The following is a 72089-nucleotide window of genomic DNA, read 5'->3' as shown; positions in this document are numbered from 1 at the left end:
CCTTTTCAAGTTATAGTATATATGTATCTATTTACATATAATTATTCGCGAATCGTCTAAAACAACCGAAAGGTATTTAAATATATAAAAGTAGTTCAAAAATTTTGAGATTCAGTTTTACAGACTTTGCTTATCGTGTCGAAAATGTTAATCATACAAAGATTAAGTTTAAATTTGGTCAGAAATTTCCGGGTCATCACACCTAATCATCTCTCTTTCAATTCATTTAGGATGTCTCGCAATAGCCCGATCATCATCTCCGACAATGAGTCCGATGGATCCTACTCCGAAAGATCTGTCCACACACCGACTTATGGACCCGTTTCCCCGCCATTTTCACCAACTCACCCAAACTATGTCCCTGCTAGTCCACCACACTACCCTCATTTGGAAGAATCCCACACTAATGATAACTATGATGGGGATGACGAGGAAGAAAAGTTTGTGGAGGAGAGAATTGAAGAAGAAGAAGAAGTTGAGGAAGAATCCAAGTGCGAGTCCTATGTTCAAGGCAATGGCAATAAAGGCGTACCACGAAACCTTTCGAATATTCGTTCTCATCAAAGTTTTATAAGCTACCCGCCCCCTACATATAAGAGTACTGAAAGAACTGGGCTCAGTAATATAGAAATGGTGAATGCTGATCTCATGAGCTACACCAACCGATTTCAAGAGTTTCCTCTCATGGCTACTCCCGAGTATCTAGGGATCCAATGCTACATCAATGGATTGCCTAGTGAAGTCCGAAGAGATGTTATTTTGGAGAACCCGGGGACCATACAAGAAGCTGCTTGCATGGCAAGCTATTTCATCGACAAACATAAGGAGAAAGAAGATGCAAAAAGGAAAAGAGAAGGAATGGGGCAAGAAAATTTTAAAAGCAAATTCAACAAGTTGTATAAAGGAAAACGTCCTTATTGCAAGAGATGTGAGAAACATCATGAGGGATGGTGTAAGGCCAAGTGCACCAAGTGTGAGAAGGTGGGTCACGTAGCCAAGAAGTGTAGAGTTGTTATCCCATCAATCAAAACTCCAGCAAATGTAACCGTTCCTACTTGCTATAACTGCGGAGGAGTAGGGCATTTCAAAAATCAATGTTCGAATAAGAAGAAGAATGAAGAGGCACAATGAAGAGTTTTTGGAAACCCTAGACATTTAAAATTTTCATTTTCATAGTGTTCTTTATGTTACCATTTAGTACTTTTATATTTTGGATGATTTCATTAAGTTCCTGTAATACTCTGGTTATTTTCTTTTACTGGTTATTTTTCTTTTAAATGAATGAATGATGTTATTTTCTTTTCTTTCATTCCATTGAATCGTTTACCTCGAAGAAGATGAATATTGACTAGATGACATAGTAGTAACTTTATGGAGTGATAAAAGTATGATTTAGAATAATATAACGACACTTGATCAACGTAGTTATATTATGATAAGTCATACAGAAATCCTAATGGATCATGATGGGAATAAGTTTGATCAACCTTGGGACCATTGTGTACCATTACATACTCCCTATCACTATATTGTCAAACTAAAAATATTAACCCTAGATATCATAATATCCTTCACTTGTCAATTATCCACGCCCGGTGCTGTACCTATTGCATAGGTACCATACCTCTTAGCTGCACCTGAAATGAAGGAATCATCCAGACAACTCCAAGAGCTTTTGGAGAAAGGTTTCATTCGTCTTAGCTTGCCTCCGTAAGGAGCACCCGTTCTATTTGTTAAAAAGAAAGATGGCACGTTGAGGATGTGTATTGATTACCAAGAACTCAACAAGCTAACCATCAAAAATCGTTATCCATTCCCGCTTATTGATGACCTGTTTGACCAACTGCAAGGATCAAGTATCTATTTGAAGATTGATCTTAGGTCGGGTCATCATCAATTGAGAGTCAAGGAAACCGATGTTTCTAAGACTCCCTTCCTAACTCGTTATAGACATTATGAGTTTTTTGCCATGCCTTTTGGTTTAACCAATGCTCCTGCTGTATTCATGGATCTTATGAACCATACATGCAAACCCTATCTTGATAAATTCGTAATAGTCTTCATTGATGACATCTTAATCTACTCCAAGAACGAGAAAGAACATGAGCAACATTTGCGATTGATTCTAGAGCTCTTAAAGAAGGAACAACTGTATGTCAAGTTTTTCCGAGTGTGAACTTTGGCTACAAATCGTACAATTCCTTAGACATGTAGTTAATAGTGAAGGAATACATGTCGATCCTATAAAAATCACCGCTATTCAGAAATTTTTCGAGAACTAGTCATGGATGAAGTCCATAGGACTAGATATTTTAATCACCTAGGCTCTTTTAGCCAAAATTTCATGCAACATCAGCTCTCACTCAAATAGATCCCCGCTGTAATTAAGTGTAGACTTTGCTCTAACAAAATGATGACCGAATAATAATTCTTAGTCAACACTTCCTGTTAAATAAAGTTCATACATTTCACATCTCGAATCTTAAAAAGTGTCTTGCTGACGACATACTCGTTATTCCCTTGAATGATCTTCGCATTAATTTCACTTCATCGAAAAACCTATAGAAGTTGTGGATCGTGAGGTTAAACGTTTGAAACAAAGCTCTATTCTGGTTGTTAAGATCCGTTGGAATTCACGTAGAGGCCCCGAGTATACCTGGGAACGTGAATACCGGATGAAGCGGAAATATTCCCATCTATTCTCAAACGTTAATACATCCGAGAAGTCTTACTGAAACTTCGGGACGAAGTTTAAATTAACGGGGAGGTACTATAACAACCCTCATTTTTCCATCATGAAATTTCCAAAATACCCTTAGGGTTTTTCATTTGTTCCTCCGTGTAATCGATTTAGGGTTGTTATCCATGTCGACAAACGAACATTTATACTTTCATTAAATGATCGTAATTAATATTAACCCTAAACCAAACCATACCTATTAATTACAAAACCCTAATACCATTTAATATTAAATAATAAACCCTAACCCTAGTACTTAAAAAAATAATAATAATATAAACTATATACTAATACTTAAAAGTGACATGAAATAAACTATACAAATTAATATGTAAACTAATTGGAACAAATAAAATTTATAAAAGATTAGGGGCTAATAAATGAATAAGATGTATTTAAATAAATGTAACCCTAATATTTACAATATTAATAATTAATAATAATAATAATAAAAGAAAATATATATAATACCTAAATAAATAAGTAAAATGCCGTATAAAAAAAAGAAATAAATGGTATGTATTACAAATCAATCGGATGTATATATTTTTTAGGAAATACTAGCTTAATCCCTAAGTTAATTACTCCTAGTTAGACTCTAAATCCAACTCTTGATCACCAAGCAAAACAAGTTTAGTTAGGAAACCTACAAAGTCTATAAAAGCATTGTGATTTTCCTAGAGTCCTCACCACAATATCCTGCAAATCTGCCGACTGATCACCTGCATTCTCTCCTGTTTTCTGTCGACAATAACCTCCACCAAAAACCCTACTTGTAGTCGTGAAACATCACCACCACCACAGGCCTTTTAATCGCCTACTTGCTGCTGCAGTCCTTTCTGTCCTTCTGTCAATCAAACAGCCCCAAGAAACCCTTTAGTTTGATCGATTTGTTGTTGCATTTTCTGCTGCAGTTCGTCTGCTGTTCCTGTGCAACGAAAACAACCTAAAACAATCCATATTTACTGCTAAACCTGCTGCTACCTGCTGCTGTGTGTTCTCATTTTTTCTGTCGGGTTTAATCTGACCCAAAAGACCCCAATTGGGTCGTGAGTTCTTGCTGTTAGGCTTTCTGTTTCTGTTCGTGACAAGGAGGACCCAAGAAGACCTGTATTGGGTCGGTTATTGCTGCCACTTGTTTCTGTTTTCTGCACATTCACATCATCATCAAACCTTGTATCCAATCTTGCTTAAGGTAGCCTTTTAACCCTAGTCATTATGTGTTTAAATCAATTACTTATAAGTATATTAATAAGTATTGTGTATTGTATAATGATTAATGGTAAAGAATTTGATCAAGTAATATAATTAGTTGTTAATAGGAAGTTATGATTTTATGTTAAAGATGTATGATAATAAACTAGTTGTAAAATTTAAAAGATGATAACAAGTATGAATTATAATTATGGAGTAATAAGATTGTTAAACCTAAAAGTGTTATGAATTAGTTATGATTGATAAAAGATAAACTAGTTAATGAATCATGTAGGAATAAAAGTTATGATTTTATGTAAAAAGTTATTAACTAGTTAGTAAGGATATGTTAAAATTATGATTTTATGTTAAAGATGTTATGAATAATGAAATAGGGTTATGTTAATAATATGGTTAATCCAAATATGAGGTTTATGATTTCATGTAATAGGGTTAAAAGATAAAAGATGTATGATCATGATTATAGATTAATAAGACACTAGGTTAATTAATGTTAGTGATATACGATTATAAGTATTGTGCATGAAAGAATAATGTAAGTGATTAATAAACTAGTCATGAATGTGATTAATAAGATTAAAGATTGTAAAACTTAAGAGATTATGAACAAGTTAGATGATTAATGAAAAAGGTTAAAAGTGTCATAAAAGATTTTGATGATGATTAATAAGATTGTTAGATTAATAGTATTATAACTAGGTATGATGTTAAAAGGTTATAAATGAGGTTAAAAGTTATTAGGATATAATTTAGTTAGTATGTTTATGTAAATTAATATGAACTTGTAGATATAAAATTTAAATGGATAGTAATTGTGGTTAGTAAAGATTAGTGTTAATAATGGTAACCTAGTTAGTAAGTTAAAGATTGAACATAGGTACTTATTATGTGTTAATGATTAATGAGATAATAATGATTATGATATAGATTATGAAAAGGAATTGTTTATGTAATAAAGATTAGGGTTATAAGTTTAAATAATACATATGGATAATAAGGATTAGAGTTAATGAAGGTGATTAGGTTAGGTTTATGATAAAAGGTAATGATTACGGATTAGTAAAGTATTTATGATCATGGTGTACGTGCATGCATGCATGCATACGTACGTATGTACATGTATATATTGTACGTGTATATGTATGTGTATATATGCAAGTATATACATACGTGTATATGTATGTGTATATATGTATGTATATGTACGTGTGTATGTATGTATGAATGTGTACTATGTAAGTATTAGTATAAGTTAGTAAACCCAATAATAAGAAAAGTAATAAGTATATGTGTATGTACCATCTTACACTATTATATATGTAACACATACACCTACTATATATATATATATATATATATATATATATATATATATATATATATATATCATATAGTTATGAACACATGCATGTATGATAATAATAAAGCATATATATGTATGTATCACATAGGAGTTAGGGATGGCAATGGATACCCGATTCAGTGGATATCCATCCGATCCACCCGATTATTCGTGGATATGGACGATCTAAATGGATATGGATATGGTTATGGATGAAAAAATTTTATCCATGGATGAACCCACTTCCACCCGAAATAACTAAATATATAGATTTATCTCTCAAATTATATCATTTATGTAGTGATATTTCATTAATTATATTCATATTCATCTTTCGTTATATTTTTTCTAAAAATATAACTTTATTTTTATATTTTTTTTTTGTTTAATTTAAATGTATTTATCGTACTTTGGTGGTTTAAATGTGATTCCATGTAACTAAAAGTAAGCAACTTACATGTCGATATCTTTACACATTTAATAGGCTATTTATTGAATATTTGTTATATAGATTAGTAAAAATGTGACTTTAGATCGCATAAACTATTAAAAAAAAATTACTTTTGATCGTATATAATGAACCACCGCTTATAATTGTTAAAAATAAGATAAATTTAAACGGATATGGATAATTATCCATTAACCCGTTTCACCCGACGGATATGGATATGGATGGATGAAAACTAAAAAAAATAAATGGATATGGATATGGATACGGCCTCACCCGATCCATATCCGATCCATTGCCATCCCTAATAGGAGTATATTTATATATGTAACATATAAAGATAAGTATATACAATAGTTGATTAATTAAATAATAATACTATAATTAGTATAACCTATACACTTATCTATATAGTAACACTTAAGTACACTAAGTATAATATCACTTATATAAATATAACTTTTCTTGAAAAATAGTCACTGTTAATATAGTTTACTATATTAATAAACAAACTTATGTCTATTAGACATTAACTAATCGAACATTATATCTCTAGGTTGAGATCTTCGATTTCATACTCCGTTCTTATTACTTGCATGGAATATCTACCTGCTATTAAGGTGAACTTCATAGCCCCTCTTTTTACTATTTCTTAACTGTTTTATAACTTTGGGGTGAGACACATGCTTTTTTTTTTTAAACTGTTTTACGCTTAGACACAAGTACTCGCAAACTGTTTAACTGTGCTGACATGCTTTGATTCATGCTAAATCCCTACCATGATATCGTTAATTGCTACGTATAAAGGCAAGATTAGTTATTGTGAATAGCGCTATTGAGAGTGACGTCTCTAACCATTTGACCGTTGGTCTTTGGTTACATAATAATGATTAAACGACACTGACAGTTCAAGGTGTCCTGGGGTAACTTAGTTTACGTCTCGATATCATAACTTCAGCTTTTACTTTTGATAACTAAATCTTGTGGTCTAAAATTATATATATTAAACCTATGTTGTTCACTCAACCATTTTAGTTGACACTTTAAGCATGTTTTGTCTCAGGTGAAGATTGCTAAAGATTAATTGCTATTTCGACTTTGCTGCTTTTGGAGTCCGCATATATACATTCATATTATTGCATTAGAACATTAAAGTATACAATTGTAATGACTTAGTGCTTTCCGCTGTTTTAATACATTGGTTTATATTAAAAACGTCTCATATAGAGTCGTTCTCGTTTATACATACTTGTGTTGTGATATTGTGAAGTCATATTACCCCGGCCCTATTTGGGGGTATGACAAGTATCCTTATCAAGCACTGAAGCAGAATATCGATCGGCAGAATCAGCAACACAAGAAATTATTTGGTTGAAGCAACTAATGGATGATCTTCATCAATCAACAGACTATCAAGTAGAGCTTTTCTGCGATAACCTATCAGCTATACGTCTAGCAGAGAATCCAGTCTTTCACGCAAGAACAAAACATATAGAAGTACACTATCACTATGTTCGCGAGAAGGTCCTTGAAGGGGAGATCAAGTTGGTGCCAACAAAGACAGATGAACAAGTTGCAGATATATTCACCAAGAGCCTAAGTAAACCAAAGTTTACAAAAATCAGAGAAGCACTTGGAATGGTCTGCAAGACATCGTTGGAAGAAAATTTGCATTGAGGGGGAATGTTAAAATACAATGCAAATTTGGTATTAGTAGATGTATATATGTAAAATATCTAGATATTAATATGTATAAGAAAATATCTAGAATTTAGAATATGATAGGAAAAATCTAGAAATTTGTATTTGATAGGAAAAATCTAGATATTTGTATGTGTAGAAAATGTAGTGACCCGGGAATTTTCGACCAAATTTACCTTTTAATCTTTATATATTTCGACACGATAAGCAAAGTCTGTAATGTTGAAGTCTTAAAAACTTTGAACTGTGTTCATATATATACATTTGACCTTCGACTATTCCCGACGATTCACGAACAACGTTGTATAAATAAAAATGTATATATATATATATATATATATATATAAAAATATAAATGTAAATATAAATAATTATATATGTAAATAATTATATTAAATATATTAATGAACTATTATGTGATTTAGTTATTTTAAAAATAACTGAAACTTCTTATTTTAAATATATAGGATATATTTGATATAAAGGATTTCAAACACAATTGATTAACGTTAACAAGACAATAAATGAATAATGTTATATTTGGAGTTTAATTGTTTCAATTATTCAACTAATAAAATTTATTATTTAAAACATAATTATATATAATAGTTGAATATATATATATATATATATATATATATATATATATATACAAGTTCTATACATAATTATTATTATATGTATATTGTTAAAAAGTACGAATGTTAAAATATATATAATATATATAAACATTTAGTATTAGATAACTAATAATATATAGTATTAGTATATGTAATTTAGAAGTTAAAATATAATCATTATTGTTACTTTTATTTTTTTATTTTTTGTTATTAATCTGAATATTGATATTGATATTAATATCAGTATTATCAATATTAGTATACATATTATATAAATGTAAAATTTTGATACATGTAACATGTTATATCCGGATTATTACTAGTATTATTTTGATCAATTATATTAATATTATTATTATTATTATTATTAATTCTATTATTATTATTAGTATCGTTATTAAAATTAACAATAATAATGGATTTTAAATTTATATTAGTAATGTATGTTATAGAATTTAATATAAAATTTCTATAAATACAGAAATACCCCGTATATATAAATAAATACAGATGTACACTGTATATATATATGTAAACACTAATATTCTCAATATACTAATACAGATATTTAGGTATTCTGTTTCAAGTCCCAAACATGCTTTTAAATTATATAATCAAGTGGAATATCAGTAGACCCCAATCACATACAGCTTCCAAAATCTGTTAGCCATCAGAGTCTGAGTTCTATTATTATTTTTTTTTCCAAATTCGTCTGTTCTTGGCTCCATTATCTGTCAACCACTTCTTTATATTAAACAACGAATTATTCAGTGTAAAGGACTAACTCATTCAGTTCTTCCATTTTCTTCTTCAATTAAAACAATTATGTTTGTTGACAGCTCAATTTTATCAAAGAAAAATATGGGAAAACAGTCGGGTACTCTGTCAACCTCATTTTTGCTCATAATTCGCATTCTAAAGAAATTACAAAATCCTTTAATGCCAATCTGCTGTAAACCTTTCATGTAAGCTATCTTCAAAGTTTTAATGATTAATTTACAAAAACAAAGACGAATTTTGAAGTCAAAGCTTTTGGTTTTTAAAAGTCAAATTTTGTTCTTCAATCAAATTTGTGTTATACGTTTCGATTCAAGTTGAATTGGTGATTTCTTTAGTTTCTATAAACAATTTACAAACTGTTTTGTGTTATACATATTCGCTATAATGCACTAAAATTCGAAATTTAATTTTTTTTTTCAGCGACGAACTGCAGCTGTTTTTTTTTTGTTTTTTTTATTTTTTTTCTTTCTTTTCTTTCAATTAATCTCAAATAACTGTTTAAGTGTCGGATATTAAATCGTGAAATCATGTTGTAACTTCTATTAAGAATAAAAGGGATTGGGAATGGATTTGGAGTTGTGAAGAAGATGAACAAGAACAACAGATTTTCGGGTAATAAATATTTAGGGGGAAATAAATTCAGTAAAAACAAATTGGAAGAATGGTTAGAGGGTGTCATGGGTTTACGAGGGGTCTCGGGTTCAATCCCCGTCTCTGCCATTTTCTTTGGAAAAACTATATAAGGTAGTTTTTTTTTACTATCATCATTACCATTATTATTATTATTATTATTATTATTATTATTATTATTATTATTATTATTATTATTATTATTATTATTATCACTTACTAGTATGATTGTGCTATAAAATTACTATCATTAATATAGTTATATTATAATGATTATTAGTATTAACATTAGTATTATTATGATTGTATCATTACTATTGTTATTATTGATTATGATGACTACGAACACATTAAAAACAACTAGAAAGTTAGTAATAAAAGTTGTTATGGTAAAATTCGGAAACTGGCTATAAATTAAATGAACACCTGTACAAATATTTATATGATTGTGAAATTTAGTTATAAAAACTGTAGTTATAAGTTTAGAAAATTAACACTATTATTATTAGTATTATCAATATTAATAAAGCTATTACTATTGTTATTATTTGTAAACCATTTTTATCAAAACTATTTTTTTGGATAATTATTATGTACACAAAGTATACAGATAACATATACTAAAAATTATATTAACATTTCATTTAACTATATATCAAACCTATTATTTATATAAGAAATTGCATATAACAAGCTATTGATTTTAAATATAGCACTAAACAATTATATATATAAATATGGATATATTAATATAACTAAATAAATATTAATCATTTTGAATATATACGCAAATTAAATAATTATAATATGTAATTTAAGATACAAATTAAGAATAAATTTGTTCGAATACGATTATGAATATTAATAAATATACAAATGTTTTAGGTTCGTGAATCCGAGGCCAACCTTGCATTGTTCAGTTGTTTAATGTCGTTATATGTATTTTTACTACAAAATACATTAGGTGAGTTTCATTAATCCCTGTTTAAATGCTTTTGCAATATATATTTTTGGGACTGAGAATACATGCGCTGTTTTTATAACTGTTTTACGAAATAGACACAAGTAATCAAAACTACATTATATGGTTGAATGATCGAAATCGAATATGCCCCTTTTTATTAAGTCTGGTAATCTAAGAATTAGGGAACAGACACCCTAATTGACGCGAACTCTAAAGATAGATCTATCAGGCCCAACAAGCCCCATCCAAAGTACCGGATGCTTTAGTACTTCGAAATTTATATCATGTCCGAAGGAGGATCCCGGAATGATGGAGATATTCTTATATGTATATTGTGAATGTCGGTTACCAGGTGTTCAATCCATATGAATGATATTTTTTTGTCTCTATGCATGAGACGTATATTTATGAGAAATGAAAATCTTGTGGTCTATTAAAATGATGGAAATGATTATTTATGTTAAACTAATGAACTCACCAACCTTTTGATTGACACTTGAAAGCATGTTTATTCTCAGGTACGAAAGAAATCTTCCGCTGTGCATTTGCTCATGTTATAGATATTACTTGGAGTCATTCATGGCATATTTCAAAAGACGTTGCATTCGAGTCGTCGAGTTCATCAAGATTATTATTAAGTTAATTATAGCTGGTTATATTATGAAATGGTATGCATGCCTGTCAACTTTCGATGTAATGAAAGATTGTCTTTTCAAAAACGAATGCAATGTTTGTAAAATGTATCATATAGAGGTCAAGTACCTCGCGATGTAATCAATTGTTGTGAATCGTTTAAAATCGATATGGACTTCGTCCAGATGGATTAGGACGGGTCATCACAGAAAATATCTAGATATTTATCCATGAAAATATCTAGTTTCTAGAATGTTCCATGGGGTAGTATAAATATGGGTGATGAGTAGCTCATTTGTAATTAAGATGTGAAAGTTGTGAAAAGAGTGAGTTGAGAAGTAGAGAAGAAGTAAGAAGTGAGAAGAGTGTGAGTAGAGAAGAAAAGCTTGTAAGTAAGTAATATTGTAATTGTATTTTGTATTAATAAAAGTGTTCTTTGTTAAGTTTCCCGGTTAAGCCTTAGTTTGTGTTTAAGTTCTTAGTGCATTTGTATTGTTCTTATTATATGGTCGGCTCTGCCGCCTAAGTGATACATGGTCGGTTATACCACCTAAATGATATATGGTCGACACTGTCGCCTAAGTACTATTGTGCACTAAGAATTCATAAAATTAAAGGCTAATCAACGTCAAAGTGTTGGTGTAGTGAGTCTAGTATAGTCTAGATCCTCTATAGTGGGTGTGTTGGCAGAATCAAAACAAACACAATCCAAAAAATTAAATATAAATGATAATAAATCTAATAAGTTTGTGTTCGATCCATTGGTTAGGGAAAAGCTGTTCAAATTCGTTCAATTTCCAGTTTCGTTATTTGAGTATCTTTTAATTTTAATAACTCGCCTAGGTTCTAGCCCGGAGTGATTCATCAGTGAACCACAATAAACGAACTAATATCCTGGAGCATTATAAGAATCATAGAAGCATATTTATTAAGGATCGAAAACTGAATGGTACCCAATACACGTATGAACCCATTTCAGTCATGTTATTGAGTACATGATATTATTTATTTAACGCTTAATATATGATATTTCAAAAAATTATTACAATACGTAATCTCAGAACCTTAATTGTTTTAAAAAATCATGTCCACACCTATAAAATCCTAAACAATATACATTGCCTAAAAAAGCCAACACCACATGTAAGTAACACTCTCAAACGGCCCTACGAAATTAAATACATAATAACGAATGATCATTTGGGTATAACAAATGAGACAAGAAGTCAAGAGCGACCTTAGTCTGTAACCAAATACCAAACTGAATACTCTAACATCATCATCAATACTAATGTGAAAACTAGCACACACATATTACCCACTAATCAGGGTGTTGTTTACTTTTAAGTGATTGGACAAATTAAACAAAAGAATTAGCTAATATCATTGGTCTAAAATTAAGGAATCCTTTGACTGAATAGTAAACAGTCCAACTCACTATCTGATGTTTTCAAGCTATATGCTGTACCTGTTCCAAAACTATTGGAGCAAACTATTCCTATTCTTCTATCACCTATCACTTCTTTTATCTAATCAAAATTGATCTAATCAATTTTACACAATTAAAACCACCACAGTTCTACATAAAATAAAAGGCTGATGATATATACACAACCAAATTTTACAAATACACAACCAAACATGCTTTACATTGTTGTACAGTACAACACTGTAAAACATGTTTGGTTGTGTATTTGTAAAAAATGGTTGTGTATATATCACTACCCAAAATAAAATGACACAAAAAAAGTATAATTATGTATTATTTACTTTACCCTTAAAGGGATATCATGTATGCAGCTATAAGCACACAAGTTAGGTGATGCAAAAAAAAATTATTAACCTTATATACGTTAAGGACTAAGAATATACAATAATGTTACCTTAATAGGTACAAAGAACAGATAGAGTTCGAGAAAGGTTAACAATGTGAAAGGGAAAATAGTTTATGATCCTCAAAGGTGATATGACTCCAGCCAATAAAGATGCCAAAATTAAGCTCAACGTACGTTGTTTATGTTGTTGCGGGCCCCTTGTGGTCCGAACGATAAATGTATGGAGCAGAGATTCCATATTATATTACATACCCGGCCCATCATTGTTATACATTCAATGTGATCATGACGTTATTATTACTAACATTCTACCTTCTCTAGGGAAATCACCTACCCTAGTTTAACGTTCCTTGCCCAACAAACTAAAAAATTAAGACATTTTAATCTTAAAACCATGAAATTGTACTAAAAACATTCAGTAGTGAAAGATAAATGGCATGAAACCCGAAAAATCATCTAAAACAAATTACTCTAAGCAGTCGTAGATCATAACTTACTTCTTAAAAGGGGCCTCACTATCTCAATAGAAACAACAGTGATAATTTACCAATAACTACTTCGTAACTGTATCAGTTATATCTGGTGAATAGGGCCCACTAACTTAATTGTTACAATTGTATAAAATTCAGAAAGAAAGAATTATATTTATAGAAGAAATGAAAATTTATAGAAGTTTTTAATAGTTATAAGGACTACTTACAGAATGTTGATGTGTCATTACATGAAAAATGTTAAAATAATAATCCTTTTAGCCACATACATTTACAGGAGGATAAGGGATGCTCAAAAATAAGAAGCAAACATAGAAGGCCAACGTCCTTTCACATCAACTAGGAAAGATCATAGTCGCAAAGGTTACAACCAAAATGTCTACTCATACTAAATAATAAAGACAAAAAGGCATCGCTAACTAAAAGACTAATATTTGAAGGTGATAATAAGATTTAAGATTTCCATATTATAAGGTAATAGCAGCATCAATCAATCAAAATGAAAACAAAGTCCAAATTCCTAACGAGGTCCATAATATAGGCATCTTTATAGACCTTTCAACATCTCCTTGCTCATAATAACCAATAAAACAACATTCCACTTGGTTATGTCTAGTCAACATTAAGATATCACCAAAGCCAGTGACAAACTTCCTAATCGGAATACTTATTACAGGTCCTACTGTATTACTTCCAATACCCGTAACATAAAAAAATAGTGTTGTATTAAGACTCCGTTCATTACAATAAAAGTAAAATGGTTTTATAAGACAAAAATAAGTTTCTGAGAAGGTTATTACTTTCCAAAGGACACATTATCTTGATAAGCATCATAATTTCTTTGGTAAGTACATCATCATTCTTACTTTTGAATTTACAGCCATGCAAGTGCAGAAACTACCCTACATAGCATTTCAATGGACAAGTTATGTGAACTCGATTAAAAGGTGCAGCCAACTTGTCTTCCTATCATGTGCAAACTTTAGCTAGTCGTCTGAAAAATCAGTGTGCCTTTATGTTCTATAAGATAAGTTATAGATAATAATGATTCTAATATTCCCATCTGAGTTCAAACACATACAGTATACCCACTTGAATAGGGAGCTGAAAGACAGCAGAAAAGTGTTCTCAGAAAATATCTAAAAGGATATGGAGGTTGTCATCTTGATTTGCTTCATCAGATTACAACTGCTATACCATATTGTATCACTATAATATGTCGTTGACAATGTTGGATTTAAAATTAATCTACACATAACTTGCTGCCAAGTTGATTATAATGGGAAGTAAAGAACATTTATGCTACTTTGACATATGCAAGTGTGAGCATCTGACAATACCAGAAACAGAGTTAAGTGAGGTGGTTCTACTTACCTGAAGGGATCATTTATTATCTTTAGACTGACAATTAATCCACTTCTTCTAATTCTAGTTTATACTGGTCAATATCTTTGAAGTAAGCTATCTGCTGGTTAATAGGATCTTGTGGCATTAGAAAATCTTTGAAACAGCCTTTGACAAGCATTTCCTCATCTGCAGAACAGTGATGATTAAGAACCTTTAGTTACGTATGCAATTGAAATTGATTTTTTAACACAAGTTGGGCAATGGGTCAAAACAATTAGATATGATACAGGTTAGTTCGACCCGAAACAGTTTATCCCCATATATTGAAGCTAATTAGTTCAACAATAATAATAATACTATAATAGGATAATTTTAATTAATTTATTTTTTACTGCATTTTTTATTTTCTCTCTTAAAAAAAGCGAAAAACACTTGGGAGGTTTATGCAATATAAAAAAGCTTCAGGCGGATTCTGCAGGTTGATAACATCTTGTGGCATTCTTAGAAACAGCCTTCAATGAGCATTTCCTCATCCGCAAAACAGTGATCATTAAAAACCTTTAGTTATGTACGCAATTGATTTATAACACAGGTTGTGCAACGGGTCAAAACAATTACATATAATACGGGCTTGGGAGGTTTATGCAATAAACATAAACTTCAGGCGGATTCAACCCATTTGACTTCCTCTTAAGTCAACTGCTTTTATATTAGCCATTTGACCTGTTAACGATAAAAATATAACTGAATCGCCCCCATTCTAAATAACTAGTTTCTATTGACTTTACATTCAAGAGTTATATCCTTCATAATCTTTAGCATATTATATGTCTAAGAGTATCTGTAATTGACTACAAAAAATTTTACCAACTTTATAATGTCATTGCTCATTTGATACTATCCAGTAATCCAGTTAAATGGATAATCATTTGATCAACAGATAAGAGCTACGGAGTATATGTTAATTTCGTAAATGTAACTTCTGAAGGAGTAGTTATAGAATGAATATAGAGTTGCAAAAGAGTATCCAAGAAATGCAACAAAACACATACTGTTTGGTAGTGGGTCCGTTGACAACTTAGACCGTAATGCATCTTCTACTGCGTCAACTAAATTCTACACAAAGATAGATAGCACGTAGATCGTAAGTGATTATTCAATGGTAACTGCATAGACTACAGAGGTTATTATTATATACGCAGTATTATATTTTAAATCCAAGCGGGTAGTCTTAACATAAAATCAGAAGGGAACTAAACAAAAATTATTAATTGAAATTGCTATTAGATTGAACATATCTATTACATCTAGTCCTAAATGGAGAGCCAAAAGATTATAAGTTATAACCTTTTTCTTGCTCCTAGTTTTCAGCATAGCATTGCTGGTTTCCGATTACACTCACTACGATACCCATCACCAACCCAATCACCTTCACAATATTATACGAACAGCATTTTACCTACAAACATAGTAATCCATAGATAATACAGTCTTGTAACATTAAATTTCCTAATAACACAACTGCACATACTTCATTATACACAATACACAATACAAATAATAGGGCGGAAATTAAGCCAGCCAAGTAACAGAAAATCCCTAATCAAAAAAGTGATTAAAAAAATATATACACAGAGCTACATTTCTGTTAAACTGAATCGAGATATCTAAGGCAGTTCGATATCAAAACCCTAAATGCAAAAAATAAACACAATTCCTTTTTTTTGTGTATGTGTGAATGAGAGAGAGAGAGAGAGAGAGAGAGAGAGTGTGTGTGTGTGTGTGTGTGTGTGTGTTTACCAGTTCGAGGTATCGGAGGATTCAGTAATCAATTGATGGTCGATCGGAACGGTAATTAGATGTTGCATACAATTAGGGTTTTGTGCGGATGATGTATTATTATTATTATTATTATTTTTACCATTGGATTTAGGGTGAGGGGTTTGCACTGAATTATTGCGGATGGTTTCATTTTTTTTTGTAATCGAGGAGGTTTCCCCATTGATTTCCAATTCTATTGTTTCGTTATCAGTAAATATAGTTAGATTGTTTAGACACGCGATTATTGAGCTCGTAAAAAGGCGGGAAAGCACCAAAGGAAACTGAAAATAGCAATAACAATAATCCTTCAATTAACTTTGAATTTCAGGTTATCAAGATTTTTTTTTATTTTTTATTTTACAGCAGTTTGGATTCTTCACACAACAAAACCACCAACGCGATCATCTCCCACAGTTACATAATCCGCTCCCAATTGTTATCCCAGAAAAACCTGAACCAATCCGAAAAAATGGCCGGTAAAACCTCCCACCTGCTGCATCCGCAACGCAATATGCGAAATGCAACTTTCAGTGGATTTCAAAGTCATCAGATAACATGTGCAATGTTGCATTCACCGAGAGTCGAACTACTGATCTCTAACAAAGAGTGTCAAGCCACTAACACTTGAGCTACAACACAATATTAAGAGAGAATATTTCTAATTAGTATAGAATGAAGTTAGTCGAATTTTTTAAAATTATATGCAAAAAATAAGTGAACACTTATAATAAAAAGGGGTAGAAATACATACAGACACTACAACAAAATTGGTAATTTGTCACGCTTATTACATCGATTGCTAACACTTAAAAATGAAATATTTTAAATTCTTAACGCTATATGAGTGTTAGAAATATTATGTCATTTTTAACACTTGCAAGTGTTAGTAGCACTATATCTTTTTAACGCTTTTGATTGTTAAAAAACAACAGAATTTCAACGCTTCTAATTGTCAATGAATACTTTACTTTTTGGCACTTTCAATTGTTAAGAAAATGGAATTTTTGACGCTTTCTATTGTCAAGAAATAGCAAGTTTTTGACATTTCCAATTGTTAAGAAATGCAGCTTTTTGACACTTTTCATTGTTAACTTAATGTAACTTTTTGACACTTCCAATTGTTAAGAAATGCAATTTCGCAGGCTTCATTATAATTAAATACTCACATTTAAAAGTGCATCAAAAAATTATATTATATTATATTATATTATATATATATATATATATATATATATATATATATATATATATATATATATATATTAAAAGTGCATCAAAAAATTATATTATATTATATTATATTATATATATATATATATATATATATATATATATATATATATATATATATATATATATATATATAATAATAAATAAATAAAAATTATTATTATTATACAGATTATAACAACCATATTATTATACAAACATATTATTATACAGAGTATAACAACCAATTTCAACTAATAATACAACACAATTTTAATGATGCTAAAATAACAAAAACAGCTAAAACTGTCGTTCTACCTCTAGCATCTATTTATTATCATATAAATATAAACTTCATGTTTGTAGAGTTCATTCATCTCCCTGCATCAAAAAAGGAAAATGTTAAAAATGGTCAAATTAATTGTATACAATCAAATATCAACTAGAAAATACTAATATCTAAACAAACACAATAGCAGCTAGCCAAAGAGGCTGCTTACCTCCTTTAGATTCCTTGTGTGTTGCTGCATGACTGATCTGTGACAAATGAATATCAGTCAGTATGTATACCTACATATATGTGAAACTATTTCAAAATCAAAGTCTGCCCATTTTACCACTATTGATCTTATCATGTAATTCTTGGAGCTCGTGACACTTAGTAATTTCGTAAGTAGGTTCCTGAATACAACATACATATCGCACGGATTCATCTTCCCAATTACCTTGACCTTTCCAACTACTACAATCATTATCAGTTGGACTGGACCCAACACTCTTTTTGTAACCCAAATCATTGAATGTTGGTTTGCGAAACAGCTCTGCAACATAAGCATTCCGACTTTCGTCAGGGCTCCATGAAACTCCCTCAAACCTGATTAATACAAGCACATAAATCAACACTCCTTCACACAATAATTTAATCATAAGTAATATAGAAACGCACATCCTAACAGTCAATTACCACCCAATATATGCTTAACTTTGAAAGTTTGTTTACAACTTACCATTCATCTACATAGAAACCATGCACTGATTGAGGAACGTGAATCTCCTTCTCTAACTGAGATGGATCCCATATTTCAAATTAAGTGGGTGAATCATTTTCAAAATTTCATCAACCTATAGAATTGTCAATGGTTCCATTTACTTTGGACACAGTATGATAAAGTTAAGTGGTCTAGTAATGACAATGAAACATGCATCACGCACATTTATGTTACCGACCTTTTAAAAATCTTCTATGATTATCGCAGTTCACTGGGAATCCGGTGTGTTGATAGGAGCATCTCACATTTCTCTATATGTACTGTTAACAATTTATACAATTTGTAAAATGAAATAATGGGGGAAAGAGTTTGATAGTAAGTTTTAATAGTTTTGGACATTCAGTCAATAAGAATACCTTGGGCTTCTTCTTCCTCGGGGTAGATTTAGTACCTGCATGTGAGAAACATACATTATAAAATTTAAACTAACAACTGAAGCTATCTTTTCAATTTACCCGTTCTTTAAATGCTAAGTTTTTAGTTACCCATTAGAGATATAAGTTATTATACAACTAACACCAATCAAACTATTAATAAATAACGGGTCAAGATTGCCACTTTAGACATGGAAATATGGAAAGAGGGAGACACAAGATTACCAGTCTTTGTTTCTTTAGGTGCTTCCCCCTTTTGCGTTGACCCTCTTGTCTACAAAACAATTGCTTATGTTTATAAAAATATAATCATTACAATAATAATCTGACGTTATGAATATAACGGTTGTAGATGTAATACAAATTAATATAGACGATGAGAGTCTTTCAACCCATTTATCCAGTGATTTTAGCTAAACTTTTAAATAAAACACAACCAAACTAAATAGATTCATAAATGGGTACAAACTGAAACTACCACCTCAAATTAAAATTTAAATGTGATGTTGAGAGAGGCAAATCTTACTTTACTTTGTTCGACCTCATCATCCATAGATGGCTCCATCATCTTTTTCCTGAAAAATTATCATCTTAGTGGCTAATATTAATAGTTTCATTTCGAGATACAGCAAAGAAACCTTTTGATGACTTTGAATGTGGTGATGTGTTCACTGCCATCTGCAAATATCATAATATATCATAACAAGTCCTCAACAATTGAGATTTGATCTAAAGGTACATACAACAAAATACTAAGAATGGCATGACAAAAACATTAATTGAGAAATCAAAGTGCTAAAAGCATTATCAAGGTTTAAAGCCTGGCCTTTTCTGTTAAAATACAATGCAAATTTAGAATAATATGGAATTAGTAAATGTATATGGGTAAAATATCTAGATATTAATATGTATAAGAAAATATCTAGATATTAGAATATGAGAGAAAAATCTAGAAATTGAAATGTAAAAGAAAAATCTAGATATTTGTAGGTTGTAGAAATATCTAGATATTTATATATCCATGGAAATATCTAGGTTCTAGAATGTTCCATGGAGTAGTATAAATATGGGAGGAGATTTCATTTGTGTTGTGTGAAGTTGTAAGAGTGAAATAAGAAGTGAGTTGTGAAGAAGAGAAGAAGAGTGTGAGTTAGAGAAAGTAGAGAAGAGAAAGCTTAGCGGGTCGTTCGGGACCATTTCTAGTGGAGGAAATCGGTAAACGTTGGACGTTTACATCGGCTTGTTTTCACCAAGGCTCTAAGGAAGATTCTGTCGGAGCACAGTTAGGAACTGTGAAAGCTCATCGGTCAGGGACCAAGCTTATTGGACGTTGGACGTCATGATGGCAGATCTTGCAAGTACGAGCAGTGGAATCAAGAGTCTCAATAACCACAACTATGGTTATTGGCGGACTTGCATAGAATCCTACCTACAAGGACAGGATTTATGGGAAATAGTTGCTGGCAGTGACACAACGCTTCCACCGAAAGAAAATGCTGAAGCCTTGAGAAAATGGAACATCAAGGCCGGGAAGGCTTTATTTATATTGAAGACTACAATCGAGGATGATCTATTGGAGCACATCCGTGACGAGAAAACACCAAAGGCAGCTTGGGAAACTTTTGAAAAATTATTTTCAAAGAAGAATGAAGCACGCCTCCAGCTCTTGGAAAATGAGCTCGCGGGTATCTCACAAGGAAGTCTGTCTATTTCTCAGTACTTCACCAAGGTGAAATCAATTTGCCGTGAAGAGAAAGTGAGTGATGCAAGGATGAAGAGAATTATCATCCACGGCTTAAGATCCGAGTATAATGGATTTATAGCCGCTGTGAGAGGATGGCCTACTAAACCATCATTAATAGAGCTGGAGAATCTATTGGCAAATCAAGAGGCATTAGCCAAGCAGATGAATGAAGTAACCATAAAAGACGGAGAAGATGCACTCTTCACCAATAAGAAGAAAGCAACATCTCGAAGACAAGATACGATGAAAGAAAGTCGGACATATGGATGGAAGAGTCACCCATAGTCAAAAGGCAACACTTCAGGGGGAGCTCGGGGAGCTCAACAAGGAAGAAGAGATCATCGCCAACAATACGGGCAAAATGATAAGAGAAAGAATGGTGAATGCTTCAATTGTGGCAAGAAGGGTCATTTTGTTCGAGATTGTAGATTCCCCAGAAGGCGAACTTTCGAAGGAAATGTGGCCGCTGCAAGAGATGAGAAGAAAGATGTCACATTCGAAGCAACCATTAATGAGGAAACATGGGATGAAGAAGCTGGACTCTCTGTTGAAGCTGGCATAGATGATCAAGCTCTTACAACAACTTTAAAGTCAAAAATAAACTACAAAGATGATTGGATCATCGATTCTGGGTGCTCAAATCATATGACCAACGATGGGATAAAGCTGCAAGAAATGGAGGATTACAAAGGAAAGAGAGTCGTGTTGACAGCCGACAATTCAAGGTTATCTATTTCTCACATTGGAAAGACAATAATTCCAAATGAAGGAGGCTCTCATAAGCTCCAACTCGAGAAGGTGTATCTTGTCCCTGGCCTAAAGAAGAATTTACTGTCAGTACCACAATTAACAGCAGAAGGGAACTATGTGCTCTTTGGACCAGAAGATGTGTCCGTATTCAAGAGAGTGAAGGTGGTTGGCAATCCAATTATGCAAGGAAGAAGAATAGAGTCGGTCTATGTACTATCTGCTGAAACAGCATATGTGGATAAGACTCAAAAAAATGAGACGGCTGATCTTTGGCATGAACGTCTTGGGCATGTGGGCTACAACAAGTTAAAGGAGATGATGGTAAAACACATAGTAAATGGGCTTCCTCAAATTGATATCCGAACAGATACAATATGTGCTGGATGTCAATTTGGCAAAGCTCACCAATTGCCATTCAAGGAGTCAGCGCATCAGTCCAAGACACCACTAGAGCTCATACACTCAGATGTTTTCGGCCCAGTGAAACAAACATCACTTGGAGGTATGAAATATATGGTGACATTCATTGATGACTTCTCAAGATATGTGTGGGTTTACTTCATGAAGGAGAAGTCGGAGACTTTTCTGAAGTTTACAGAGTTCAAGAACAAGGTAGAAAGTGAGCTCAATACTAAGATTCGATGCTTACGCACAGATAATGGTGGAGAATATTTATCAACCGAGTTCAATATCTATCTTAAGAAGCACAAGATCAGAAGGCAATTAACTTGCCCTAATACTCCACAACAGAATGGAGTGGCAGAACGTAAGAATCGTCATCTTGCTGAAACCTGTCGAAGTATGCTTCATGGTAAGAATGTACCAGGAAAATTTTGGGCCGAATGTATGAGGACGGCTTCATACGTGATTAACAGACTCCCACAAACAAAGTTGGGATATATTTCACCATATGAAAGATTATGGAAGATCAAGCCAACCGTCAACCATCTCAAGGTTTTTGGACGTGTATGCTACGTCTTCGTACCAGATCATCTACGAAGCAAATTTGATAAGAATGCAATTCGGTGCATTTTTGTCGGTTATGATGAATCAAGAAAAGGATGGAGATGTTGTGATCCAAATACTGGAAAGTGTCATACTTCAAGAAATGTGATATTTGATGAAGCTTCTTCATGGTGGTCACCTCAAAAGATAAAGCTTCCAGAATCTCATGGATTAGAAGAAGTTCCAAAAGAGAAAGAAGAACATAAAGAGCACATAACGGATCCAATTAAAGAAGGAGATGGATCGTACTCTAAGGAAACGAGTCCATGGAAAACTGGGGTACATCAATCTACATCCGAAGAGGTTCGTCCAAGCCAAATGGATGCCGAGGAGCATGTGCAAGAATTACGGAGATCAACAAGGCCGAGGCAACTTAATCCGAGGTATGCCAATGCTGCTCATGTGGATGAATCAATACCTATTGAGCCTTCCACTTATGAAGAAGCAGCACAAAGTCAAGAATGGCAGAAAGCGATGGAAGAAGAAATTAATGCACTAAAAGAAAACCAGACATGGAGTTTAGTTCCAAAGCCAAAAGATGTAAAACCAATATCTTGTAAATGGGTTTACAAGGTGAAGACTCGATCAGATGGCTCCATTGAAAGGTATAAAGCTCGACTTGTTGCTAGAGGTTTTTCTCAACAATATGGGCTGGATTATGAAGAACCGTTTAGTCCAGTGGCGAAGATCACAACAATTCGAGCTCTACTAGCTTTAGCCGCCAGCAAATCTTGGAAGCTGTGGCAGATGGATGTCAAGAACGCTTTCTTACATGGAGAACTTGACAAAAACATCTATATGGAGCAACCAAGAGGCTTTGAGAACAAGATCCATCCTGAGCATGTCTGCAAATTAAAGAAGGCACTATATGGCTTGAAGTAGGCTCCAAGAGCTTGGTATGGGAAAATTGGTGAGTTCTTGGTACAAAGTGGTTTTACAGTTGCTCCTTCAGATTCTAGTTTATTTGTGAAACAAAATCATGGAAAACTAGCCATAGTGCTAGTATATGTGGATGACTTAATCATCACGGGAGATCACTATGAGGAGATCCAAAGGACAAGAGAGAATCTGTCTATCAGATTTCATATGAAGGAGCTTGGAGAACTCAAACATTTTCTTGGACTTGAAATAGAGCAGAAAAGAGAAGGATTATTTCTGGGACAACAGAAATATGCGCGAGATCTTTTACAAAAGTACGGAATGCTTAATTGCAAACTTATCTCAACTCCGATGGATCCGAATACAAAACTACGAGCAGATGAAGGAAAAAGTCTTCAAGATGTTACCATGTATCGAAAGATGGTCGGAAGTCTTATTTATCTCACACTAAGCCTGCCAGACATATCTTATGCAGTTGGAGTGGTTAGTCGATACATGAGCAATCCGAAGAAGCCTCACCTTGATGTTGTACGACGCATCTTAAGGTATGTTAAAGGCACTACTAACTTTGGTATTTTATACAAGAAAACTAAAGAATGTCACGTGACTGGATATTGTGACGCCGATTACGCTGGAGACTATGATACACGACGGTCAACAACTGGATACATATTTAGTCTTGGATCGGGAGTAATATCATGGTGCAGCAAGAGACAACCAACAGTATCCTTGTCAAGCACTGAAGCAGAATATCGATCGGCAGCATCAGCAACACAAGAAATTATGTGGTTGAAGCAACTTATGGAAGATCTTCATCAATCAACAGATTATCAAGTAAATCTTCTTTGCGATAACCTATCAGCTATACGACTAGCAGAAAATCCAGTCTTTCATGCAAGAACAAAACATATAGAAGTGCACTATCACTATGTTCGCGAGAAGGTCCTTAAAGGAAAAATCAAGATGGTGCCAACAAAGACAGATGAACAGGTTGCAGATATATTCACCAAGAGCCTAAGTAAACCGAAGTTTACAAAATTCAGAGAAGCACTTGGAATGGTCTGCAAGACATCGTTGGAAGGAAATTTGCATTGAGGGGGAGTGTTAAAATACAATGCAAATTTAGAATAATATGGAATTAGTAAATGTATATGGGTAAAATATCTAGATATTAATATGTATAAGAAAATATCTAGATATTAGAATATGAGAGAAAAATCTAGAAATTGAAATGTAAAAGAAAAATCTAGATATTTGTAGGTTGTAGAAATATCTAGATATTTATATATCCATGGAAATATCTAGGTTCTAGAATGTTCCATGGAGTAGTATAAATATGGGAGGAGATTTCATTTGTGTTGTGTGAAGTTGTAAGAGTGAAAAGAGTGAGTTGAGAAGTAGAGAAGAAGTAAGAAGTGAGAAGAGTGTGAGTAGAGAATAAAAGCTTGTAAGTAAGTAATATTGTAATTGTATTTTGTATTAATAAAAGTGTTCTTTGTTAAGTTTCCCGGTTAAGCCTTAGTTTGTGTTTAAGTTCTTAGTGCACTTGTGTTGTTCCTATTATATGGTCGGCTCCGCCGCCTAAGTGATACATGGTCGGTTATACCGCCTAAATGATATATGGTCGACACTGTCGCCTAAGTACTATTGTGCACTAAGAATTCATAAAATTAAAGGCTAATCAACGTCAAAGTGTTGGTGTAGTGAGTCTAGTATAGTCTAGATCCTCTATAGTGGGTGTGTTGGGCTCGTCGAAGCTTCCAACATTTTCTTCTTTTTTCTTAAATAATGTAGATATAGTGGTCTGAACAAGAGAAATTTGATTATTATCCTTCAATTTGGTTGTTGATTTGCTAGTATCTACTAAACTTTCGGAACGTTTGGTTACTTCTGTTTCTTCTTCATCATTTTTTACTTCCACTGTAAAACAGAACAAAGGGATTTTCAGTCTATTTGTGGTAAAGGGAAAATATCAGTAGACACCTCAGAACAGATCTAAATTGATTTTGGGTTAAAACGGGTCATTTTCTAGTACAGATCTAAATTGTTATGCGACTTATCTAGGTTTCAGATCAATGGAAAATGTATAAACAAGTTTTCAGAAAATACCGTATTAAACTTGCACCAATTTCATTATCTTCCCTATCAGAAGAATCGGTTTCAATATCCAAATCAATCGCATCATCTGCAGATGAAGATTCAGCAAACCTGTACCAGGAAATATCCGTAGCAATATGCATAAACACAAAATCTCTTCAAAATAAAATATAAAATCTTACTTAAATGTTTTTCCAGAAGTTCTTGCTGATTGTCTAGTTGCAGTTACTTTTAACACGTAAAGACTACGTATGAGAGTCACCATCCACTCTAATAAAAGGCACAGGGAATCCCTGCCCAAACAAACAAAACCATACAGACTCTAACAACACAAAAAAGGACCAACAAACTCAGTCAATAACATTCTTGAACTTCATATTTTCCCATTTAAGCTCCCACAGTTCTGCTACTTTCTTCACAGGTTGACTGTTTTTGACTTTCAAAGTCAACTTACTGTTTTGAGCACTAATTATAGATGGAACCTTTTATTTTTTAAAATATTCTATTCATTTAATTGCAAGTCATATCATCTATCTATAAAACTTATAAATTCTTTTGTTAGTTTTTAAAATTTTCAACTACCTACACAATATATCTAATCTCAAACTCATCACTCATGAACTTTAATAGTTTTCCACTGTCTATACTATTTACAATAATTCTCACATGTTGACAACTCACAGAACAAGGCAAATATTATATACACCTGGCAGCCAAATAAGTATATATATATATATATATATAAAATGTATATAAGTTATCCCAATTGTTATGCTTGTGGCGACTAGTGACCATACGTATGTCTTATTCAAGTATTATAAGACCTGGCAGCCAAATAAGTTTCCAATTCATAATATACCAAATCACAGGTTGACAACTCACAAAAGAGGTCAGATACATACAAGTATACGGCATCAAACAATTATGCATATATTTTCATAAACGTAACCCTAGATTCAATTATGCATATCTACGTTTTATATCTAAGAACCTACATACAGATTTAAAACTCTCATAAACATGTTCAAAACTTCAAACAATCATGGATACTAGTTTCTGTTGGTTTATTTTGGCTAGCAGAAGATATGTTTATCCCACATTGGTGGGAGGAAGATGTGAGGGGTGAGTGACTTGGTTATATAAGAGGGGCTAAGTCTTCATTCCAAATCGCACCAATCAATACACTTTAAGTATTTGATTATTTCTTTCTTTCTTACTCTTGTTTGAGAGTTGTATTAGTTAAATATTTTGGAGAGTGTAGTTGGCTTAAGAGAGTCGTCTATATCATTGTAACAATTTGTGATATAGTGTATTTCTCTCTTTGGGGCCCGGTGATTTTTCTCCTGTTTTGGAGTTTTCACGTTAAATCTTGTGTTGTGTATTGTTCTTATTTCTTTACTATTATTGTTGGGCTGGGTGGTGGGAATTAGTGAGACCGTAATTTCCCAACAACTGGTATCAGAGCGTCAGGTTTGACGGGGGTCTCGGTTATAGGAGTCGGAGTATGCTCTGTGGTTGCCACGGGAGTGGATCGTCCACATCAGAAACGAGTTCTATCGATCGTATAGGGTATCTGGTTAGACAATATTTTTTCTGATTCGTAGTAATAGTTGGATTTGTTAGTGGCGAGTTGTGGATTTCCGATTTAAAAGGTCCTGGCTACCTGCTACATCTTTTGGCTATTCGAAACGTGAGCAAAATCAGAGAAAGTGTTGTTTATAGGATACGGATACGATGTCGAAGTTCAGTCCAATGAGGTTTGATGTAGAGAAATTTGATGGGAGGATCAATTTTGGCTTATGGCAGGTTCAAGTCAAGGATGTGTTGATTCAGTCCGGTTTACACAAGGCTTTGAAGGGTAAACCCATCCTTGTTCCTGGCAGTGATTCTAGCAGTAAGTTTGATGAAGAAGAATGGGATGATATGGATTTGAGGGCAGCAAGTGCGATTCGTTTGTGTCTTGCAAAGAACGTGCTTGCAAATGTGCACGGGTTATCAACGGCAAAGGAGCTTTGGGTTAAACTAGAGCAGTTGTACCAGGGCAAGGGCATCTCAAATTGGTTGTGTCTTAAAGAACAATTTCATACTCTGCGTATGGATGGGGGTTCAAAGATTTCAGATCATCTAAGTATTCTTAACGGTATTGTTTCAGAACTGGAGGCTATTGGAGTTAAAACGGATGATGAAGATAAAGCTTTGAGGTTGATATTATCGTTATCATCGTCCTATGAGCACATGAAACCTATTCTAATGTACGGGAAAAAAATGTTGAAGTTTGAAGATGTTACTAGCAAGCTCCTATCCGAGGAGAAAAGATTGGAAGGTAACGGAGTCTCGTCATCAGAAGCTACGGTACTGTTGTGTTCGGATAGGCAGAAGAGAAACTCTAGAAAGAATCTGACATGCTGAAAGTGCGGGAAGACTGGGCATGTAAGGGTTAATTGTCCAGGTGGAGCTAATCCGGCAAATGGCTCCAAAGATGCTAACATTGTCTCCGTTGTTACGGAGAGTGACGAATTCCTCTGAAGTCACGTCATCCTCATGGTGTGTCCGCGCCACCGTGAAAAGGGATGTTCGTTAGCGGTTCCACAATTACACATGGGCATTGGTTTGGCGTTGATGCAGGTTGTGTGGTGGAAACTGATGTTGTAGCTGATGGGACTTTCGGGAAAGCCAAACAGGGAATTTGCACCATAAAGTTTCAGCTGGTTGTTCAACAACATGTGCCGAGGTGAAATGCTTGGAATGTGATATTCTAAGTGCTATACTCTTAATGGTGGAGTATGATAATTCTTGTTAAGAGTTATGATTGTCTGTGATGACAATGATTGTCGGTTTAGACAATGTTCGATGAAGATGCAAGTTTTGTCTCTTGGGAGATAATGTCAACGGCATGAAGATGAGGATCTTGAAGTTGTCGTCGAGGAAGCGTCTACATCGGTTATCCTTGCAATGTGGAAGCATGGTTATCTTCTTCTATCCAAAAGGTGGAGATTTGTTGGTTTATTTTGGCTAGTAGAAGGTATGTTTATCCCACATTGGTGGGAGGAAGATGTGAGGGGTGAGTGACTTGGTTATATAAGAGGGGCTAAGTCTTCATTCCAAATCGCACCAATCAATACACTTTAAGTATTTGATTATTTCTTTCTTTCTTACTCTTGTTTGAGAGTTGTATTAGTTAAATATTTTGGAGAGTGTAGTTGGCTTAAGAGAGTCGTCTATATCATTGTAACAATTTGTGATATAGTGTATTTCTCTCTTTGGGGGCAGGTGGTTTTTCTCCTGTTTTGGAGTTTCCACGTTAAATCTTGTGTTGTGTATTGTTCTTATTTCTTTACTATTATTGTTGGGCTGGGTGGTGGGAATTAGTGAGACCGTAATTTCCCAACAGTTTCTGAATCAGATCACACGCAATCATGTAGTAGATATGAACACGGAAATTACTCCTATAATATAGATACAATTAGAATTAGATGTGACGATAGATAAGTTTGAAAGGAAGAGGAAATTATCGTGATTACAATTAGAATTACCTGAGCAAATCGCGAATGCTGTAACGAATTTGAGAGTGTATCGATCGATGGATTTGAGAATTATGCCTAACTCTCACACAGAAACGAATTCTGAAATCGAGCGAATGCGATCGATGGATTTGGGAGCTGGATCGATGGATTTGAGCTGGATCGATGGAGTTGAGAAGGAAATTGTGAGGGATGGATTTGGTGATGAAAATTGGATTTATTTTAACCAACGAATTGGACCGGCCCAAGTTTATAGCGTTGTAATTTTATTTGGTTTCCAACACTTTTGAGTGTTAAAAAGTTTAATTTTTCTAACGCTTTTATTTGTTTGAAAGTGTTGAGTTTTTTTTTTAATCATCAATAAGTGTTAGAATATAATTGGTACACGTTGATAAACTCTTTACATCTACAAACGTTGAAAATTACAAAATATTACCACATTTAATTTAATGCAACCGTTAAAAAAAAAAAAGCGTTAGAAAGCAAGTATTTTTTTGGGGTGTTGATTCGTACACCACCTGTTTTTAGCCGTACACCACCAAATGTGCTTTACAGTGTTATACTGTACAACACTATAAAACATCTTTGGTGGTGTACAGCTAAAAACAAGTGGTGTACAAATCACTCCCTATTTTTTTGTAGTGAGAGTAACAAATACTAACTAGAAAACATCAACGTTGACAAGAAAAATCCTTAACGAGTGTGTTTTTATACATTTTCTTCAAGGACCGTCTTAGCATTTTATTGTTCTAAAAATCCATAGTCCTAAATATTTCGTTCCCTATATTTATTTATGAGTTTATGTTTTAAGAATGTGTTATTTAATATTTTTAATACTATATATATCGATATTTTTACAAGCAAAAAAAGGTCATCACAAATCACATTTTTTCTGCGGATGGCCTTTGCGATTTCCAAATGACTTAGATTTATCGATCATCGAGAAATTCAAGCCATTCAAAAATCGTAAAGAAAATTGTGATTTGCAATTTGGCCTTGCAATTTGTGAATTGGCCTGACGGGTTGCAAATAAGATTTGCGGTTAGTTTTTTAAAATTTTCAAAGGTCATATATTTTGATTCTTAACTTCGATTTAGTTTTACGTTTTTCATTTATTTTGATCATTAATTACACTTTGACAAACTACTATTTTTTAATTTGTTAAATTTATCGTCAACTTGATCAAAAGTACGTGACACTTCTCAATCAATATGAATTTGATGTATTTGATTTATCCATTTTATATTTCTTTTTCGGACTATTATGCAAATTATATTCAATACGGACTACAACTGACTATTTTGATCAAAATATACCCTACGAGTCTCTTTGCTATAATCGACTTGGGACATGAAGAAGTAAAGATATCGCTGGTAAAGTGGTAATTTATTGATGGATATGGTAAGTTGGCCTAATTTAGTATTTCAAGTACGGTGACATTTTGGGCCTACCATTCATGGGCTAATTATTTATTCTGGGTCAACTATGTAACAGCTTAAGTTTTGCTCCCTCCGTGTCAATTTTATTATTCTCTATTCATTTTTAAAATATTCGAAATTAATTGTTTCTAATTCTAAAATAAAAAAAATAATGATAAAGTTTTTTTACACCTCTACTTTATACGTGTAAGACAAAAAAAATGTAAAAAGTAAGGGTAAGACTGAAAAGTCAACAAACAAATACATATGACAGTGACATTTTTAAAATTGTGTATTTTGTTGTTCAGGATAATGGATTTGAAACGGATGGAGTAACTAGTATGGAGTTGTTTTCTTTCAACTTCGTTTTTCTAATATAATATATTATATATAATCTTTGCAAAATGTTTCACGTTTGAATCTTGCGGCAGTCATGACAGAGTTGGAAACATGTAGGGATCAATCTTGATGGGCTGCATACAATGAGATTAGATTACTAGTCCTTTTCGATAACTCGAACAAAAAGAACTTAGAATTTTTTTTCTTTTCGAACGGCGATATCTGCATCACTCAGAGGGGACTTAACCACCTTTGCAATCACATGCCACACACACACGTTAAGAGAAAACCCAATTCGCGACGATGTCGGCAGTATCATCGAAAGTTGAAAAAACCTCCCTGAAAACGTTCCAAATCGCATTGAGAATCGAACTCCCCTTTGAGAATCGAACCTGAGTTGACAGTAACTCAAGTTAGATCTCACTCCAATGTCACTCAAGCCCTGACCATCAAGCATGAAACAACAAATATAAAAACTTGATTTATCCAAGCGTGGCGCATATGAATATCAACCCGGGTTGATTTGTGTATCTTCGTTATTTCCGGGCTTGTTGTCTATTAGTGTTTAGTTTCTCTTGTATCTCGCTTGTAATTATCGAGTCATGGTGTTGTGTAACTACTTTGGCTACCACACCGTCCATATTGTACATACTTCCATTATATTATATATATATACATCTATTGCTTAAAAAAAATTAATTAAAGGTGGAGGTTTATTTTTGAAATTTTATAAAGCTTAAAGGGGTTATAAAAGACGTGTTTAGGTTACCACATGTTTGCTGTTATGTCTTTTTCCGCTTTCCTTATTTCTTTTTTAATTGGGTTTCTTTTTTAATTGGGTTTCTTTTTTTTTTAATTGGACCTAATAAGTAGTGGAGTAACATATATCGTATTTTATTTAAAGTTTTAAACACATAATATAATTTTTTGGTATTTTACAATTCTACCCTACACCAACTATTATTCCCTTTGTTCCTTCCAAACCCCTTTTCCTTATTTTAATGATAAAATCACTATAATTATGATGTTTTAACTACCTTTTGTTTTAATCTGTTACCATGTCCATGTTTTAAAAGTAGCTAAAAGGGTATTTACTATCAAAGCGCTTTTGGTTTCGCAGTATTAAAATAAAAACTCGTCAATTTTAAAATTTTCAGTTAAAGTCTCAGTCGTGAATAAAATGAATGAATGTGATGTGATAATCGTTGGAAATTGGAATTATTGTAGTTAAGGTGAATGAATTATGTTGAATTATTGTAGTTAAGGTGAACGCATTGGCGAAACTACTTGGGGGCGGGGGTGGCGCTTGTCTCCAGTGAATTTTTATTTTCATTGTAAAATTTTTGGGTTTTACGATTTTGCCCCCCGGTGAATTTATCTTTTTTTTTTTAAAAGCAAAAAGTATTATTATTATTACCCGGATTATAACAATACAAGTCCCTATGCGCTTCTATACAATGTTATTAACAATCGAAATACTCGGAAAAAGATTGGAGTTAAAACTAGAAAGGATAATCGGGAGTGGCGTAGTCTAAATAACCCAATGAGGGACGAACTTGTGAAGAAACACAAGCAGGGCAGGAGGAGACAGCCGTGCCGATCAAGCGGCGACAAAGATGACGAACAACCTACCTATTTAATCTAACTCACATAGGCAAAATAGGACAAACGAACACTACCCGATTTAAATAATGCCGTATTAACCGACTCCCATGCGATTTGGAGGAGATGCCACGTAGAATGAAGGGTTGAGGAGCCATTGATGCCAATCGATTGATTTTTTTTACGCGAACGGTTTGAGATCCAACTAAAACTTTGAGTTTGAATCTCAGAGATTATCACTGCAAGGTTCCATATTTTTCCTAAAAAATTTTAAGATTCCTATGTTTCCATATAATGTAGCACGCAATCCATTTAGTAGCTTGCCATAAGGAAGATCCAATGGGGGTATGCTAGAAGCCTTGATCGGAGATGATGGCTTCATTGATGTTAGAAATTGTTGTGCTATTTTGGTTCCACCATTTGAGTAGTTGAATCCAAATTGAAGATACTTTTTGACAATTTATCAACGCATGATCAATGGTTTCGATATGGTAATCGCATAAGGGACATAAGATGGTGTGAAGGTCAATTCCTTTTTTATCAAGTTTACTTCTGACAGGAATTTTTAGTTGAATGACCCTCCATGAGAATATGAAGACCTTTTGTGGAACATATTTGTTGTGTGGTAATGATAGATTTCTAGAGTTGATGTCATATTTAAGCGTATTGATCAGGTTTGACATAGATTTCTGGATTTATCTTTTTGCCCCAAAACCTACATATTTTGTCCCAAAACCTTCAAATTTTTGCTCCAAAACCTTTAAATTTTGCCAAAAATTCTCCAACTTTTGCCCAAAACCTTCAAATTATGCCCAAAAACCTTTAAGTTTTGTCCCAAAACCCAGAACCTTCATAATTTGCCTAAAAATCTTAATTTTTTTGTCCCAAAACCTCTATATTTTGTCAAAAAAATTGCTACGGTTTTAAATTTTTTTTGCCCCCGGTAAAAAAAAATCCTAGTTCCGCAAATGGGTGAATGAATTATGTATGGATAGTATAGATCAATATGAACGTCGTTTAATGAACAGGGTGGATAATTCGATCGAAAAATAATCGGAAGAATATAAAATATGTTCATGCAAGTAAATATCATATGGCTAAAAACTTTTGACGAAATGGGGTTTTTTGTCATTGCATTTTATTTAATTTATCCAAAACAGGCAACAAATTACAATTATAAATATAATCAAAAGAAAAGCTAGAGTGCCTTTCAGGAAGCTTGCATCATAGTTCCAACAGGAAAATATAATAGTAATAATTAGTTATGATTTAATGTGAGTAATATTTAATTAATATATGCTTATAACTAAAGCAATTTTATAATTACTTCCTTTTGTAGATTCTTCCATATATATAACTTTATAAAGAATCGTCCAACACACCATCTCTTAAACAATACTTCATATGCATATCCATCTCCTTCTTCATTAGTTTTGATTTATTTTGTGTTCATCAATTTTCAAGTTTTCGTTTGTATAATAATCTTGAATGGATTGCTCGATATGTAGCCCGATGCCTTATAATATGCGGCCTCCAAGGAACACCATATGCGTAGCTTGTTACGAAGGTGCCAAAAGTATCCTCGCCATGACAATTAAGACTGATGATCATAAGATTTCTGGGAAATTTTCTAGCGATTCTTCGGCCCCTAATTCGTCCAAGGTAATTTAGCTAAATATATTACTCCGTATCATCCAAGTTTTAATTACTTGTATTTTACTAGTTTTTTTATTATTACTGTATTAGCGAGGTAAATCTTGGGTAATTAAGCCTACCGGGTGAATTGTATTTTACTAGTTATTAAGGGATAATATTAACATTAATGATTATTGATGGAAACCATAAAATTCACAATGAGTAGTTATAAACATGCAAAGTCAACAATATCATTATCAAATAATCAATTTGACAAAAACGTAGGAAAATTGTTGACCAACGGTTCATGTTTTTCAATCTTTAAATTAATATGTTTGCCAATTGTACATGTTTTAATGTTTATCTTTAAAAAATATACATATAGTTTTATTCTAAATAAATCCCTTTCAGGATCGCCTTGACATTGAAATAATGTTGAAAATTTTCAGGGTTTCATGAGTTCATTGAAATGGTTAAAAGAAATGAAGAAAATGGAAGAAGAAGTAAATCAAAAGTTGGGATTTTTAAGTGAATTCAAGGTTGCATTTAGAGATCAAATTCATACAGATATATTTATCAAGCCTGGTGATGATGCTCCTTCCATACCTGCTCATAGAGCATTACTGGTATTTATATCTCTCTATTTTTTAAGGTTGTACTCCAGTTTTTTTATTTTCAATTCAAATAAAAAAACAAGCAAATCAATGGATTCAATTTATTGGAGTAATATTAGCAGATTCAGTTTTGGGCTTTTTATTATAAATGGATTCAGTACTCTGAGTTACAATAATGTGAGCTTGTAGCCCAATTACCAAGTCCAAATATGGTTAGAATATTGATCATGCATATTTTAACCGTGGGGTTTAATATGCCTGCTCAATACATAAGGAGGGGTTTAAGGATCTTAGAACGTGGCTCTCCGGTCCGGCTACCGTGAATAACCCTGGCTGACATGATGATGTCGGCGGGGTGGCCAAGTGATTAAGTCCACCTCTGATAACGGTCGTCGATCAAGAGGCCCCAAATAAGGTCGTAGGTACTAGCTTACGAAAGACTAACCTGTTAACCTTGAAGAGATGCTGAATGATGCTGTTTTGCGTAATGTATCTCGTGTGCGATAGTTACGTAATATGTCGTGTCTGGTAAATGATGATTAGGGTTGTATTTATAGGCAAACCCTAATTCTAGAACCGTCCCAGATCACGTTAATCTCATCCATAACTGACTCCCCCGAATCACGGATATAATTATGGAAAAGATATTTACTTGACAGCTAAGCAACCGCCGTACCGGGAACAAAGGAATCAGATACAATCCGCATACCGCATACCGCACACAAGCATACGCATACGCACACTATTAAGCGCCCGCATGCATATGAGGTGCGTATGCGGGTTGCGGTATCATTATGTCCCCCCAGTTTGATGTTATGCGACGCAAGACGCATGACATCAAACTATTAAGCGGAAAAAACAAGAAAACGGCTAGCATTTAATATTCCACGTGCGCCTCGATGCCATTAAATGCCTGTCACAATCGCAGAAGCCCATTCGGCGGACATGACATAAAGTGGCAGTGTGCCAGGCGCGTGCCAACCACGCGCGTGCATGTAATCATACCCAACTGGCATCCACGCGCGTAAATAAAATGCTACCCGTCGATTGCGTTACACGTGTACAGCCACGATCACACCACTCCATCCCATGACCCTCAATCTTCCCTATAAATAGCCCATTTTGCAGCTCACTTCCACTTTCTTGCATCAAGCTTCCTCGTTACGCTGCCAATTTGAATTCCGATCAAAAATCAAACATTCCTGCCACCATTTAAAGGTTAGTATTCATCCGATTACTCCTAGAAAATGACTAAAGCTAACGAGACGTATGTAGATAGCGTAGGGTCTGTTATAGAGCAGAAGCACATAGATTACTTAGTGAAACAGTACCCCCCCTTAGCCAAGTACAATCCGGTGCCCCCTTTGTCCAATCAGCGAGCCCACGAGCCACCGGAGAAAAAGGTGGCTATTTACGAACATGCTTTTAAGCATGACAACTTTAGGGTTCCTCCCACTGATTTCTTTCTGGGCGTGCTAGATCACTTTAAGGTCGGATTAGGTCAGTTACACCCTTACGCTATAGGAAAAATAGTCTTGTTCGAGATGTGGTGCGTTGCACTCAAGAAACTGCCCCTGGTGAAGGTGTTTTGCCATTTATACCGACTAGCCCACCACCACAAATCGTGGTTCACCTTCTTCGCTCGTCAAAACTTCACCAAGACCCCAAAATCGAATGCGGGGAATTGGAAAGAGACATTCTTTTTCATCGACCAAACTGTGGTGATTGCAAACTTCCCGCAAACGCTGATATGGTTCGAGAAAGTGGAGAAGGATGTAAACAAGACCCCCGCCCTGGATGAGGATGAAAGGAAACTATTAGCGGAGTGTGCAAACGCACAGCTAGTGCATCGATCATATGGGAACGTAATGCTGCGGCTAGGGAAGATATCCGCACACTGGCCATGGGAGGATGTGCGCCCAGCCATAGTCGGACCGGATGGAAAGGGTAGGAATAGTATAATCGCGTACTAAACTATTTTTGTATGTATATTATCTAACGCATGCGCGTATCTTTGCAGAAATGAGGATGAAGAAGGTGCTGACTGCGGAAGAGATTGCGGGAATCTCCTTCCGCAAGCAAGATGTGAACGTACAGCTAGAGCAGGAGAAAGCTAGCGAAAACGTGGAGCAATCGCCTGCGGCATCTGGCAACAAACGTAAAGCAACTGAGACCTCTGCGGCTCAGCAGAAGAAGAAGAAGATGACTCCCAAACAAAGGGAGGACATGCGGAATGATAACTTTGTTCCAATCGAGCCACGCTCCGCAGAACTACTTCCCCCCATTACTGGTAAGCGTCCATTCCTTGCACCTTTACCGCATACTAAAGTTCACGTTATAACTATTTACTGATATGCAGAGCATGTGGAGGAGACGCAGCCGTCCACCCCGCGGGTCAACCCAGATCTCCAAGCTACCGCCACATCAAAGGATAAGACAATACACGTGGATTCCGATTCCACACCAACTCCTCCGCAAGGTAGCTTCCGCCTTGCCAACCTCAGCCAACTCACACAGTCTTCCGCGGAAAATGCCGCAGAGCAGTCTGCGTTCCTGCAGCAAATCTTTCCGGCCGAATTCCGCGAGCAACTGGCCGCTCTACCGTTTAACCAGGCGCACAATGCCTTCATTCAAAACGGCCTTGTATTTTTCGGCATGTTTGCGGATCAGGCCCGCCGCTCTTCCAGCATATACCAGCTAGCTTTGCGCAAAGAGGTAGAGCTAGGACTACTGCAGGCGGGTGTAGATCAGGTCAAGAAGGATAGGGATGCTGCTGAGGAGGCGCGTAAGGCGGTTGAGTCGACCGCGAATGAAACCAAAACTGCGCTGATTGAGGAAAGAAAAAAGAGTCGTGAGCTGGTTGGTGCGGTTGAGCAGGCGAAGGGGGATGCAGAACGTTTGCGATCGGAGCTTGAGAAAGTGACGAGGGAAAGGGGTGACGCGGTAACCAACCGCGAGCTGGCAGAGGCGGATCTAGCGAAGCTGCGCACCGCACTCCCTACCATTGCGCAAAAGGTGATGGACTCAGAGCCTGTGTCCGACAAGTTCAATGCCTACGTTGATGCGGTCAGGGACCATGAAATCAACAAGGCTGTGCAGGAGATAATCCAAGCTTGCGGTCTAACACCGCCGTTCCCCGACATCGTTCAAAAGAAGCTAAAAGAGGGAACGGCTGCAGCGTTAATGGAGGCGGAAGAAGCCATCAAGTCCATCCCTATCCCCCTAATCAACGCATTCGCTGCGGACCCGAACATGTCGATCGATGGGTTTTTAAAGGAGGATTATTAGTTTGTGTTTGTGATGGTTTGCGCCGTAAGTCCTATGCTTAGGCAGGCAATTGTAAATGTATTTTTGAGCCCTAAGTCCCGTGTCGGGCAGGCATTTGAAACAATTACCACTTATGTAATAACTTAATTCAATGTATACGTATCTTACTGTTATGCATGCGTAGTTTGTTTGTTTATATATCGCGAATCAAAACAAAAGGTGAACCGCATGCCCATGCGCATAGTTAACCAAAACTCATGCGTATGCGGGTATTACTGCGTAAAATAAACCAATACTTTAACAATTACCCTTTAATAATTTAGACTCGAAAGCTACTGCGTTATCGCTTTGTCATGTACTAGAGGTGCACTATAGCTGTATGGTAAGCAACGCAACTAAAAACAAGCCAATGTTTTTATGCTTTGAGTTCCTCAAGCAAACCAATGCGAGAGTAATTACGCACAAGCAAACCAATGCTTGTAATTTTTTAAGTCGACTTTGCAGCCATCTAGTCTGCGTGGCGCTTGGCTAGGGGAAAACCAATTCCTTTTGCCTGCCGTTAGCGTCTAGCCTTGTAACCAAACAGGCTTCTGCCGCACGGGGGCTAGAGGACACCCCTTAAGTAGGCAGGAACCGCATACAAAAAAGATTTAAACAACAAAAGTATGCGCGAGTAAATATTTAATTGGCATTAATCACAATTACAACCGCGACACATCCAAACGGACGGAAAATACATAGAAAAAATAATGTGCTACAATAAACTGGAGTGATCAGGTCCACCTAGCTACATATAACATTTTTTCAATAATGTCGCATGCCAAGTGCGTTTCACAGGTTTTCCATCTAATGTCTCGAGATGGTACGCCCCGGTATTGTTTGCCTTCGCTACCCTGTATGGACCTTCCCAACGGGGGCCCAGTTTCCCAGTATCCTCCGCATGACTTGCGTCGTTCTGACGCCAAACCAAGTCACCGCACTTGTAAGAGCACGAACGCACACGCTGATTATAGTACTTTGCAATTTTTTGCTTGTTATTTGTTTCGTTGACAGCCGCAGAGAGTCTGCGCTCTTCCAGCAAATTAAGATTTTCCCGCAAAGCTTCAGAGTTATTTTGCTCATCAAAATTTTGTATGCGGAACGTTGGTACCCCAATTTCTGCTGGTACAACAGCTTTTGATCCATAGACCAAACTGAACGAGGTCTCACCAGTGCTTGCTTTGGGTGTTGTTCTATGCGCCCATAAAACCTTCGGTAGTTCATCCACCCAACCAACGCGACCATGACCCAACCTAGATTTGATTCCAGCTACTATATCCCGGTTGGTGACTTCGCACTGGCCATTCGCCTGCGGATGCGCAACAGATGTAAAAGTTTGCTTAATATTAAGCTCCGCGCACCAGCTGCAAAAGGGTCACCCGCGAACTGCGTACCGTTATCGCTAACAATTTCGTTTGGTATACCAAATCGACAGACGATGTCTTCCCATACAAAATTTCGCACCCTTTTTCCTGAGATTGCTGCCAGCGGTCTCGCTTCGACCCACTTTGTGAAATAGTCGATTGCAACAATCAAGAATTTGATGTTTCCTGCGTGTGCAGAATGTGTGTAAGGTACTGATGTGAGTAACATGTTAAGAAAATAAATGATAAAATTACCTCGGCCTTTTGGGAATGGTCCGACTATGTCGATTGCCCATTTGCAGAATGGCCACGGTGAGGAGACTGGTATCATTGGATGCGCAGGTGCTCTGCTAATAGGTGCATGTATTTGGCATGATTCACATTGCTTAACTATGCGCGCAGTATCAGCGTACATGGTGGGCCAATAATATCCTAGCCGCATTATTTTTGACACAATGGACCTGTGCCCCGAATGGAGTGCGCATGCACCCTCATGCACCTCGCGTACAACTTCCTCCGCCTCTTTCGGGCCAATGCACCTTAGGTGCGGTCCCAAATAATTCTTTTGATATAGGACGTTACCCTCAAGGGCATACAGCGGTGCCTTAACGCGGACTTTCTTTGTGTCAGCGGAATCTGCAGGAGAAGTGCCATCCTGCAGAAAAGCCACGATGGGCGTCATCCATGTTGAGCTTGATTCCTCAACTGGTGCCACTAAAGGCATCATAACAATGGATTTCGCATTGAGTTCTTCTATTAGAACTTTCTTCCCCATATGATCAAAAGCCAAGACAGCCAGTTTGCTTAGCGCATCCGCTTTCTTATTTTGCCCCCGCATTACGTGGGAGATTTGAAAAGCTTCAAACTGGTCAGCGAGGTTGTGAACAAGCGATAGATATTGCTGCATGGCTATGTCATGCGCTTCGAAATCTCCGCTGACTTGACTGCATACTAGCTTTGAATCCACATAAGCGTGCAAAATTTTAACATTTAACTTATGCGCAATGCGCATACCTGCTAACAGAGCCTCATACTCTGCTTCGTTGTTTGTAACAGCAAAATTAAACCGCAGTGCGTATGTATGCTCTTCGCCATCCGGGCCTGTTAAAATTACACCCGCACCTGCACCAGATGCGCTGCACGCACCATCGGTGTACAATTCCCATGGTGACAAAGTTGGTGCAGGTGGATCCTGATGTTCTGCTGATGCCTCGACATCCGCAGGTAATTCTGCTAGGTAATCAGCAAGTATTTGACCCTTAACTGCACTGCGCGAAGAAAAATTTATTTCATGTTCACCTAATTCAACTGCCCACTTAGCCATTCGGCCAGAAATCTCAGGCTTGTATAACACCTGAAAGAAAAATGATCGCGTTAGTCAATGCGGTAACCCCGGTCATTGCCGCAAAGTAGGTGTTTACCAACCTGTTTGATTGGTTGATCAGTTAGAACCACGATTGGATGTGCTTGAAAATATCGGCGCAAACGCCGCGCCGTATGGACCAGCGCATATACAAGCTTTTCTATTGGTGAGTAGTTTACTTCGCTTGATGTCAGCGTCTTGCTTAAGAAGTAGACCGGCATTTGCGTCTGAGAAAAACCTCAGTCATTAAATTTCTGCGATATAAATAAAGCATGTAAATTAATGGATTACCTTTCCGCGATCCGCGATGAGGACTGAGCTGACAGCTTCCTTCGATGCCGCGAGGTACAGCGTTAGCGTTTCTCCTGATACTGGCGCAGTAAGTGTTGGTAATTCTGCAAGCACCTTTTTCATCTCCTGAAAGGCTGATTCCGCTTCCTGAGTCCATACGAAGTCTTTTTTCTTCAAACAATTTTTCAAAGTATTGAAGAATGGCAACTGTCGTTCTGCGGCTTTCGACAGAAACCGTGTGATAGCCGCAAGCTTCCCCGTTAGACTCTGCACATCTTTCTTTGTCTTCGGAGATGGCAAATTATCAATGGCTTCAATCTTTTTGGGATTGGCCTTGATACCCCGCGCTGTCACCACATGACCTAAAAACTTGCCTTCCTCTTCCCCAAAACTACATTTTAGCGGGTTAAGCTTCATGTTGATCCTGCGCAGAGATGCAAACGTTTCCAGGATGTCCGTGAGCATGTCTTCCTCGGTGTTACTTTTAATTACCAAGTCGTCGACGTACGCTTCAAGATTTCTACCGATTTGGTGCTTGAATGCTGCGTCAATTACACGCTGATAGGTCGCGCCAACATTCTTTAAACCGAAAGGCATCTTCGTGTAACAATAAATACCCTGCGGCGTATGAAAAGCAGTCTTGTCCTCATCTTCCGCAGCCATTAAGATTTGATGATAACCCTTGTATGCGTCCAGAAAACACTTGTACCTAAATCCCGATAGTGATTCTACCTTCCAGTCTATCTCCGGGAGAGGGTAATTGTCCTTGGGACATGCCTTATTAATATCTTTGAAATCAACGCACATCCTCCAGTTACCGTCAGCCTTTTTTACCAATATAGGATTTGCAACCCATGTCTGATAACGCACTTCCCGCAGAATGCTTGCTTTGACAAGGTTGTCCACCTCTGCGCACAACCAATCACTGCGGTCTAGAGCCATATGCCGCTTCTTTTGCCTAGCGGGTGTCAATGATGGATTAACATTTAACTTATGTTCCGCAATATCACGCGGAACCCCAGTCATGTCTGACTCACACCACGCGAAAACATCTGCGTTTGCGGACAAAATTCCATGCAATTTGGCCTTTGTTTCGGCTGACAAGCCTGCTCCGATTTTAATTCTCTTATCCGGATGCAAGCGATTTGCTATGACTGCACAATTTGCCAGTTGTTCTCCCACGCTAGGAGTGCTTATAGGCGCAACTGAGCCACACAACTCGGTTGTTTGATGTGACGCAATCGTGGCAACGCCTCCTACTGTGGGAAACTTGATCAAACCATGCACTACCGATGGTATGATGTTGAAACGCCGTATAAAGTTTCTCCCTAGCAGTGCGTTATATCGTGAAGTTGAACGAACCACATAAAAATCGACCAATTCATGCCTGATCATCTGCGGGTTCCTGTCATCCGCAAGCTCTACCATTAATTCTACGAGTTTTCTCCGGAAAACCCTGATAGCGTAATATCAGGCTGGCGTAACTGCGCTTTGACTTCTGCCGGAAGGAAACGATAACAATGCTCATACATAATATCGACACCGCTGCCAGTGTCAACATGCATGCGCTTAACCTGGATTCCGCAATCAGGGATGCGACACTTGATGATAATGGGCTCATTAATAGAATCAATTGACATTACAGGAGGGAAAGTGATTGGGAGAAGCTCCCAATCTTGGTGATCATTGTACTTTCTCCGCTGGCTGATTTTCTCTGCGTCAACCATGTTAATGGTTAAGTCGGCATTTTTCGCTTTGTCAACTTTCTGCCACGCGAAAGTCTTAGACTTCGAAGCCTCTTCTGCGGCCTTTCCCTTGTCCTTTTTAGGTGGTTTTAGGTGATCCAATTTGCCCGCGCGAAGCGCTTCCAGAACCCGTTCCATCAAGTTTTTACACCGATTGGTGTCGTGATCATAATCGTCATGAAATTCACAATACTTTGTTTTGTCCCGCTTGCCAAATTCTGTAAGCGGAGTTGGAACCGCGAAGGTCGCGCATACTGGCTCCATTGCCAAAATTTCCTTGGGCGTTTTGGACAAACTTTTGAGTAGCGTATAGTTCTGATTATTGATGCAGCGCTGATTATTGTTTCGATAATTGCCACTTGATTTCCCTTTATCATTCCTGATAGGACCACCGCTAGGATACCTTCCGCGAGAGTTGTTACCACGATTTTGATCGCGCGAACGATCATCATCGTCCTTCCTCTCGTTGCGTGAGCTAGCTGTTGGGATGTCATTATCTTCGCCACTCCGCATATAGTCATGGCATTCATTAAGCGCCTCAGCATAAGTTATTGGGACTGTATGGCGCAGACGCCTTACCAGTGTTGGATGACGTTCTGAGTTTATACCATGTATGAGTCCGGAAATCTGTTGCTCTGGTTTGAGATCTGGTATACGCAGGCACTCATTAGTATACCTTGTGAGAAATTCGCCCAAAGATTCCTTGGACTTCTGCACGATGTCATGGCATTCAATGTGAGTGCGCTTGCGTGGTCTCTGATTCTGATATTGCAGCAAAAACTTTGTCCGCAGATCCATAAACCCGGCAATACTACCCTCCGGCAACTTATTAAACCACTCACGAGCAATACCCTGTAGTGTCATAGGAAATATCTGACACGCAACCGGATCCACCCAGCCTTGAGTGCGCATTGCGCCTTCGAAACGCTGTAAAAAATCATCTGGATCGGTCAGGCCATTGTAAGTACCCAACGTGCTAGGTATCTTTGGTGCTGATGGAAACGGGTATGCGGATATATGCGGAGGAAACTTGTCAAAGGTAGTCGGTAGCTCGAAGGGTGGTTTAACAGGATCCCCTTTCAAGTTTGCAAAGAAACGCTTCATCATGTCCTGAACAAAGTCAGGTTGTGAAAATAAGTGAACCATATCAGGAGGTGCGGCCTGCATGAATTGACTTGCAAGATTTGCCTGCCCTTGAACATTTTGCCAAGGTTGACCCTGCGTCTGCGGATATAACCAAGGCTGCTGCGTTGGAAAAGAGGGATAACTTGAAGACGCAGAGTACATAGGTGGCTGTAAAGGAAGCGAAACCTGTGGCGCAGATATCTGCGAAACTTGAGGATACACACTTAAAAGCCCAACTGTATGCGCTGTGCTTTGCTGCTGCGCTGTTATCGGCGCCCAATGAGAGTTTGCATCTGGGATGACACCAAATCCCCAACTATTAAGTAACGCCTGCGCATCCGCAGGAGTTAAAAATTGTGAAACTGGGCGCGGTGGTTGCCAAGGTTGCAACGGTGTAAATGACGAATTCTGTTGAATGCTCTGCGTATGCAGAGGTATTGAAACAGTGGTACTGTAAATAGGTACCTGGCCGCAGCAAACCACATGCGGCCCCGTTGTTCCACCGCTAGTGCCTGCAAAGATGACCCTTGGATCCACTGACGAAAAGTCCAGCCGCGTGGTTGTGACTGGTGAGTTTGCTCTTGGCGGTGTAACCCCGTCTGAATATATCGGCTTGTACCTCTGAAAGGGTTCGCCGGATATAGGTGGAGGGTATATCGTGTACCCCGCCTGAATAGCGGCCCCCGTAGTCATAACCGGTGTATGTTGACTACCAGACGGTGCGTTCTGAACATCTGTTTGGGTATGTTCCGATGGAAGTCATGATACTGTTAAAGAAAAAATTCAAAAATTTTGTAAATAACGAGTCATACAATTCAAAACCTTAAAAGAAAAAGCAATTAAACAGTCTTGAATTAATTCGACTCTCAATGAAAGCACCACTTGATCATGCATATTTTAACCGTGGGGTTTAATATGCCTGCTCAATACATAAGGAGGGGTTTAAGGATCTTAGAACGTGGCTCTCCGGTCCGGCTACCGTGAATAACCCTGGCCGACATGATGATGTCGGCGGGGTGGCCAAGTGATTAAGTCCACCTCTGATAACGGTCGTCGATCAAGAGGCCCCAAATAAGGTCGTAGGTACTAGCTTACGAAAGACTAACCTGTTAACCTTGAAGAGATGCTGAATGATGCTGTTTTGCGTAATGTATCTCGTGTGCGATAGTTACGTAATATGCCGTGTCTGGTAAATGATGATTAGGGTTGTATTTATAGGCAAACCCTAATTCTAGAACCGTCCCAGATCACGTTAATCTCATCCATAACTGACTCCCCCGAATCACGGATATAATTATGGAAAAGATATTTACTTGACAGCTAAGCAACCGCCGTACCGGGAACAAAGGAATCAGATACAATCCGCATACCGCATACCGCACACAAGCACACGCATACGCACACTATTAAGCGCCCGCATGCATATGAGGTGCGCATGCGGGTTGCGGTATCATTAAATATTTTCAATTGCTTTATTTTTTAAGTATATAATACGAGTACTAAAACCTTATATGACTATAAAAATTACGGTTGCTAGCGAGCCGAGTCAACTTGAGCTGACTAAGTTTAAGCTCAGCTTGTTTAGAATTAAACTTGATTAGGTTCGAGTTCGACTCGTTTTACCACTTAATTTCCAATTAAACCGTGTAAAACTCACATACCAATCACATGTGAGCATTTAACGAAATTTGACTAACGGTCATTAGTGACTTGGAAAATATTACCTAAATTTTACGTTTTCAAATTATAGTCATTTTATGTGACAAATTGAAGTATAAAGTCCTTTTCAGACATCGGCAAAACTCATATTATCTTTATTGTCAAATTGTGTAACTTATGTTATTTTTTCAGACCATTTACCCTAACAAATTTTTTTACTTTAAATAACTCATTCAAAGGACATAATAGACAACTCAGACATATATCTTAAATCTAACAAAAAGTCAACAAGACAATAATTTTGGGACTCGAGGAGTACTATATATTGTACTATTATTTACGATGCAAGTAATTGCGACATCGATCTGATAGTTCATTTTTTGGCGATGCAGGCAACAAGGTCAGACATATTTAGAAACATGCTAGACTCGGATGGATGCAAAGCTGCACCAAACGACACTATCACTCTCCCTGAATTAAACCATGAAGAAGTTGAATCTTTATTAGAGTTTCTTTATAGCGGCGATTTAGCAAAAGACAAGCTCGATAAACATCTTTACTCATTATCAATTGCAGCAGACAAGTATGAAATCTCATTCTTACAAAGTTTCTGCGAGAATCGAATGCTTGAAATCCTCAACACGAATAATGCTCTTGACATTTTAGAGATTTCAGATACTACTTGTAATCGCAACCTTAAAGATACTGCATTAAGTTTTGTTGTTCGAAACATGGAGGATATAGTTTTTGCAGCTAAATTTGAGGTGTTTGCACTCAAGAATCCACATTTGACAGTTCAGATTACAAGAGCGTCTTTTTTGGACATAAAAAACCGAAGAAGTGATACATGAGCTACTTAATCGGGGCGACGTACATTTCAATCCTACTTATTTATTCAACACGAGTCGATCGAATTCCTTTTTGCCTTGTGTGTATATATGATGATGCTAAAATTACCCAAGTAGTTATTCTGAGTGTATATCAACAAGAATAACTCACTAGTTTTAAAAAAAAATCAAGAATAACTTTCTTGTTAAGCCATAATAATAAGTTAATGATTCTTAAAATTTAAAACAACACAAAATTATGAATAAATTGTGATTTATTAATGTAATAAGTTCTAGTAACACAAAACGTGTGTACTAACATTCGTGCACTTGATCTAATTTTTTAATTAAATAAGATTTGTATTCATGTTTTTAAGGTATACACTAATCTGGTTTATGTACATTCGTGTATCATGTTCTTCTTTGGTTCCGTTTATTAAAACGGGCATGTAATGTATGAATAGTACGGAGTAGTTTCGTACTTCCAATTATGGGCCTCGAAAAGAAAATTTAAGTTTTACGGTCTACAGGCTCATGTGACCCGGCCCAAGTAGCAACGTAGTTTCCTTATAATGTTCAGCGTAAACCCAACTTTGCTTAAATTTGACATTGGTTTCTTTAGTATTTTGATTTTGATGATTTCTGAACACAAAAATATCAATTCTTAATATATTAAAGAAATGCTCAAACTCGTAATTTCATAACTTAGTTAATTTTATTCTTAATATATGGTGGTATTTGAGGATGGAGGAATTGTTGTTGGCGTTATTGGTCTAATGGTCTTTTTGGGACAGGTTGTTAGTGGTCGTGGGTTTTCTATTCGGGTCCTTTCCTTTCCGGTTTTGCCTTCGGAATTTAGTCCACGCTGGGGTGGGACGGGTCTTTTGCGTTTGGGATCCCTCTTGTCGTGGTTTGTGAAGATCTGCTACGTATGAGGGTTCAGTTTCGTTCTTTGATATTCGACGGATCATCGGGCCTCAGTGTTCTTTTATTAGCTTCGGTGGTCCATTGGGAATGTTTTAGGTGCACCCAGATTTTGAGTTTCAATATTTAGCCGCGTTTGTGTTAGCAGTTAGCTTTATTAATTGTGATTCCACCATGTTGGTGGAGTTCATTTATTAACTTAGCTCGTCCGTTTATGCGTTTGTAAGTTATCTTTAGGCTAGTTTTCCAATTGTTGATACTCAAATCCGTTTGTATGTTATCGTTTTTTCAAAAACATATTGTGTTTAGCAGATAATACTGAAATTGCGTACTAGCTAAAGTGTAAATGTGTGCAGGTCTAACTGGAGGCCCAAATTAATGTGGATACAAATTATGATTTTATTGATTGTTGTAATTCATAGACATATTTGTCATTCAAGAATTAGTATTCCGTATTTATTATACAGTAATTAAGCTTTTCCTGCGATTAGTTGCCAAGCAATTCAGGTCTCGCGATTAGTTGCCAAGTAACCCGGGTAGGAATTTCCTTCTAGCGTATGTAGATGAAAATGATGAGGGTCGTTGAAATAAATGATCCGGTAATGAAATTTGCCGTTCAAAAAAAAAAAAAAAAAAATTAAACTTGTGTTGTATTCAGAAATTGTAATAGTGTTAGATTGTCAATTAAAAGGTTGTAATAAGTTAAGATTAGTTATAACTTTAGTCCTTAAAACATTACACTATTAGTCCTTCACCTAACTAGAATTAACGAAAGTTAAGTGTTGTTATTCAAACCTTGAACATTATCACTTCCTTGATTTTAATTAGGTAGTTGTTTAGGAAACCATATCACCACCACAATCGGTTTTTCTAAAACCGATTACGATATACCAAAACACATATCCACAATATAATTACAATTCACCAATCCAATTAACACTCACAAACTCTCTCTAATTCATAAAAAAAACAAAAATCACCAAGAACACCAAATTCTAATCCTTGTTTACATTTTTGTTTATCGCTCCAATTATTATCAGTTCAAGAATCAAGATTTCCGTGTAATCAATAAGCTCACATTACAAGTGTTTGTGCACCGATACGCACGGTATTATCTCTATTTATATTTTTTCGGCTCACCGATCCTGAGTATTATAATTCGTTTTTTTTTTTTTTTTTTTTTCTTTTTCCTCTCTTACATCTAGCACTATTTATTTGTTTTACACATACGTACCTATGTAATGTTAAATTAATTGCCAATACAATATCACATCAACATGATTAAGAATATAAATATGAACTCATCAACTACTCATCTATTCCGAACTTAATTTTACGCCTTCACCACTACAAGTGGCTTAGGAAAAATTAAACTGGTTATGCATAATTTAGAACAAGATCCGCGAATGTTATTACTTATGGCCGGTGAGCTCTCAATCGCTCAGTCTCACATTGTAACATAAACAGGACACACATGTGTGACGTGTGTGTAAAAATGTATTTGTAATACGTTATAAGCAAGAGAAGTTATAGCGATATATTTATTAAGAAGATCAACAAGCACATATTTGACTTGTGAAAAACTATATCGAAAAGGATACACTTGCTTATGAACACATACGAGAATATTCAATGACATGCACCCAACTACCTAAAGCTTGTAGAAGGTTAAGTTCAATTCAAGCTTATTTTCAGGGTACGTGTTGGTGTTATATATTACTCGTAGTTGCTTGAATACCACTCGATCTTTTAGCTAGTTGCATGCTTTGAGCTAGCAACCTATAACTATCAACAAGATTCAAGAAACTAGCATAGATCGAGCAAATAAGTAGTTATTTCATGTGTCTTGATGATCATTGCTCTCACTCCAATTTTCAATTGCATTTAAGATTGATTGTTTCAACAATTGTGTATCTATGCTTTCTCCATTTTCTTCACTCTGCAAAATTCCAGTTCATAAAATTAAATAGGCGAAATTTTTGGGTAAACAAATAAAGTTAATTCTTCCTAGCTATTCAGACGGAGCCTTGTTACTTTACTCATATGTTTATTGATCACCAAAAAATTTGCTAGAAATTTTTAATTGATCGCGGTTTGTTGTCTTAAGCAAGCTAACCATTTAACTATAAGCAAGTTGGATCTACAAAGAATGATAAAGATTTTATTATTATTATTTTCATATTCATTTCGAAAAAATATATGGTATTTCTATACACTTAATTATAAATTCTGATCCTAAATATATATGTCTCTCCCAAACAAACAGGAAGAAGCTAATTTTTAATACGAGTATAACATGAAAACCTAAAGAGGGGCACTCACTACTGACCGTTCAAGAGGTGTTAAATTTAAATTTCAAGTTCATGCATGAACTCAATATATTTTATGATCAATTTATTTCTAAAATTTTAAACATATCACATTTTTTTACATTTTTTCAGTATTATTGAACTTAATATATATATGAAAAATTTTCGTATACAAAGGGTCTCTTTTTTACTCAATTAACATGACCATTAAAATTATTTTAATAGGACGTCTTGCTAATCAATTTGTTGGTGCCAACACATTATCAACCGAGCTATGCGTCGTTGACATAAAAAGGGCTATGAATAACTAGATGCATGTAACATGCTATCGGGCTATAAATAAATTCTAAAAATGTTTATAAGGTTAGATATATAGTACCTCAGCTCCAAGTGCTTCTAGGTGAAAACTGCCTGTACAAGAAACCCTAGCTTCTAACACATTCAGATTCAGTTCTTCAAAAACTTTCAATACAAACACTAGTAGACCTGGACAGCTCCTTTCTGAGGACAAATTTACTTGTATACCCTTTTCTACAGTTTCTACTGTTACCTGTAACACAATTCAACATTTTTGAAGGCATAATTAAGCATTTTACTCAGTAATATATAGTATTAATCTGAGTTCAAACTACTTACTGAGTTGGAAGAAACAAATCAAGCTAGTGACAAAAATAAAATTTCACCTTTCGTGTGTGGCTTTTCGGGTCTTAAGAAGACGATAAATATGACAGCTAATTAATCATACCTAATGTTCATGTTTAACCTATCTTCATTTAATGGGTCATACACAGTGCCATGAAAACGAAGCACGAATATTGATAGGGACGGGACGGAATGAGGCCACCACTAACTAACCAAAATTTAATATCTAATCGATTATATACAAAAAAAATATTATACATAAATATGTGCATATATACCACTGGCCATGTATTTGGGTAGCTTGAACTTTGTCCACTACTTGCTATGTCCTGGTTCAGTATTTGTACTTTGTGTTTGAGTTCCTCAATGTATTTGGATGCATCTTGTAGGATTGATGGATCATTCTTCTGCAACAAGATTTTTAAAACAGTTTATAAGATAAGATTCCAGCTTATACTAATTTACAATATGTAATAACTATTTTTTCAATAAAATATCAAACTTTAAGATTAGAACGAATCCAGATTAATAAAGAATCATATAGTGAAATTAATCAAGGGAAAAAGTGATCAAATGTAATCTATAAAAAGTTGTAAGTTTTTCACTGCTGATCGGGTTACGTGGGAAGGGCGAGCAATCCGACGCAGATCATTAGGCTGTTTTCAAACCTTCCCTCGCCACCCCAAGATTAGAACCTGAGACGTCTTACACGGATGTCAGGCCCCCTAATGTAATCTATAGTGGGAAAATATAGTTTAATATAAAGCAGGAGAAGAAATTAATGGATTTTTGTGTGCATATGATTGAACTGAAGCATATTGATATAAAGGTAATATAATTAGCCAATGAAATATAGGAATTGAATGACAATCAGATCATCAGTAGTTTCAGTATATGTTATGATCAAAGAATGAAAAAGGAAAAAGATGATGGAGAGATAGATTATTATAATTATTACTGCATGAGAGTTAGTGATGGATCTAAGAAGTTGCAGCTTCTCATGCAGTAGTGCAGCTTTCTTGTGCTCCCTTGAGACCATCTTCAACTGCTCAATTCTTTGAATTTGAATCTGCAAACTCTCTGATGCTTGTTATAAATAGAGAGAATGAGCCCTCAAATCAATGATCAACGGCTTGTTTGCTACCGATCAGTACTCACACATGACACAGTGACGTACTCTCTTACAATACACCCTCAACAATTGTTTTAATATATATATATATATATATATATATATATATATATAGTGGTAGGATCAAGAGGGAAGTAACCATTCGGGGGAAGCGGGGGGAAGCAAAAACTTTTTTTTTTTTTTTTCGTTTTTTGAAAAAACTTTGTTCACGAACATTATAGATGAGATGAAAATATGAACATTTAGTAGAGACACTTTGTGATAAATGTTTTTATATTGGCGGAAAAACGCTCGAAGAAGTAATATATAACAATTATCGTGTTTTTCGAGCGTATTTTGAGGTTTTAGCTATTGGGGTTTAGATATTAGGGTTTAGATATTAGGGTTTATAGGGTTTAGATATTAGGGTTTAGAAATTTAGGGTTTAGGGTTTAGATTTAGGGTTTAGATTTAGGATTTAGATTGAGTTTTTAACACGAACGGTTTAGAGTTTAGGGTTTAGGGTTTGGTGTTTTGGGTTTATGGAATAAACCCAAAACACCAAACCCTAAACTCTAAACCCTAAACCCTAAACTCTAAATCGGGCTAAATTTTACTTCACAAAACATGAAAAAAAAACGTTCATATTCTTCACGAACAATATTATCTTGAATGTTATTTTTGTCGATCGTTTTTCCGCCTAAATAATAACATTCATCACGAAGTGTCTCTTCTAAATGTTCATATTTTCGTGTGATCTTGATGCCGGGAAAAAAAAAATTCAAAAAAACGAATTTTTTTTTTTGCTTCCCCCCGCTTCCCCCCGATTGGTTACTTCCCCATTGATCTTGCCTATATATATATATATATATATATATATATATATATATATATATATATATATATATATATATATATATATATATATATATATATATATATATATAAGGGAGAGGATCAAGTGAGAACTTTTTTAGTGTGAGAACTCTAGAAACTACAAAAACACTCCAAATACACTGAAATTCGAGCAAAAAAGGTGCACGGACGAGCAAAAAAAAAAGAAATTCGAGCAAAAATCAAAAACACGGACGAACAAAAAATACATAGTCGAGCAAAAAAATTTCTTTTTTTTGTTCGAATTTCAAAATGTAGAACACATTTTTGTTCGAATATCAGTACTTTTGTTCGACTACCCATGTGTTCTACATTTTTTTCGACTATCAAAAATGTAGAACACAAATTTGTTAGTCCGCCTTTTTTTGTTCGAATATCAGGTTTTTTGTTCGAATTGCTCGTTTTTTGTTCGCCCATGTCCCATTTTTTGCTCTAATTGCTCTTTTTTTTGTTCGGCCGTGTCCCATTTTTGCTCGAATTTCATTGTATTTTTGAGTTCTCAGGGTTCTCACACAAAAAAGTTCTCATTTGATCCCTCTACTATATATATATATATATATATATTTATATATATATATATATATATATATATATATATATATATATATATATATATATATATATATATATATATATATATATATATATATATATATATATATATATATATATATATATATATATATTCATCATCAAGAGAGAATCACTTTTTTGGAGAGAGGAAAGTAATTTTTTTTTGCTTTTTTAATTTTTTTTAAATATTAAGAACACGTGAATATATGAACATTTAAAAAAGATAATTTGTGGTAAATGTTTTATTTTGGCGGGAAAACACTCGAAGAAATAACTGATAACATGCATCATGAGTAATGTTATTCTTCGAGCGTTTTTATGGTTTATAAATTAGGTTTTAGGGTTTAGAAATTAGGATTTAGGGTTTTGATTGTATTAAAACGAACGGTTTAGAGTTTAGGATTTAGGATTTAGGGTTTAGTCCTTAAACTCTAAATCGGACTGAATTTAAAAAAAAAAAAAAAACTTCACATAAGATTTAAAAAAACTTCGGAGAATAACATTTATCACGATAAATGTTATCAGGAATAAACTCATGATTCATGTTATCAATTATTTCTTCGACCGTTTTTTCACCAAAATAATGTTGAGTAACATTTATTATAAAGTATCTTTTTAAAATGATCATATTTTTCCCCCAATCTTAATGTATGTGAAGAAATTTAAAATAATAATAATAATAATAATAATAATAATAATAATAATAATAATAATAATAATAATAATAATAATAAATGTACTTTACGTTCTTCAAAAAAGTGTTTTCCTTGTAAAAAGTAAGTATAGAATTATTAGTTGGCCGAATTGCGTTAATTTTAGGGTATTAACAAGGACCCACCCCATATATGGTAACGTTACAAATCGTTTCTTGACCCTTTCGTTAACACTGACATTTTTTTTTTTTTTATTTGGCCTAAAAAAAGATTACCATCATTACGTGGCTAAGAAGATGACTAAATATGACGCAGTCCACACCATCAAATTAATTATCAAATAACTATAACTATACGTGTATATATGAGCACTTATGTGTACATAATTATCTTTTTTTTTTTCTCATGGTGAAAACAAATACAGTTAAATCATATGCTATCATTTATGGTAACTAGTTATGAAAAGTATAGAGATGAATGAGGGCACTATAGTAAAATAAAGAATATGGCCGGAGACTAGACAATGGCACAACGCTAACACGGGAGAGACTGACGAAGAAAGAGTCGTATACTCGTGATTCTTCTTTGGATTGGAATTTCAAACAAGAATCCATGCAATACAAATTATTATAATTATTTTTATTTGAGTAAAATAGAGAATATAGCCGAGGTGCCATTGTATTGTATGTATATGTAAACTTTGAAACAAATTTTCCAAATGATTTTACTAATAATAACTATTTAGCTATTTATGTTGGTGCATGTAATGTAATCTCAAGCTCTATATTTGATACAGGTTTAATTCACTCATTCCATGTATGAACAATTACATTTGATTATTGACTTGTACTTATTAATGTTTATATTGTTTAACCAATATTTTAGGATGAGTTTAGAGTTGTTAGTTGGCAACTCTGACTATCACCCGATGAAAGGCACCATCGGACGAGGAACGTGGACCATCGGGTCCATCGGCCGATGGTCAAGGACCATCACCCGATGGTCACTGCAGATGACTATAAATATAGGTGACAGGTTACATTGATAGTTTACACACTCTAATCAGTTTTAGTCGTCTCTCTGGTCTCTGCAATCGTCCCTAACACAACCCCAACCGAAGGGTTTGATCTAATCTCGTGTAGGTTTGATTCTTCGATCCCGAAGGGTTAATTATATTCGGATCACCTAATCTAGTGATTCTGCCTCAAGTTTTAGATTTAACGTTTGATCTAAGGTCCCAAATCGTTTACATTATACAATAATGTAACTGTAATTAGGTGATTTAAAGATTTATACTTATTTCTATTCAAATTTAACATTTTGCTCGTGTAACATATTTGAGTAGAGTTTTTTTAATATGTGTCTAAGTGCCTTAGGACTATTCTATATGATTAAAGCTTAGTGATATTTTCAAATTCAAAAGTGATAAATTCACATACATTTCATATTATCTTCCAACAATAACTTCAAATAAATTTTAAAATAAAATCTATGCACAATACTATATTTTTAGCTTGTACGATGCACGATTGTTAAAAAAATCAATTAAAAATTAGTTACGATAAATCACATTAATTATATCATTAAGCTCGTGCATCCCAATAAAAATAATTAAATAATTAATTATGATTTATTTAAAATAATATTGTAATTTAAGTTAAATATGTAAATACAAATGTAAATAAACTACTCCAAGGTCTCGTTCCTTAGGTATTAATAAGACTCAATGTTCTACATGGATTATTCGGTCAATACAATAGTTGTTTACTCGAGACTTAACTATTAAGCTAAATTGACGTCATATATTATTCGATCATTTCAATATTATATGTCTTTACATCTTGCCAATATATTTTCAACATCATATGTTCTTTTTTTACATGTACAATCCACCATCTACATATATTATTTTATTTTTTGAAAAACATGAATAAGGACTTCGATCATCCATCAACAAAGCAAATCAAATGAAAAATAATTTATTATATACCTGGTTAAAACTTTAAGCGTATATAAAGAATACACAATTGAGACATAAGATGGTGTAGAGTGGAGGAATACATAACACATAAGAAATACATATATTTTTATTCCTATTTATAACTTAAAATTAAATATAAAATAAAATTAATAATAATAATAATAATAATAATAATAATAATAATAATAATAATAATAATAATAATAATAATAATAATACGTAGAAGAATATATACGGATATACTATACGATTTCAAAGTTTGGTTTGAAATTTTGTATAGGATATATATTTTAACATATAAAGATATATTTATGATAGTTTTTATTATTTGATTTAATGAGGAATATTCATTTGAATTCTTAATTTAAGTTGAAATTTAAGGAATAAATTCCAGCCTTTAGATCAATTGCAAATGATTTCTCATCGCCTTCAAATTGTGAGAAACTGCAAAATTACGTTCATGTTTTTCATCACCTTCAAATTGTGAATTCTTCTCATGATGATTCTTAAAATAAATTAAGCTGAAATGCATGATCTATATCATAATTCTAAACCTCGTTCATCCTAAAATTGAATCCACAACAACTGATTTAAATCTATTTGATTTGTGTTCTTCGTTTCAAAAAGTAAAGGCGATTAGGTCCCCGGATCAATTAGGAACGATTTGAGGAAATGTGAAAATGTAGAAGTGTTCACAGTCTCGTCATGAAACTATCTGCAAAATATCAGTTCCTAAATCGAAGAAACGAATTCGAATTTCAAGGTCAAAGGTTCTAGAAAAAAGTCAACTGTTTGCGTTCATCATTAAATTCATAAATTATGTGATGATTTAGCTTCAGTTAATGATGCATGAGTGTTTATGGATTGATTTGAACAACTTTGATGAAGGAATCACAGCTTGAAAGTGTTTGATTCTAAAAATCACTCTTCAAGTTCATATGAAGACTCTCGCTCGCTACTGTTCATCATCAGTACAACTCAATAAAAGTCAATTACATGTGATTGTAAAAACCAATCTGTGATGACCCGGAAATTTCTGACCAAATTTAAACTTAATCTTTGTATGATTAACATTTTCGACACGATAAGCAAAGTCTGTAAAACTGAATCTCAAAATTTTTGAACTACTTTTATATATTTAAATACCATTCGGTTAATTTCGACGATTCGAGAACAATTATATGTAAATAGATACATATATACTATAACATGAAAAGGTAACAATGTATTAATTGTTTGATACCGTACATTAAACTTATTGGTTTAAATATCTATTTGAATGTATATGATAAGTTGAAATATTTATTATTAAAATTTATTTATAAATAACTTCCAATGTGTATTTAAAAACTGATTTATGTATATTAAAAAGATATATACATATATATAATAAACGATAGTAACATTCGTTTATTGATTCAATTGATATTTAGATAAGTTAACTAAAGCGTTTAAGATGAACCAGTTAAACACTAATTTGCTACAGTGTTTTCAAATTGCCACATTACTCAAAATGCTACAGTGTTTTCGAAAATCACTATTTGCTACAGTGAAATTGACTTTGCTACAGTGAATTGCTACAGTAAAAATTGACTTTGCTACAGTAACTTTGCTACAGTAAAACACTATTTTAAAAATGTATTTTAGCAAATAGCGAGACGATGATTTATAGAAGTAAATGACCAAAATACTCGAAAGTTTAAGATATACTTTGAGTGGTATAGTTTAGGAATAATTTAAGGCTATATTTTAACAAAGGTACTAGTCACGAAATGTAAAATGCAAGTTTTCTCAGCGTACGAAAGGACATTCGAGAAACCGGAACCGGGACCCGAGTCAAGAAGAAACGCCCGACGCAACGGACCAAAAATATCTAGTCTACTATGCACAAGAATAAAATATAATATATAAATAATTATATTAATTATTTATATATTTATATTTATTTTATATTATGTCGACAAGCTAGGAGCCAAAACAATGTGAGCTGTCCCTGGTCCTCATGCGAGTCGCATGGCCAGAAGGCCATTTCCATGCGAGTCGCATGACTCCAAATTTCAGGCCAAGTGCTATAAATTCTCGAGTTTTGGCCAGATAAATCACACACACATATATATTATTTTTACTCCGTATTTATTTATTTTATTATTATTATTATTATTATTATTATTATTATTATTAATAAGATTATTATTAATCTTATTATTTTTATTATTAGTGTTATTATTTTTGCGATACAAAAATAATAATGTACATAAAATATTACGACGGAGTGCTGTCCAAGTAAATTTTCAAAACGAGTTTCCGAGAAAGCTAGAGCTAAGGAAAATATGGGTTATTGCCAAGGAGGTTATGGGTAATATTCGGGGGTATTTTTGTGAATCAAACCTCGTACTTATTATCTCAAATGCGTCTACGTGCTTTCCTACAATATTGTATATCAATATTTAACTGTGAGTTTCATATGATCCCTTTTACTCTCTACATTTTTGGGCTGAGAATACATGCAAATGCTTTATTAACCGATATACAATATTTATATGCGTGAGTTTCATATGATCCCTTTTACTCTCTACATTTTTGGGCTGAGAATACATGCACTTTATTTTAAAAATGGATACAAGTACACACTAAATTCTACACCGAGTTTGAACCGAAAATCCCTTAGCTTTGGTAACTAGTAACTGCCAGTTATAAGAACTGGTGGGCGCGAGTAGTAGTATATGGATCCATAGGGCTTGATATCCCCGTCCGAGCTAGAGCACTAGCCTTTTAACGGACGTATGCTATTTGAGAAGCGTACACGTTGGTTTGCGTGTATTATTAAGATGATTATACAAAGGGTACAAATTATATAAGCATTAAAGTTTAGTTACCAGGGTGCTCTGTTATGTAGAATCTATTGGTAAACGTTTCTGGATTAAACAACTGAAATCTTGTGATCCACCTTTATATACAGATTATGAGCAACATTAAAACTATGAACTCACCAACCTTTGTGTTGACACTTGTTAGCATGTTTATTCTCAGGTTTCCTAGAAGTCTTCCGCTGTTTGCTTAGATGTTAAACAAGCTATGTTGACACTTCTAGGAAACCTGAGAATAAACATGTTTTAAGAAATAGTATATTTAAGAAATAGTTTTATGAATATTTGATATTTGATGGTATATAAGATGGTAAAAAAAAAATTGTTTTTAAATGTCAATGAGTAGTTATAATCATGGTAAAAAAAATAGAGCATATCATAAATTTTTAAACTTAGCCCTTAAGATTACACTTGAAAAAATCCTTAAATTATTATCATTGACATAAACAAGGGAGATTTTAGATGGACAAAAGAAGGTCAAATTAGAAATCAAAGCAAGAGTCTTTGTTTCTTTTATACGACGGATACTATACGATTTATCTGTTTACTGTATCCTTTTATATTCTTTGATAATAAGTAAAAAGACTGACAGATAGCCTTTAAACATTATAATAATGGAGTGAATAGTAAATTAAAAAGTTGAGGTTTATTGGTATAATTATAATATAATATAATATAAATTAGTCTAAAATAATAAAATCAATATGGATCAAAAGCGCATGGTTAGTGTAGCAAGATTCCAAAGGGTTCTCACGAGGAATTTGGAGTCTCCCCCATAAAACAGCCGTCAATCTTTTGTCATCGTGCCATCCAATGCGTATCCTCCTCTTATATCTAATTTTTTTTCTAAACTTTGGTAAGACCATATATAATGGTGATGGGGTGATGGAGTTTTTGTGGGGTATACTTTTGAGTTGGCAAATGTGATGGGGTGATGGCGTGGTGAAGTTTGTAGTGGTAGACGTAATGGTTGTGTGATGGATTTGATTGATCCCACATTTTTATTTGTTTTTTTCATTTTTGTTTGCATTATTTTTTATAAGTTGTTTGTTTTTTTTTTATAAAAATATTACATATATAAGTAATTAAAATTTATAAAAATACACTTACATTAATTAAAATCAACAATTACAATTTATAAAAGCCCTAGAAAATAAAAATTACGATAATTAAAAAATTCTAATACAATTACTTTATTAACTTCCTAGAAAATAAAACGTACGTTAATTAAAAAAGATAACAATTACTCATCGTCGTCGTCGCTTGAAACTTCGATATACTCTTTGTATCGCTCGGCCATATTTTTTCTTGAACTTCAAAGCTTTTTTCCTTTCTTTGGGGTCGGCAATTTCGTTAACGTCAAGTTTAAATAATTTTGTGACACAATCCATTGCCGATCTCATTCGTTCTTACTCAAGTATAGCATCAATACCAATGTTTCATTTCTCCAACTCTTTGTCCTTTCTCTCTTCTCATTTTGAAGCCAACTCTTCAAATCTTGAAGAATTCGTACCACGTGAAGAGTTTGTACCTCGTGATGAAGTACCCGCATCAGACAAAACGAATTTTCTAGCAGCCTTCTTCGATCGTTCTCTTCCAATTGGACGCTGAATCGCATCGTCTCCAAATAGTTCATGCAGGTTGTTTAAGCGATCTTCCCCGAGATTAATTGTTTGGTTTTCATCTTCGTATTCATCTTCGAGTACAATTTGTGATATTTTTTCCCTCGCACACCACTACCACCAACTGCAGGTGGAGTATACCACTTCGGCCGGTTCTTTAAGAATTCCCAAACCTCCTTGTAACTCCACGGCTTCGCAGTCTGGTCTTGATATCTTTGCACTGCTACGTTATATACGTCTTCCTCGACGCGACCGCTACTCCCTGGGTTACATTTTTCTTCATTATATAAGGCCGTGAAATCTTTGCACGCCTTATCCAAATGACGCCATTTCCCACTTAATTGATCGTCATTTCATAAATAACCGAAATCATTATTGTTAAACTTATTTCAAACTCTTTGCCAAAATGCCTCATTTTTTGTGAGTTACCACGAACTCCATCTTCTGAGCAATCTATCCAACACGTAGCCAACCAAATTTCTTCTTGCGAAGTCCACAATTTTTTTAATTTGTGGTTCTTTTGGAACTCTTTTTCTTTTTCGTTTATGACTACCTCGAACTCGTACTTGTGGTTGGCTCGGCTCACCACGAACTTCTTCTACTTCTTCGGGATTTAAAGGGGTAAATGTTGATTGTGATTGTTGCCATGGTTGAGTATTTGAAAGTTGAAATGGTATAATACCTAGTTGCGAGAAATGAGAAAATTGTGATGAAAAAGGTTGTTGAAATGGTTGGTGAAAAGATTGGTGGTATTGTTGTTGAAATTGTTGTTGTTGTAGAAACTGAGAAAAATGCCGGATTATTAAATTCATGAAGAAGATTTTGTTGCGGGACATTCTCAAATGGTCGATTACCCCGAACATTGTGCGGGGAATTGGAGCTATTGACCTGAAGTTGTAGAGGTTACCGGAACGAGACTCATTTTGATCGGGATTTTGAGACATGGTTTTGAATTGGTAAATATTAAAGCTAAAAGTGTAGAGAAATGAAAGTGTTTTGTGGTAAAAAAAATGGAATGAGGTGTGTTGTTTTATTTAGAGTTTTTAAAAATTTATTAATTAAATATTTAATTTATAATTGAATCCGTATATCAACGGATATATGTGCCACCTCAAAGTCGACCGTTGCCCCATTCAACCAATCAAAACACTTGCTGCACTGAACACGCTTCTGTGATGGGGTGATCAGGCCTGGCAAATGAAATGTCCCGTTCTTATTGATTAAAAACGTTCCATATTAATTGATTTCGTTGCGAGGTTTTGACCTCTATATGAGACGTTTTTCAAAGACTGCATTCATTTTAAAACAAACCATAACCTTTATTTCATAAATAAAGGTTTAAAAAGCTTTACGTAGATTATCAAATAATGATAATCTAAAATATCCTGTTTACACACGACCATTACATAATGGTTTACAATACAAATATGTTACATCGAAATCAGTTTCTTGAATGCAGTTTTTACACAATATCATACAAACATGGACTCCAAATCTTGTCCTTATTTTAGTATGCAACAGCGGAAGCTCTTAGTATTCACCTGAGAATAAACATGCTTTAAACGTCAACAAAAATGTTGGTGAGTTATAGGTTTAACCTATATATATCAAATCGTAACAATAGACCACAAGATTTCATATTTCAATACACATCCCATACATAGAGATAAAAATCATTCATATGGTGAACACCTGGTAACCGACATTAACAAGATGCATATATAAGAATATCCCCATCATTCCGGGACACCCTTCGGATATGATATAAATTTCGAAGTACTAAAGCATTCTGTACTTTGGATGGGGTTTGTTAGGCCCAATAGATCTATCTTTAGGATTCGCGTCAATTAGGGTGTCTGTTCCCTAATTCTTAGATTACCAGACTTAATAAAAAGGGGTATATTCGATTTCGATAATTCAACCATAGAATGTAGTTTCACGTACTTGTGTCTATTTTGTAAATCATTTATAAAACCTGCATGTATTCTCATCCCAAAAATATTAGATTTTAAAAGTGGGACTATAACTCACTTTCACAGATTTTTACTTCGTCGGGAAGTAAGACTTGGCCACTGGTTGATTCACGAACCTATAACAATATATACATATATATCAAAGTATGTTCAAAATATATTTACAACACTTTTAATATATTTTGATGTTTTAAGTTTATTAAGTCAGCTGTCCTCGTTAGTAACCTACAACTAGTTGTCCACAGTTAGATGTACAGAAATAAATCGATAAATATTATCTTGAATCAATCCACGACTCAGTGTATACGTATCTCAGTATTGATCACAACTCAAACTATATATATTTTGGAATCAGCCTCAACCCTGTATAGCTAACTCTAACATTCACATATAGAGTGTCTATGGTTGTTCCGAAATATATATAGATGTGTCGACATGATAGGTCGAAACATTGTATACGTGTCTATGGTATCTCAAGATTACATAATATACAATACAAGTTGATTGAGTTATGGTTGGAATAGATTTGTTACCAATTTTCACGTAGCTAAAATGAGAAAAATTATCCAATCTTGTTTTACCCATAACTTCTTCATTTTAAATCCGTTTTGAGTGAATCAAATTGCTATGGTTTCATATTAAACTCTATTTTATGAATCTAAACAGAAAAAGTATAGGTTTATAGTCGGAAAAATAAGTTACAAGTCGTTTTGTAAATGTAGTCATTTCTGTCGAAAGAACGACGTCTAGATGACCATTTTAGAAAACATACTTCCACTTTGAGTTTAACCATAATTTTTGGATATAGTTTCATGTTCATAATAAAAATCATTTTCCCAGAATAACAACTTTTAAATCAAAGTTTATCATAGTTTTTAATTAACTAACCCAAAACAGCCCGCGGTGTTACTACGACGGCGTAAATCCGGTTTTACGGTGTTTTTCGTGTTTCCAGGTTTTAAATCATTAAGTTAGCATATCATATAGATATAGAACATATGTTTAGTTGATTTTAAAAGTCAAGTTAGAAGGATTAACTTTTATTTGCGAAAAAGTTTAGAATTAACTAAACTATATTCTAGTGATTACAAGTTTAAACCTTCGAATAAGATAGCTTTATATGTATGAATCGAATGATATTATGAACATCATTACTACCTCAAGTTCCTTGGATAAACCTACTTGAAATGAGAAAAATAGATCTAGCTTCAAAGGATCCTTGGATGGCTTGAAAGTTCTTGAAGCAGAATCATGACACGAAAACAATTTCAAGTAAGATTTCCACTCGAAATAAGATTGTTATAGTTATAGAAATTGAATTAAAGTTTGAATATGATTATTACCTTGTATTAGAAAGATAACCTACTGTAAGTAACAAAGGTTTCTTGATATTGGATGATTACTTGGAATGGATTTAGAAAACTTGGAAGTAAACTTGCAATCTTGGAAGTATTCTTGATTTTATGAAACTAGAACTTTTGGAATTTATGAAGAACACTTAGAACTTGAAGATAGAACTTGAGAGAGATCAATTAGATGAAGAAAATTGAAGAATGAAAGTGTTTGTAGGTGTTTTTGGTCGTTGGTGTATGGATTAGATATAAAGGATATGTAATTTTGTTTTCATGTAAATAAGTCATGAATGATTACTCATATTTTTGTAATTTTATGAGATATTTCATGCTAGTTGTCAAATGATGGTTCCCACATGTGTTAGGTGACTCACATGGGCTACTAAGAGCTGATCATTGGAGTGTATATACCAATAGTACATATATCTAAAAGCTGTGTATTGTACGAGTACGAATACGGGTGCATACGAGTAGAGTTGTTGATGAAACTGAACGAGGATGTAATTGTAAGCATTTTTGTTAAGTAGAAGTATTTTGATAAGTGTCTTGAAGTCTTTCAAAAGTGTATGAATACATATTAAAACACTACATGTATATACATTTTAACTGAGTCGTTAAGTCATCGTTAGTCGTTACATGTAAATGTTGTTTTGAAACCTTTAGGTTAACGATCTTGTTGAATGTTGTTAACCCATTATTTATTATAACAAATGAGATGTTAAATTGTTATATTATCATGATATTATGATATATAATATATCTTAGTATGATATATATACAGTTAAATGTCGTTACAACGATAATCGTTACATATATGTCTCGTTTCGAAATCATTAAGTTAGTAGTCTTATTTTTACATATGTATTTCATTGTTAATACACTTAATAATATATTTACTTATCATTTAACATAATTAATCAAGTGTATCAATATCTTAATATGATTCATATGTACCTAGTAAGACGTTGTTATAACGATAATCGTTATATATATCGTTTTCGAGTTTCTTAAATTAATAGTCTCATTTTTATGTATATAACTCATTGTTAAAATACCTAATGAGATACATACTTATAATAAAATCATGTTAACTATATATATAACCATATATATGTCATCGTATAGTTTTTACAAGTTTTAACGTTCGTGAATCACCGGTCAACTTGGGTGGTCAATTGTCTATATGAAACCTATTTCAATTAATCAAGTCTTAACAAGTTTGATTGCTTAACATGTTGAAACACTTAATCATGTAAATAACAATTTCATTTAATATATATATATATATATATATATATAAACATGGAAAAGTTCGGGTCACTACAGTACCTACCCGTTAAATAAATTTCGTCCCGAAATTTTAAGCAGTTTGAGGTGTTGACGTATCTTCTGGAAATAAATGCGGGTATTTCTTCTTCATCTGATCTTCACGCTCCCAGGTGAACTCGGGTCCTCTACGAGCATTCCATCGAACCTTAACAATCGGTATCTTGTTTTGTTTAAGTCTCTTAACCTCACGATCCATTATTTCGACGGGTTCTTCAATGAATTGAAGTTTTTCTTTGATTTGGATTTCATCTAATGGAATAGTGAGATCTTCTTTAGCAAAACATTTCTTCAAATTCGAGACGTGGAAAGTGTTATGTACAGCCGCGAGTTGTTGAGGTAATTCAAGTCGGTAAGCTACTAGTCCGACACGATCAATAATCTTGAATGGTCCAATATACCTTGGATTTAATTTCCCTCGTTTACCAAATCGAACAACGCCTTTCCAAGGTGCAACTTTAAGCATGACCATCTCTCCAATTTCAAATTCTATATCTTTTCTTTTAATGTCAGCGTAGCTCTTTTGTCGACTTTGGGCGGTTTTCAACCGTTGTTGAATTTGGATGATCTTCTCGGTAGTTTCTTGTATTATCTCCGGACCCATAATCTGTCTATCCCCCACTTCACTCCAACAAATCGGAGACCTGCACTTTCTACCATAAAGTGCTTCAAACGACGCCATCTCAATGCTTGAATGGTAGCTGTTGTTGTAGGAAAATTCTGCTAACGGTAGATGTCGATCCCAACTGTTTTCGAAATCAATAACACATGCTCGTAGCATGTCTTCAAGCATTTGTATTGTCCTTTCGCTCTGCCCATCAGTTTGTGGATGATAGGCAGTACTCATGTCTAGACGAGTTCCTAATGCTTGCTGTAATGTCTGCCAGAATCTTGAAATAAATCTGCCATCCCTATCAGAGATAATAGAGATTGGTATTCCATGTCTGGAGACGACTTCCTTCAAATACAGTCGTGCTAACTTCTCCATCTTGTCATCTTGTCTTATTGGCAGGAAGTGTGCTGATTTGGTGAGATGATCAACTATTACCAAAATAGTATCAAAACCACTTGCAGTCCTTGGCAATTTAGTGATGAAATCCATGGTAATGTTTTCCCATTTCCATTTTGGGATTTCGGGTTGTTGAAGTAGACCTGATGGTTTCTGATGCTCAGCTTTGACCTTAGAACACGTCAAACATTCTCCTACGTATTTAGCAACATCGGCTTTCATACCCGGCCACCAAAAATGTTTCTTGAGATCCTTGTACATCTTCCCCGTTCCAGGATGTATTGAGTATCTGGTTTTATGAGCTTCTCTAAGTACCATTTCTCTCATATCTCCAAATTTTGGTACCCAAATCCTTTCAGCCCTATACCGGGTTCCGTCTTCCCGAATATTAAGATGCTTCTCTGATCCTTTGGGTATTTCATCCTTTAAATTTCCCTCTTTTAAAACTCCTTGTTGCGCCTCCTTTATTTGAGTAGTAAGGTTAGTGTGAATCATTATATTCATAGATTTTACTCGAATGGGTTCTCTGTCCTTTCTGCTCAAGGCGTCGGCTACCACATTTGCCTTCCCCGGGTGGTAACGAATCTCAAAGTCGTAATCATTCAACAATTCAATCCACCTACGCTGCCTCATATTCAGTTGTTTCTGATTATATATGTGCTGAAGACTTTTGTGGTCGGTATATATAATACTTTTGACCCCATATAAGTAGTGCCTCCAAGTCTTTAATGCAAAAACAACCGCGCCTAATTCCAAATCATGCGTCGTATAATTTTTTTCGTGAATCTTCAATTGTCTAGACGCATAAGCAATCACCTTCGTTCGTTACATTAATACACAACCGAGACCTTGCTTTGATGCTTCACAATAAATCACAAAATCATCATTCCCTTCAGGCAATGACAATATAGGTGCCGTAGTTGGCTTTTTCTTCAATAACTGAAACGCTTTCTCTTGTTCATCCTTCCATTCAAATTTCTTCCCTTTATGCGTTAATGCAGTCAAGGGTTTTGCTATTCTGGAGAAGTCTTGGATGAACCTTCTATAGTAACCAGCTAGTCCTAAAAACTGGCGTATGTGTTTCGGAGTTTTCGGGGTTTCCCACTTTTCAACAGTTTCTATCTTTACCGGGTCCACCTGGATACCTTCTTTGTTCACTATGTGACCGAGGAATTGAACTTCTTCCAACCAAAATGCACACTTTGAAAATTTAGCGTACAATTCTTCCTTCCTCAATACTTCTAACACCTTTCTCAAATGTTCACCGTGTTCTTGGTCATTCTTTGAGTAAATAAGTATGTCATCAATGAAAACAATGACAAACTTGTCAAGGTATGGTCGACACACTCGGTTCATAAGGTCCATGAACACAGCTGGTGCATTAGTTAAACCAAACGGCATGACCATAAACTCGTAATGACCGTAACGTGTTCTGAAAGCAGTCTTTGGAATATCATCTTCTTTCACCCGCATTTGATGATACCCGGAACGTAAGTCAATCTTTGAATAAACAGACGAGCCTTGTAGTTGATCAAATAAGTCGTCGATTCTTGGTAGTGGGTAGTGGTTCTTGATGGTAAGTTTGTTCAACTCTCGGTAGTCGATACACAACCTGAATGTACCATCTTTCTTCTTGACAAACAAAACAGGAGCTCCCCACGGTGATGTGCTTGGTCGAATGAAACCACGCTCTAAAAGTTCTTGTAATTGGCTTTGCAGTTCTTTCATCTCGCTAGGTGCGAGTCTATAAGGAGCACGAGCTATTGGTGCAGCTCCTGGTACAAGATCTATTTGAAATTCAACAGATCGATGTGGAGGTAGTCCCGGTAATTCTTTCAGAAATACATCGGGAAATTCTTTTGCGACGGGAACATCATTGATGCTCTTTTCTTCAGTTTGTACTTTCTCGACGTGTGCTAGAACAACATAGCAACCTTTTCTTATTAGTTTTTGTGCCTTCAAATTACTAATAAGATGTAGCTTCATGTTGCCCTTTTCTCCGTACACCATTAAGGGTTCTCCTTCTTCTCGTACAATGCGAATTGCATTTTTATAACATACGATCTCTGCTTTCACCTTTTTCAGCCAGTCCATGCCAACTATTACATCAAAACTCCCTAACTCTACTGGTATCAAATCAATCTTAAATATTTCTCTACCCAGTTTAATTTCTCGATTCCGGCATATATTATCTGCTGAAATTAATTTACAGTTTGCTAATTCGAGTAAAAATTTACTATCCAACGGCGTCAATGGACAACTTAATTTAGCACAAAAATCTCTACTCATATAGCTTCTATCCGCACCCGAATCAAATAAAACGTAAGCAGATTTATTGTCAATAAGAAACGTACCCGTAACAAGCTCCGGGTCTTCCTGTGCTTCTGCCACATTAATATTGAAAACTCTTTCGCGGTCTTGTCCATTCGTGTTCTCCTGGTTCGGGCAATTTCTAATAATGTGGCCCGGTTTTCAACATTTATAACAAACTACATTGGCATAACTTGCTCCGACACTACTTGCTCCGCCATTACTCGTTCCGACACCATTTGTTCCTTTCGTTCTGTTAACCCCTGGTCCGTAGACCTCACACTTCGCCGCGCTATGACCATTTCTTTTACACTTGTTGCAAAATTTGGTGCAGAACCCCGAGTGATACTTTTCACACCTTTGGCATAGCTGCTTCTGATTGTTGTTGTTGTTGCGGTTGTTATTGTTGTTGGGATGATTGGTGGTGTTGTTGTTGTTGTTGTTGTTGTTGTTGTTGTTGTTGTTGTTGTTGTTGTTGTTGTTGTTGTTGTTGTTGTTGTTGTTGTTGTTGTTGTTGTTGTTGTTGTTGTTGTTGTTGTTGTTGTTGTTGTTGTTGTTGTTGTTGTTGTTGTTGTTGTTGTTGTTGTTGTTGTTGTTGTTGTTGTTGTTGTTGTTGTTGTTGTTGTTGTTGTTGTTGTTGTTGTTGTTGTTGTTGTTGTTGTTGTTGTTGTTGTTGTTGTTGTTGTTGTTGTTGTTGTTGTTGTTGTTGTTGTTGTTGTTGTTGTTGTTGTTGTTGTTGTTGTTGTTGTTGTTGTTGTTGTTGTTGTTGTTGTTGTTGTTGTTGTTGTTGTTGTTGTTGTTGTTGTTGTTGTTGTTGTTGTTGTTGTTGTTGTTGTTGTTGTTGTTGTTGTTGTTGTTGTTGTTGTTGTTGTTGTTGTTGTTGTTGTTGTTGTTGTTGTTGTTGTTGTTGTTGTTGTTGTTGTTGTTGTTGTTGTTGTTGTTGTTGTTGTTGTTGTTGTTGTTGTTGTTGTTGTTGTTGTTGTTGTTGTTGTTGTTGTTGTTGGGCCGTTTGTTGTAGTTGCGATTGATGTTGCGATTGTTGTGATAATTGTTGCGATTATTATTGTAATTGCTGTTGTTGTTGTATTGGTGATTCTTATCACCGTTTTCCTCCCACTTTCTTTTGACTTTCTTCACATTGGCCTCTTCAGCAGTCTGTTCTTTAATTCTTTCTTCAATCTGGTTCACTAGTTTGTGAGCCATTCTACATGCCTGTTGTATGGAGGCGGGCTCGTGTGAACTTATATCTTCTTGGATTCTTTCCGGTAATCCTTTCACAAACGCGTCGATCTTCTCTTCCTCATCTTCGAATGCTCCCGGACACAATAGGCATAATTCTGTGAATCGTCTTTCGTACGTGGTAATATCAAATAATTGGGTTCGTAACCCTCTAAGTTCTGTCTTGAGCTTATTGACCTCGGTTCTGGGACGGTACTTCTCGTTCATCAAGTGCTTGAATGCTGACCACGGTAGTGCGTACGCATCATCTTGTCCCACTTGCTCTAGATAGGTATTCCACCATGTTAACGCAGAACCTGTGAAGGTATTCGTAGCGTACTTCACTTTGTCCTCTACAGTACACTTACTTATGGCAAACACCAATTCGACCTTCTCGGTCTACCATTTCAATCCGATCGGTCCTTTGGTTCCATCAAATTCCAAAAGTTTGCAGGTAGTGAATTCTTTGTAGGTGCATCCTACACGATTTCCTGTACTGCTAGATCCAAGGTTATTGTTGGTATGTAGCGCAACCTGTACTGCGGCTATGTTTGAAGCTAGAAAAGTACGGAATTCCTCTTCATTCATATTCACGGTGTGTCGAGTAGTCGGTGCCATTTCCTTCAAAATAGTCAAATGGAACTAGTTAATCATACAGAATATTAAGAGTAGTTAATAGTATTTCGTAGCATAATATGAACTCATTTATAAAAGCTTTTTCTTCATATTAGCGTTTTATAAGTTTAAATTCTGGTAGTACCTACCCGTTAAGTTCATACTTAGTAGCTAATATACAATTTAACTACTACAATTCTATATGAAAAACTGATTATAATAATATTTCGTGTTCAAACTTTTATACAATATTTTACAAACTTACAATACCGCTTATTTTACATAAAGCATGAAATATAGCACACAATAACTTTGATACAAGATAGTTGTGAAGATAATTCTAGCTAGTACACAAGTCGTTCAGCAAAGGCAATAAACACACGTAATTCATACGTCCAGAAACAAGTCATGCATTCTGGTTTTACTAGGACTACTTCCCATCCTTGGTCCTGTGGAACATAACCATTATGGCCGTTGATAAGACAGCGTGTTGTAACGTCGTCAAAGGGACGAGGGTTACGTAATGACCAACAGTCTCGTAATAACCTAAAAACCTCATTTCTTACCCCAATTACCGACTCCGTCACTTGTGGGAACGTTTTGTTTAATAGTTGTAGCCCGATGTTCTTTTTCTCACTTTGGTGAGAAGCGAACATTACTAACCTGTAAGCATAGCATGCTTCTTTATGTTGCATGTTAGCTGCTTTTTCTAAATCATGAAGTCCTATATTCGGATACATTGAGTCAAAATAATTTCTTAACCCGTTACGTAAAATAGCATTTGGGTTCCCCACAATATATGCGTCAAAGTAAACACATCGTAACTTATGGGTTTCCCAATGTGATATCCCCCATCTTTCAAACGAAAGTCTCTTATAAACCAAGACATTCTTGGAACGTTCTTCGAATGTCTTACAAACTGATTTCGCGGTAAATAGTTGTGCCGAAGAATTCTGACCGACTCTAGACAAGATTTCATCAATCATGTCTTCGGGTAGGTCTCTTAAAATATTGGGTTGTCTATCCATTTTGTGTTTTTATACTGTAAAATAGACAAGAGTTAGATTCTTAAAAAAAAAAAATACTTATTAATACAAGCAATTTTTACATATATCATAAAGCATAAGCACACTATATTACATATATTACACCACACGAATACAACTATCTTATTCTGACTCGCTCGTTTCTTCTTCTTCGGTTTTGGTACGTTTTGCCAAGTTTCTAGGGATATATGATGTTCCCCTAATACGAGCTGTCGTTTTCCACAACGGTTTAGAAAAACCTAGTGGTTTAGAGGTTCCCGGGTCATTGTTACAACTTAAGGGCTTCGGGGGTTGACGATACATATAAAGTTCATCGGGATTGGAATTAGATTTCTCTATTTTTATGCCCTTTCCCTTATTATTTTCTTTTGCCTTTTTAAATTCAGTTGGGGTAATTTCTATAACATCATCGGAATTCTCGTCGGAATCCGATTCATCGGAGAATTGGTAATCCTCCCAATATTTTGCTTCCTTGGCGGAAACACCATTGACCATAATTAACCTTGGTCGGTTGGTTGAGGATTTTCTTTTACTTAACCGTTTTATTATTTCCCCCACCGGTTCTATTTCATCCTCCGGTTCCTCCTCTTCCGGTTCTGATTCTTCTTCCTGTTCTGATTCTTCTTCCGGTTCTTCTTCGGGAACTTGTGAATCAGTCCAATATATATTCGACTCTTCGTTATTATTAGGTGAGTCAATGAGATTTGTGCTAGAGGTAGACATCTATCACACAATATCAAACATGTTAAGAGATTAATATATCACATAATATATACATGTTAATAATATATAGTTTCCAACAAAAATGTTAAGCAATCATTTTTAAAGAAAACACGGTCGAAGTCCAGACTCACTAATGCATCCTAACAAACTCGATAAGACACACTAATGCAAATTTTCTGGTTCTCTAAGACCAACGCTCGGATACCAACTGAAATGTCCCGTTCTTATTGATTAAAAACGTTCCATATTAATTGATTTCGTTGCGAGGTTTTGACCTCTATATGAGACGTTTTTCAAAGACTGCATTCATTTTAAAACAAACCATAACCTTTATTTCATAAATAAAGGTTTAAAAAGCTTTACGTAGATTATCAAATAATGATAATCTAAAATATCCTGTTTACACACGACCATTACAAAATGGTTTACAATACAAATATGTTACATCGAAATCAGTT

At 34.8% G+C, this 72089-nt stretch overlaps 2 protein-coding genes across 3 annotated transcripts; one reads left to right on the top strand and one right to left on the bottom strand.

The window, feature by feature from the left end:
- Window positions 1–33980: 33980 nt before the first annotated feature.
- On the top strand, window positions 33981–46728 carry LOC139895742 (BTB/POZ domain-containing protein At3g56230-like). The gene is made up of 3 exons (XM_071878279.1): window positions 33981–34216; window positions 34639–34815; window positions 46049–46728. The coding sequence occupies exons 1-3, from the start codon at window positions 34043–34045 to the stop codon at window positions 46505–46507; spliced, it is 810 nt and encodes a 269-aa protein (XP_071734380.1). The 5' UTR covers window positions 33981–34042; the 3' UTR covers window positions 46508–46728.
- Window positions 46729–49195: 2467 nt separating this feature from the next.
- LOC139895741 (transcription factor bHLH61-like) lies at window positions 49196–51539 on the bottom strand. Of its 2 annotated transcripts, none has more exons than XM_071878277.1 (4): window positions 51317–51539; window positions 50637–50765; window positions 50096–50266; window positions 49196–49346 (listed from the first exon to the last, which is right to left on the bottom strand). In XM_071878277.1, exons 1-4 carry the CDS (start codon window positions 51395–51397, stop codon window positions 49245–49247), a joined length of 483 nt encoding a protein of 160 aa, XP_071734378.1. In that variant the 5' UTR covers window positions 51398–51539; the 3' UTR covers window positions 49196–49244. The 2 variants fall into 2 exon arrangements, with proteins under 2 accessions (XP_071734378.1, XP_071734379.1); XM_071878278.1 differs by having other exon boundaries at window positions 50637–50762.
- Window positions 51540–72089: the final 20550 nt, after the last annotated feature.

This window comes from Rutidosis leptorrhynchoides, chromosome 3, assembly GCF_046630445.1.
Source record: "Rutidosis leptorrhynchoides isolate AG116_Rl617_1_P2 chromosome 3, CSIRO_AGI_Rlap_v1, whole genome shotgun sequence".
Taxonomy (NCBI): Eukaryota; Viridiplantae; Streptophyta; class Magnoliopsida; order Asterales; family Asteraceae; genus Rutidosis; species Rutidosis leptorrhynchoides.
Note: the sequence above shows the minus strand (reverse complement) of the source record. Positions and strands in the feature narration are given on the sequence as shown.

Excerpts from the sequence above, each read along its gene's own strand:
- LOC139895742 (XM_071878279.1), top strand. The coding sequence starts at position 34,043 with ATGGATTGCTCGATATGTAGCCCGATGCCTTATAATATGCGGCCTCCA. Across the intron at positions 34,217-34,638 it reads CGGCCCCTAATTCGTCCAAG|GGTTTCATGAGTTCATTGAA; the intron begins GTAATTTAGCTA and ends GAAAATTTTCAG. Across the intron at positions 34,816-46,048 it reads CTGCTCATAGAGCATTACTG|GCAACAAGGTCAGACATATT; the intron begins GTATTTATATCT and ends TTGGCGATGCAG.
- LOC139895741 (XM_071878277.1), bottom strand. The coding sequence starts at position 51,397 with ATGGTCTCAAGGGAGCACAAGAAAGCTGCACTACTGCATGAGAAGCTG. Across the intron at positions 50,766-51,316 it reads CCATCACTAACTCTCATGCA|AAGAATGATCCATCAATCCT; the intron begins GTAATAATTATA and ends ATCTTGTTGCAG. Across the intron at positions 50,267-50,636 it reads ACCCAAATACATGGCCAGTG|GTAACAGTAGAAACTGTAGA; the intron begins GTATATATGCAC and ends ATTGTGTTACAG.